A 69055-nucleotide genomic window follows, 5' to 3' on the forward strand; every position below is an offset into this window, starting at 1 on the left:
CTTTGTGGATCTGACAAAGGCCATCGATTCAGTTAGACATATTTTCGTGCCCTGAAACAAAGAGGCATTGATAGTCATGTAATAGGCATCAGAGCTGATATGTGTGGTAACACCACAACTCAGCTGGAGGAGAGGGGAAAGCAGTCAGAGGTGACAGAGATCCTCACTGCAGTGGAGCAAGGAGATCCAGTGTCCTCAGCGTTGTTCAATTTATCAATAGCCCCACTGCTATGTAGGTTGGAGAAGATCAGGAATGGATTTAAGCACGGCAGAAAAAGTGTTACATTTTTGGCGTTTGCAGATGACCTAGTCCTATTAAGTGACTCTCGTGATGGGATGCAGGGAAATATCACGGTGGTTGAGGGATTCTGCCAGCTGACAGGGCTGAGGTTGCAGGCCGAGAAATGCCACGGGTTCCTTATAAGGCCCACAGAAGACTCTGATACCATGAGCGATTGTGATCTGTGGAAGGTGAATGGCTCTAAACTAAACAGGATGGAGCCGGGCAGCTCCGAGAGATATTTGAGCCTGGGGCTGGACCCACAGACTGGTCTTGCCAAGCCAGAGCTGCAAGAGAAGCTTGATACCTGGGTGAAGAACATCGGGGACGCCCCTTTGAAAGTCCTGCAGAGGGCTGAAATCTTGAAGAGGTATGCCATCCCGAGGCTGTTGTATGCAGCAGATCATCCTGGTACAAACGCCTCATACTTCCAATCCCTCAAGTGGGCCAAAAGAATGGCCGTGAAGAGCTGGCCTCATCTACCTTCCAGCATGAGTGACTTTATTCCTTAATCCGGCATGAGAGATAGTGGCTTAGGGATCGCAGGGTTGGCGAGTCGGATTCCAAATACACAAGCTCATCAGTTGCGTTGTATCACCCACTCCCAAGACAACATCATCTGAATAAGTGTTCTAGAAGAAGGTATCCAGACAGAATTTGAGCATCTGTGGACTGCCGCAGGAGGCTGAGTAGATAAAATACGATCAGTAACAGATAGGTTAGCTATTACGGTCATCCCAGCCACATTGGCAGAGGAGGAGGCAGCATCTGAATGGGAGACACCTGCTCCAAACATCATCTTCCCTAACCCAAATAGGCAGAGAAAACAAGAATTTGAAAATTGGATAAATCTGCAAAGTCAGGGCCATGGTATCAAGAATTCTGTGGACAATAACATCAGTAATGATTGGTTGGTGCATTGTAGGTTTATTCCCCACAGGAAAATTCTGATGCCATTACAAGTCCAGGCCAATGTCTACCCAGCTAGGGAGTGTTTGGTTAGAGGTTGAGGGGATGGGCCTGGGAAAGGACGCAGGCATGGTCCTGTTGAGTGGGAAATCTGCTCCCGTGTTATTGGTTATGGTCTTGCAGTCCAAGATTCCCAGATCAAGAGCCATAGCGTCTTGTACGGGATGATGTCTAATGAGCTTAGGAGGACAGATTGGGTGGTGTTTCTGGAACCCAATCTGAGGGATAAGAACGATGAGCTCTTTAAGCCAGGCTTGGTAATGGTCAAAGGGTCTCAGGTGTTGACAGTGGATGTAACAGTCCATTTTGAAAGTATTTTGTCATCTTTAGGGGATGCAGCGACGGAAAAAGAGTGGAAATATCAGCACTTGGAGGAGCAGGTGATGGAACTCACCAAAGCCATCTATGTTGAGTTCCTGGGATTCACCATCCATGCATGAATGGATGAATGAGATTCCCACTGTCCCAACCTAGTATCCAGCAAAACCCCAGCCAAGGAAATGGGCATGGTGGAAACAGCAGGGAAAGAAGACCCTGTAGAGATGAGATTGACTCTGGTCTAGTGCTGTGAAGAGACATGAGAGCCCCTGGGAGGGCGCTTGCCTGCATCCAGGCCTGGGGTAGACATGGTGGTGCTCTGCTAGGAGGGTAGATCTGGTGTCCCTCTCCCAGGCTGACACAATGCTGCTCTCCTGACCCAACTCCAGGGCCGCTGAGCAATCGTTTTCCCCGGTCCCAATTGGTGGGTGGGCACGGGGTCCACCTTGTCTCTGCGCTGCACCACAAAGTCTGCCCTGGGGCCACCAACCTCAGAGCTCCCATTCACTGGTCTGGTGTGCCCTTCCCAGTATGGCGGGTCAGGGAGAAGGGAGGGAGATGGTGGTGGAAACGGGTGATGCACGCGGAATCCCCTTCTCTGAGTGTGCAGAAAAAAGCTTGCAAGTTCCAGCGGATCAGCCAGCCCCACATGGGCACCTCAGAGCACTAGTCAGCCTGGGGTGAGGGATTGTTTCTCAGCCCCCCACGACACGCAGGCCCCAAAGTGAAGGGACAACTGGTCAACCAGCTTCAAGATAGGCTTGGAAGATGGCGCAAAGGCTCTGGGCTTTGAGGGAGGCAGCTGGGTCTTAGGGCTGTAGGTGTTCCTCTTAGGGCTTAGACTTTAGGCAGTAGGTGAAGCTTTCTGCTTTGCATTTATGGCTCAGGTTAGCCTCTCACCTCACCCCTCATCTGCACAGGCTTGACCTCCGAGGGGGGCTTTTGAGTTCTTCGTGGGTGTCATCATCTGAGCATTTCCTTACTGCTTCTGGAAATTGCTTCAAAAGATGCAGCTACGCTGTGTTTTAAGAATGTAGTCTTCACTTCTGCTGTCTCGTGAAACACATCCAAAGCCCTTCCTTGGCCTTGTTTGTCACAGAGATGTGACTGCTAGGCTCTGCTAGGAGAGGAAATCATTTCTTCTGAGCTTGTTGGTCACTGAGCTCCTTGGCCATTGCAGCAGGGCGCCGCAGTTGCGCCTCTCCTGACTCAGGAGCGAACTCTGTTGGCAGAAAGGCTCCAGATGAGGGGCAGGGCAGAGCTGAGCACTGACGCTGGGGTTGCAGCCGGTGCTAAGAAGGGGTCACTGGGATCATCTGTCCTGACCTGCCAACTAGGAAGAGCAGCAAACCCCTGGCCAGGCTCTGACATTCCCTGACAACCGAAGATGAGGTGACTCTCCTGGTTCTCCCACTGTGACTGCAGTGTCCCTGCCAGGAGTCGGCTCTGGAGGCTGTGTTTTGGGGAACAGCCCCGTGTCTCTGTATGTGAGGGTCCCTCTTCCTGTGCTAAAAACCAACCCTCTGATGCTCAGGACTCCCATTTCTTCAGCTGGCATCAGAAGAAAGGCACGTGGCCAATGTCCACAGCAGCAACGTACAGAAAAGGCAGAGGCTGGAGTTGCCAACTGAAGAGTGAGCGCACAGGTAAGAGGAAATTCGTCCTGAGCTGATGGTTGTGGATCCAAATGGGAGCCTGGGTGTGCAGGAGTTGGAGAGGGGAGAGGCGATGGGGTCAAAGACAGAGTGTGAGAGATTTGTCACTGCTATTGACACCTCCTTTTGCATTCACACAGACTCTCGCGCACACTAGAGCACAAAAACGTACGCACCAGCACACACACACACACACACAGGCACGTACAAACACAGACAAGGAAACATGGGTGAGCGCGCTCACAACTGCGTGCACCCTGACGCTCATGTGAGGACATGACTCATGCACACGGAGGTGCATGCATTTGCTCAAACACACGTGATCTCACGTGAAGGCAAATGTGCGCGCACCTGTGCCTGCAGGCACGCACAAATAAACATCATAGCCAAAGCCCAATACCACCCACGGACTCCCCACCACCACAGCTGCAGTGAGAACACTGTTAGCTGATTCCCTCTTCATCTTGTCGGGCAGGGGAGAAAGGAGAACCGTCAGGGTTTGAGAGTGCAGGCACGCGAGTGGAGACCCTGATGTGACATGCCTCCCCTTCCTGCAGCGCCCTGGGTGTAGGCAGGATGCACCTTGCCTCCCTGCAGTTGTGGGATGTAGTCGCTGGTGCAGAGGCCCTAACCCATTTGAGATGCCTTGGGGTGTCTCTCCAGCACCCATCAAAAAGGACATGCCTTTCCTGGACATCCTGTGTTCTCCTTGCTAGTCAAATGTGGTTGTGCTAGACATCCCCAGCATGTGACATGATGCTGGAGGAATATTTTTAGGCCGTACAACATTGAGTTGCTGCATTTGAATTAAATGAGGTGTCTGAAAAATAGGGACATGTATGTGTCAAAAGGAGATCTAGCAAATAAAGTTGAGGGAGCCTAGAGAGAGAGATAGCTCTTATTTTGGTCAGCTGCATAGGCCGGCACTGGACTTCAAGAGTAGCAACAGGCTTAGTTGTCCTAAATGTGCGCATCTACTGTCATATCAGGCAGCCAAGGATATTCCCCTCCTGGCCTCCAGCCGATGCTGCAAAATGATGCAAGTCACTCATAACTGCTTCATCAGAACTTGCAAAAACACTTGCTCGTATCTTGGACCACCCCTCAAGCGCCACCAGGTATTTCTGCCAGCGCTCCTGCCTTCCATCTCCATCGATTATACCGGGAGCTTGGACAAGGGGCTTGTGTGCAGACAAGTTCTCAGGAGAACCAAAGGCAAGAGGAATCCCACCTGCTCTGTGCTCATAGTGTGCAGGGGATGGAGCGGAATCCCCATCCAGCCTTTGGGCTTCTAACCTGGGATTACGAGCTTAGGTTGACTCAGCTGAATCAGCAATCAAAGCATGGGTAGATGAACTCCCTTCTTGTCACTGTCAAGGCATCCTGTCTAGTTGTGTGACAGGAATAGAGAATTCCAGAGGGGGATAGCTCTACTTAGACTCTCTCTTCTGACAGGCAAAATTGCACTGCTGGGTTTAGTCTCTCTCCACAGTTTTGAGAGAGAAGGTAGGTGATTACTTTAGCCTACTTCAAAGTACATTCCCCAGGAGGGACCCCTGCTGCCTCTCAGGAGCTGTCAGCCCTGGAGACCCCAGGGAGATCTCAAGAAAGTCTGTGGGGCAGAGGAAGTCACTTCTTTGGTTGTGCCTCTGCTCCTGAGCTGGGCCAAGCTCCTGGGACTGAGAGAGCTCATGGCAACCTGGCAGGTTCTGCAGAGAGCTGCTCAGTCCAGGAGCAGCTCCTCTGCAAAGAGCAGCAGGGCTCAGGGCTCTGCCTGCAGGTGCCCAGATGAGGTGAGCAACTCAGAGAGAAATTCATGGCAGTCTGGAGTGGGAGGACAACCGAGAGCTCATTGGAAGGGAAATCTTCACTGCCCTTAACACAGTAAGTCTGGCTGCCTGGCCATGCAGCTGTGGTTCCTAGAGGGGTCTTCTAAGGTGGCACACCCTGCGGCCAATCCGATCTGTCAGGATGGCTCTCAAAGGTTCTCAGAAGTGCAGGAGAAGGAGGTGCTCCAGAGCAGGGATTATTTGCCCCACCATCAGAGGGACAAGGCATCACCGCTTCCTTCTCCTGGGGACAGCTTCAGGGATGTGAAGCCAGAGTGTGCACACATGTCTCCACAGGGCTGCAATTCAGAGCAGTGTCCCTGCGCTCCAGGGATGCTGTGTGCCCCAAGCAGTGACACCGCTGCCTGCTAGGGTCAGCGCTCAGCCTGCCCAGGGAACTCCCCGTGACACTGTGGGGAGAAGCTCCGGGTGGAAGGAGCAACCCCCAGCAGGGCAAGTTCATTCTCCCATCGAGAGGGTGTCTGGGCTGTTCACAGCTTGATCTCACCAGCAGGACATCTCCTGAGGGGATCTTCCAAGAGGAAGGTCAAAGCAGGAGCTACCTCAAAGCTCCAGCACTGGCAGGGTGGGACAGAGTTCTGCAGAACCGAGCACACAGAGGGTGGCATGGAGTCTGTGAGCCCTGGATGGGACAAGACACAGGAACAGCTCCAGGCAGCAGGGTCATGGCAAGAGAGTCAGAGGAGAGTGCTGACAGTGCAAGGGGGACGTGGAGCAACTCCCCTTTGGCCCCTTCAATGCAGACACCTTCCTCTGAGCATCTCCCATGTCTCCTCTCCCATCCAACAGAGCCCTCTGCCCTGAAGGCATGTGGTCTCTGGCCTCCTCTGCTGCCAGACCTCTAGAAGAGGAGAGGTGCTTCTCTCTGGGGATGGGCCCATTTCCCACTGTCCAACGAAGGAGCTAAGAGCGACTGCCCTGCAATGTCACCGTCTGCAAGGTGGCATGCACAGCTGGGTAAGGAGAAGGCTTTCCTGAGTACCCGCCTGTCCCTCTCTCCTTTCCTCTTTTGCCAGGAGTGTCATGGTATTTGTCCTCGTTTCTCCACCTGCCTGCTTTGCTCTTGTTCTGGCTCTTGGGCTTTCTGGGAATTGGGAGGGGTGGGATTCAGCTGAGTTGTCCTCCAGGTGAGAGAAGTGCAAGCACAGGGCAGCTGGGAACAAATCTGACGGACAGACCAGCTGCCCTGACTGCGCTAAACCACAGGGAGCGCTTTTTCCTCTCTGGTCTCGGGAGTGTTCATCTTTGCAACAACAGAAATGAGGATTTCTACAACTTCAGAGAAAGCTCCCCAGGTGTGGTGGGGGCATCGAAGAAAGTCCTACCAAAATGATTATAAAATCGATCAAGCGTTTCTGCTGCAGCCCACAGTCTCAGGAACTCTGTGTGAAGATATTAAAAAGCTCTTCCCCTTTAAAGGAGAACGTCGTCTGACATAAAATGAACATCGGAGCTGAAACACCTCTGTTGCCGTGTACCCATGGCTGTAGAGCAGGACCGACTCCTTCGGAGTCCATGGGCAGAGGTCCCTGCTCCTCACAGCAAACTCCACCAGCACAAAATGGAGCTAAAGCAAGTTGGCTGACAGAAGGTCCTCCCAAAAATGGGAAAGGAAATGTGCATGTTTATTGGGGGGGGGGAAGGGGTGCAAAGGAGGGGGCCTATGAGAAATAGCATGGGTTTGGCTCAGAGGAGTCTTTCCTAACTCTTCATTGTCTTCTGCTCCTTGGACAGTCCCCCGTGCTCAGAGGGAGGAAATGTCCAACAGCAGCTTCCTCAACGAGTTCCTCCTCCTGGCGTTTGTGGACAAACGGGAGCTGCAGCTCTTGCACTTCTCGCTCTTCCTGGGCATCTACCTGGCTGCCCTCCTGGGCAACATCCTCATCATCTCCGCCGTAGCCTGTGACCACCACCTCCACACCCCCATGTACTTCTTCCTCCTCAACCTCTCCATCCTGGACTTTGGCTCCATCTCCACCACTGTCCCCAAATCCATGGCCAATTCCCTGTGGGACACCAGGGCCATTTCCTACTCAGGATGTGCTGCCCAGGTCTTTTTTCTCTTCTTCTTCATTGGAGCAGAGTATTTTCTTCTCACTGTCATGGCCTATGACCGCTATATTGCCATCTGCAAACCCCTGCACTATGGGACGCTCATGGGCAGCAGAGCTTGTGTCAAAATGGCAGCAGCTGCCTGGGGCAGCGGTTTTCTCTATGCTGGGCTACACACTGGAAACACATTTTCAATACCACTCTGTGAGGGTAATACCGTGGAGCAGTTCTTCTGTGAAGTTCCCCAGCTCCTCAGGCTCTCCTGCTCCAACTCCTATCTCAGGGAAATCGGACTTCTCACATTTAGTGCTTTCTTATTTTTGGGTTGCTTGGTTTTGATCATTCTTTCCTACGTGCAGATCTTCACTGCCGTGCTGAGGATCCCGTCTGAGCAGGGACGACACAAAGCCTTTTCCACGTGCCTCCCACACCTGGCCGTGGTCTCCCTGTTTGTCAGCACTGGCATGTTTGCCTACCTGAAGCCCCCCTCTACCTGCTCCCCAGCTCTGGATCTGGTGGTGGCCGTTCTGTACTCGGTGGTGCCGCCAACAGTGAACCCCCTCATCTACAGTATGAGGAACAAGGAGCTCAAAAATGCAGTGCGGAAACTGATTGACTGGACGTTCTTCAGCAGCAAGAAACTTCCCATCTTCTTCTGCAAATGACTTTCAGCATCTCCTGAGAGACCAGGCCTGTCCTTTTGATCGTGGTTCTTTTTCTCCTTTCTTTTCTTTTCTCTTTTCTTTTCTTTTCTTCTTTTCTTTTCTTTTCTTTTCTTTTCTTTTCTTTTCTTTTTTCTCCTTTTTTTTTTGCCTGAAGTAATGTTGTCCAGAAAGAAATGTTATTATTCATCCCACTTCTACTTAAGCATTTACGTGTTTGTGTGTCCCAGAAACTTTGTGTAAATGGAGGAACTAGGCTCCTAGTGTAATTAAGCAAAAGAAAAGAACCTGCAGCAGCTCACTTTGTCTCAGATCCTTTCTCTGATAACTTCTCTGGTAAGTTCACTGAGTGGTGGCCATGTGCAGAGGACAAGGAGAAGAGTCTGGAGGAGAGAGAGGGTAAAACACCATCTCTTCGGTGTGGTGCCTGAACACTGGGCTCTTCTTCCAAAGCTGGTGGTGAATGCGGCCAAGGAATGGTATCCCCAAAGGGCTTGTGGCTTTCTTGGGTTCTCCAGGGGCTCAGGGTGATGCAATCAGAGTCCCAGTGTTAACGGGTTAAGCAGTTAAGGACTGGCTTCATTTACCAGCTTGTAGATGTGATTCCATCTTTTCTGCCACCACCAAGGATGGTGGCTTGGGGGGGGGTCCCTCAGTTGGTGCGCCTGATTCCTGAGGTGCAGGCTTGCAGAACTGCGTAGAATCACCCGCTCCCGAGGAAGTACTATTTGATCCATAGTACTGCAAAAAGGCATCCCAAAAGACCTCGAGCATCTCTGAATTGCTGGAGGTAGGGAAGAGAAGACACCATCAATTACGGATGAAACAGCTCTTCGGGTTGTGCAAAGAGAGTGAGATAATCTCAGAATGGGAGATACCTGCTCCAAGGGTCAGCTTTCCAAGCCCTAATGACTGTGGGAAGGAGGAGTTTGTGAAGTGGACTACACTACACAGCCAAGGCTTTGGTATTAGGAACTCCGAACATGATAGCATCAGCAAGGATTGGTTAAAACACGATAGGGTTATTCCGCCCCAGGAAAACTCTAATGGCTTTGCAACTGCAGGCTAATGTTTACACAACTAGCGAATTCCCGGTCTGGAGAAAAGGGGAAACCCACAAGAGAGGTTGAAGGTGTTGTCCTGCAGAGTGGGAGACCTGCTTGCACATCATCTAGGGTCAACTACGGGTAGACTGAATGTCGAAGCTCAGCTACTGGAGGCGTCCACCTTGTACCTGTGCATGAATATGCACACATTTTTTATATATATATATATATTTTTTCCACCCCCTACAAATAGACCTTCATCCTGATCAGCCAGAAAGGGGAACAGGATGAAGTGGTTGGTGCTGTTTGAGTGCTGAGTATATCTGCCTGGGTTGACCTGGGTGGCCAGCCAAGCGTATACGATGTCTAGGGTGAGCTGCCCGCGGGAAACGCACGCTCAGTCTCACCGCTGCAGAGACTGGGGAGCCGCTGCTGCAGTCACCGCTGTCAGCTGGGCTGGGGGACCCCGGCTCCTAGAGACAGCTGCAGAAAGCCCTAGCGATGCAGAAGAAGTTGTCGCCCGGGGCCTGGAGCCAGCTGGATTCGGTAACCCGTCATGGGCGGGATTTGAACCCACGAATGCAGTGCACCAAGGTTAGCAGCCCACTGGCTTTTCCGTGGAGACGCAACCTCAGCACGGTGCTGCAGTTTACATTCCGGTTTCCAGAGCAGGAACGGACAAGCTGCAAGAGCTCTTTCTGTAGGAGATGTGAAGCCAACGAGTTTCCTGTCTCCAGGGCTGCCTCTGGTTCCCTCTTCCAGATAATTCCCAGTTTACCCAGCTGAGCAAACTCAGGTCCTTTCCTGCTCTTATTCCTACATTTTGATGCCCACTTTTTCAAGCTATTTTACCGTCATTTACTACTTTTCTGTGTTTTTGCTTTCTGCAAAGCATGGAGGAAGAAGGAAGAGGAACGCCGGAGCCTGAACAGGGCCTTCAGCCCTGGCCCCTCAGGTTCAGAGTCTGTTGCTCTCCCAGGTGAGCGTCCAGGCCCTTTGGAGGTGCTTGGCCTCATGCAAGAGATGGCAGCACAGGCTGCAGCCCTGATGAGCTCAGCCCGGGGCTTTGGGGTGGGACTTACAGAGGGAGGATGTACCAGACTAAGCAGGTAATTTGGATTTTGGTATCTGAAGTAAACGCAGCTGCAGACAGGCTTCCACCTGGCAGGCTTATTGCCAGCATCTCTGATGGGGTGGGATGTTGGATCACTCCAGGTTTTGAATTCCCCGGAAAGAAAACACACAGACGGTTAAAAGGCAGGTGCTATCTCCTACTGGGAATTGAGCCCAGCCGGGGAATTGGGAGGGCCGAATCCTGACTGCTCTACCGCTGAGGTGGAGGTTCTGGAGGGGGCTTTGGCTGTGCCTAAGCCGAGGACACACATCTGCCCTCTGGCAGGGTGCTCAGGGTGCGAGTTGGACGCGCTGCTGACAGCACGGAGGTGGCTCCAGTGGCTCTGGTGTGGGGTGGGGCTGCTCCAAGATGCTGCCTATTACTCAACCCATGCCACAGTTTTGGTCCCCCCCCAAGCTGCTCCCTATTCCTCATCCTGTGTCTTGGGGTCAGTCCCCCTGAGCTGCTCCCTGTTCCTCACCCCGTGTCTTGCGGTCAGTTCCCCCAAGCTGCTCCCTATTGCTCATCCCATGCCATAATGGGTGAGGGCCCTGGAAGGAAGGAGTGTTCAAGAGAGTTGGTTAATATTCAAACATCACCTCCTCCAGGCTCAAGAGCGGTGCATCCCTATGAGTAGGAAGTCAAGCAAAGGAGGTAGGAGACCTGCATGGATGAGCAAGGAGCTCCTGGCAAAACTCAACCAGAAGAAGGAAGTCTACAGAAAGTGGAAAGGGGGACAGGCCACTTGGGATGAATATAGGAATGTTGTCAGAGTATGCAGGGATGCGACGAGGAAGGCTAAGGCCCGTTTGGAATTAAATCTGGCTAGAGATGTCAAGGACATCAAGAAGGGCTTCTTCAAATACATCAGCAGCAAGAGGAAGACTAGGGAAAATGTGGGCCCTTTGCTGAATGGGGTGGGTGTCCTGGTGACGAAGGATGCAGAGAAGGCAGAGTTACTGAATGCCTTCTTTGCTTCAGTCTTTACTGGTCAGGCCAGCCCTCAGGAACCCCAGACCCTGGTGGCAAGAGAGAAAGTCTGGAGAAAGGAAGACTTTCCCTTGGTGGAGGAGGAGTGGGTTAGAGATCATTTAAGCAAACTTGACACCCACAAATCCATGGGCCCTGATGGGATGCACCCACGAGTGCTGAGGGAGCTGGCGGACATTATTGCTAAGCCGCTCTCCATCATCTTTGAAAGGTCATGGAGAACAGGAGAGGTGCCCGAGGACTGGAAGAAAGCCAATGTCACCCCAGTCTTTAAAAAGGGCAAGAAGGAGGACCCAGGGAACTACAGGCCAGTCAGCCTCACCTCCATCCCTGGAAAGGTGATGGAGCAGCTCATCCTGGAAGCCATCTCCACGCATGTGGAGGAAAAGAAGGTGATCAGGAGTAGTCAGCATGGCTTCACCAAGGGGAAATCATGCCTAACCAATCTGATAGCCTTCTATGATGGAATGACTGCCTGGGTAGATGAGGGGAGAGCAGTGGATGTTGTCTACCTAGACTTCAGCAAGGCTTTTGACACTGTCTCCCATAGCATCCTCATAGACAAGCTCAGGAAGTGTGGGTTAGATGAGTGGACAGTGAGGTGGATTGAGAACTGGCTGAATGGCAGAGCTCAGAGAGTTGTGTTCAGTGGCACAGAGTCTAGTTGGAGGCCTGTAGCTAGCGGTGTCCCCCAGGGGTCAGTCCTGGGTCCAGTCTTGTTCAACTTCTTCATCAATGACCTGGATGAAGGCACAGAGTGCACCCTCAGCAAGTTTGCTGACGATACAAACTGGGAGGAGTGGCTGATACACCAGAGGGCTGTGCTGCCATTCAGAGAGACCTGGACAGGCTGGAGAGGTGGGCAGAGAGGAACCTCATGAAATTCAACAAAGGGAAGTGCAGGGTCCTGCACCTGGGGAGGAATAACCCCATGCACCAGGACAGGTTGGGGGTTGACCTCCTGGAAAGCAGCTCTGCTGAGAAGGACCTGGGAGTGCTGGTGGACACCAAGTTAAGTATGAGGCAGCAATGTGCCCTTGTGGCCAAGAAGGCCAATGGTATCCTGGGCTGCATCAGAAAGAGTGTTGCCAGCAGGTCGAGGGAGGTGATTCTCCCCCTCTACTCAGCCCTGGTGAGGCCACATCTAGAGTACTGCGTCCAGTTCTGGGCTCCCCAGTACAAGAGGGATGTGGCACTACTGGAGCAAGTCCAGCGAAGGGCCACAAAGATGATTAGGGGACTGGAGCATCTCTCTTATGAGGAAAGGCTGAGAGAGCTGGGCCTGTTTAGCTTGGAGAAGAGAAGGCTGAGAGGAGATCTTATCAATGTGTACAAGTATCTGAAGGGAGGGTGTCGAGAGGATGGGGCCAGACTCTTTTCAGTGGTGACGAGCGACAGGACGCGAGGCAATGGGCACAAACTGAAACACAGACACTTCCATCTTAACATGAGGAAAAACTTTTTCACTGTGAGGGTGACAGAGCACTGGAACAGGTTGCCCCGAGAGGTGGTGGAGTCTCCTTCTCTGGAGATATTCAAAATGCGCCTGGATGCAATCCTGTGCAATGTGCTCTAGGTGACCCTGCTTGAGCAGGGGGGTTGGACTAGATGATCTCCAGAGGTCCCTTCCAACCTCAGTGATTCTGTGATTCTGTGATTCTGTGATAATTCTGGTCCCTCCAAGCTCTTCTTTGTCGCTCACCCCGTGCCCCATTGCCAGAGGGAGAAGTCAGAGCCCTTTTCCCGTCTGGGCCTGGCTTCAGGGCATGCAGAGAGGGGCTGGGAGGTGGCAGGATGGGTGGCCATAGCAGGGCCTCTTCCCAGCCAAGGGTGGGTGAGAGTCTCTGGAAACACCTTCCAAAGGGAGCCACAGTCCTGTGAGGGGGACACTGACGTCACTCCCTGACTTCCCCCAGGACCACTTTCAGGTGACCGGGGTCTGCCCACGCCCTAAAGCCCCTTGGCCAGGAGGATCATAAGACAGAGTGATTAGGAAAAGAGGGGTTGCAGGCCAGACTTTGCCAGACTCCACCAGACTATCTCAGTCTGGGGGGGCTTCATTACTTATTTATTTATTTACCTGTAGGAATTTTTGCCCATTTAGTGGCTTTGAAATCCATTTCAGAGCACTTCCTGAGCTTCTGTACACACCACAGTTCCTCCAAGCCCTGCTCTTGAGCAGACTCTCATCAGGTTGCTTGTGGTCTCACCAGGTGCCCTTCCAAATATTCTATTTGCTCTGAAAATTGCATTTCCAAGCAGCTTGGAGAAAGGATGTCACCGGATGTCTCTCAGCATCCTGGCTGTTGTCTTTGCTCGGTGCCTCTTGCATCGCCTGAGGCCTGTGACCCTTTAACCTGCATGAAGGATGTTTCCAAAACGACTCCCTAAGTTTTAGCTGGTTTGCTTTTCAGTGCCTTGAAGGATGGTGAAAGACCAGTCCTACCACTTGTCTTTGCTATAATGCTTCTCATAGCCCCGGATGAGCAGTTCCTAAATACCGGCTCTGTTGGTGCCACCACTTTAGATGCCCTTGCCTAAGTCCTTCCATCTCTCTCAAACTGTCAGTGCATAAAATAGGATAACGCTTGCTCACCCTCATGCACAAAAGATTAGTTAAGTTCATTCCATGTTTGGGAAGGGATTAAACTTCTGGCTGTTGGAAGGATTCCCACTCCGACCCAGACCTGAAGGTCTTGCTTTGTAGTCTTCAGTTTCATAATCATTCCTCCCATGAAATCATCCTCTTAGAAAGTGTTGCCAGTAATTATTTCCAGGCCTTTCTCCAATTCCTAAGTTTCATAGGGTTGTTCTAGGTAATACGTAGACAAAAGAGAATCCTCTTTTGGGGTACTAAATTGTACCTAATGGATGTTTAGCTGTGCTATGACCATTGAGAGGTCACAACATCAGTCAGCAAAGCTGTTCAGCAGCTAGACCAGCTTTGGGGTAGAAGGAGATGCAAGCGGTAACAGCTGTCTGGCCGGGCTGTTCGTAATGAGGCCTCTGCTGTCTCAGCAACTGTTGTGCCAAGAGCAATCTTATGGGGTGCTGACTGGGAGCTCACTTTTGTCTCGGGGCTGCTGTGCCAGCAGTCTGCAGGCAGGTGTGCAGGCTTCGTGGGCTTAGTCAGAGGTGCCACCCAATACAGAAGACAACTTCACCTTAGGTGAGAGGACGATACAGGTTGCCATATGGCAGATGTGTGGATCCTGAGTCTGCAGACTGAGGCGTTGTGAGGTCACCACTGCTGATGAAAGCTATGCCAGAAAATCAACATTACCACGTCAATTCTTTGTCAGCAGCTGACTGGCCCTCACCTGACACATTGCTGTGAAGGTCCCCGTGAGGTCACTCGTGCCTGAACAGCAGATGGGCCAGCAAAAGGCACATGATTTGGGAGCTTCTGGTGAGGTCACTTGTGCCTCAGAGCTGATATGCCAGCAGCAGGTGCACGGATGGGTAACTGATTGTGAGGTCTTTCCTATCTGAGCAGCTGATAGGCTAGCAGAAGGCCCATGGCTTGAGAGCTCATTGTAAGGTCACTTCTCTTTCAGCACCTTATAGGCCAGAAGGTGACCATGCCTAGGAAGTTTACTTTGAGCTCACTTCTGTCCCATCATCTGATAGGCCGGCAGTGGCAAATGGCTGTGGCATCTATTGTGAGGTCACCTCTTTCTAAGCAGGTGCTAGGCCAGCAGCAGGCACGTGGCTGGGGGGCTCCTTCTGAGGTCAGTCCTGTCTCTGCAGCTGGAAGCCAGAAGCAGACAGACAGCTGGGAAGGTGGTTGGGAAAGTACTTGTATCTGAACAGCTGATAGGCCAGCAGCAGGCACATGGCTTGGAAAGTGAGCGTGACATCATTCATTTCTCAGCAGCTGGTAGGCCAGAGGCATGCCTATGTGGTTGGAAACCTGAAGGCAAGGTCACTATGTTAACATCCTGTATTAGGCCAGTGGACACAAGGTGGCTTGAGAGCATATGTTCAGGTTCTGCCTCAGCAGCTGACGGGCAAGCTGCAGGCACATGGTTGAGAAGGAGATTGTGAGGTCACTTCTTTCTCAACAGCTGGTAGGGCAGCAGCAGGCACATGGCTGAGGAGGTGATTGTGAGGTCACTTCTCTCTGAGCAGCTGGTGGGCCAGTCAGCAGGCAGATGGCTGGGGAGCTTATTGTGATGTCACTTCCGTTTCACCAAGTGATAGGTGGCAGAAGTCGGATGAGGGGGGGATTTATTTTGAGGTCACTCCTGTCTCAGCAGCTGATGGGTCGGCAGCAAGTATGTGGTTTGGAAGTGGATCATGAGGTCACTTCTGGCTGGGCAGCTGGAAGGTCACCTTTGTCTCAGCAGTTGACAGGGTAGCAGGAGGCAAGTGGCCGAGGAGATGGTTTAGAGGTCACTTCTGCCTCAGCAGTTGACAGGTGAGCAGCAGGCACATGGCTGGGATGCTGGAAGGGGCGAGCGGAGGAGATCGTAGAGAGAGATGAGAAAGGAGGGAGGGGGATATAAGGAGAATAAGGAAGGAAAGGGAGGAGAGACTGCATGAGAGAAGGATGCAGTGGAAGGGACGAGAGAAGGAGATATAAGACGAGGAAGAAAAGCAAGGAGGAGAAAAAAGGAGTAGGAGAGGAGGAAAACTGACCTTTTTCCTGAAGGAAGCATGAAGGGGACCAGAGAGGCAACACTTTCCCCCTGCAACCTCCTTCCTGCCAGCCTGGGCTGGGTGAGAGCAGTGGGGTGGAGCTGCCCCCAGAGCCAGGGCATTAGGGAGCAAGATCTCGGGACACCCTGACAGTGCTATTAATCATCCTGAATTATTTGCTATGCAGTTTCTACACTTAGTAAGAAGGGCCTAGTGTGAAGGGAATTTTTGGAGAAGATTTCAGAGAGGCACCTTCATCTTTTAGCAGTAGAAAGCTTTGCTGACTTTGTGAGCAACGAGATAATTTCTTTGGCATCATCTCACACGTCTCTCTCACTGCCACAGAGCCCAGAGACAAGCAATTCAGTCATATCAAATGGGGGAAAAAAAACAAAAAAACACACTTTTTTTTCCCAGATCCGTTCTTGCAACGCCATCATGTTTCCAACGTGAGTATGTTTTCCTCTGTAGCACTCAGCTGACTGAGATACCAGCTTCTCAGCTTGTGCTTGTTAGCACTGTCTTGCCAGGCCTTGTCTACCTGTGGAGTTCTTTTTGAGAATAAGTATGCAAGCAAATGGTTCCCCCTTAATTCCGCATTTGCTCTTGCTTATTTTGGACTCTGTGTGTCTTTCCATGGTGTAACATGGAAGAATCGCTGTGTTTTACATTCCCAGCCTACCCTCCCTCGAATTAGACAGAGCTGATTTAAGTATAAAGGACTGAAGCTCTCATCCTCTGTAAAGTTCCACTTGCTTCTCTTTCTTTTGGGTGAGATAGCAAAAAATAAAAATCAGAATGTGAGAATTGCTGGTGTTTCCTTTGTGCTGTAATGTACAAGGAAAGCCTCTCTCAGAAGGTAGACCAAAGGTCACGTCCTACAAGTCATCAGGTTTTGACATTTCCATGTCTTTTGTGAGGCTCCAATAAATAAAATGCCTCCTTCCTCTGTCAAAATTGCACAGAAGGAGACAAAATGGATTTCTGTGTTGAGTAGATTCTGCAGAGCTCGGTCTGGAGTCCGGTGATGCTAAATAATTCCATTAATGGCCTAAGGGATGGAGCTGATGTTTCACATATGTACTGACACTAGTGTGGAAGAGTCTGAAAATGAGCTGGAGGGCAAGACCAGAATTCAGAATGATCTCGACAAGCTGGCAAAAAGTGATTTTGGCAAAGAAAAAAGACTGGTCCATTCTCCATGGACACTATGAGTGAGAGATGAGAGATGGCCTTAAACGTCAGCGAGGAGGATTTGTGTTGCAATAAACTTCCTCACAGGAAGGATGGCAGAGAACTGGGACAGGCTGATGAAGACTCTTCCGCCTCTGCAGGCACTGATGTTGTTTAATGTGTAACTTGGTTTCCTGATGTAATCCTTGAGGATGCTGCATGTTCTGCTTGTGAAAACAGTGGAAACTTCCAAATAAACTTTTTCAAGCCTTTTTTTATAGAAGCTTTCATAAACAGTAGAATTTCCACAAGCTGTAAAATGTCACTGTGTCCAATTACTCCTGCAAACTGCAGAGGGAAGATGGTGCCCTTTATTCAGACTCTGTCTTCTTGTTCTCAGATTAGAGCCTGAGACACCACCTAGAAACCCAGTCAAAAAAATCTGTGGCTTTCTTTATAAAGCCTCAACAAGAACAGAAATTTGGGCAAAAGGTCGATGAGTGCCTGAACAGAAAAGGTAATGTAACTGCTGACTCCTGACAGAGGTTTCTGTGCTTTTTTTTGTCCTTAGTGCTAAGTGATGAGAGCTAAGTTTAAAATGTGATGTCTGGGATAGTAGGCTGCACCTCTTATGTCTCTATTTCCCCTTTCTCGAGTGACTGGTTATGGAGCAAGATCTCGGGACACCCTGACACTCCAAATTGCAGTCGAGACCTCTGGGCTGTAGCTTGCCACTGGGCTCCGCTACCTGGTGTCCATTGCAAACTGCTCTTTTATTTTATGAGTTTGTGCAACGGGGTATAGCAGCACTCTGAATAATGAATTCTGCCTGGAGTTGTATGCACTGGATGGGTTTGCATAGCTCTGTTTCAATTTGAATAGAAAAATTCCTAGAGATGATGGTGAAAAGACCTCTGACATTTGCCAAAGCATCATTTCTTTGAGAAAGTTGGGAATTCTGACCCTTCTTTCTTAAGTACTCATAACCATCTCAAAAATAATGCCTTTGAGTGGAAGGTGCCAAAATAGCAAATGTGTGTGTATGAGACCACTGGAGAGATCCAAGAATCTCTTCCCTTCCTGTGAAATTATTCCCCAAAGAGAAACTCTTCCAGGGCACTGACATCTCCCAACCAGCCCCTCTTTTCAGCACACAGACTAGATAAAGCAGCAAGGGAAAAAGTACTGTAGGGGATAACGTTGCAGAAATTCAGAGTTGGACAAGATGCAGTATGAGAAAGGGCCTAGGACCTGGAAAACAGGACTCAAAGTGAATGCAGTTTCCTGCCTCAGATGTGGTTATCATGTAACCGAGCACAGGTGCAGGTCATTCTTGCTGAATCTGTCACAAAGATGCTGGTCTGAAGAATCCTCTTGCTTCATCCTTACAGGAAATCCTCCTGCCAAGCATCTCCTTGGGCATGAGAGATATTTTTCCAAGCAGATTTGCTGGGGCCAAGCTGGAGGAAGTGATGGGGCAGAAATGCAAGAAAAGGAGCCTCCTGCCAGGTGAGACTTGCAGAGAAATGGGTGAGGGTGACACTGTGCTCTGGTAAATGCTGAGTGAGATGTTTCCTTTGGAGCCAGTGTCTGTATTAGCTCTGAAAGGTTATTTCCGCATGTCCCAGTGACCGACGTGTCCGTTGTGCTTTTCTCCTGACATGACTTCCTCCTTCTCTGACATTGTCCCTCAGTACTAACCCACTTCCCATCCCTGAGCGCAGCAAACAGATGCAGCAGTTTGTGCAGAAGGGCATGCAGAAACGGGCCAGAGACCTTCCTGAAGGAAGCAAGGGGCTGCTCAGCAGTGGTGAGCACTGACTGGAGCAATTACTCCATATATCAGAGGTTTGGGGCTTCAGGAGTGCTGGCGCCTGTCCCCAGTGCCGGGACAGGTGGAAGCAGTGTCCTTGCCTGCAGGAAGTGTGTGCTGGCTGAGGAGCTATGTCGCCAAGCTGTGTTATGGAAGGAGATGAGCAGCCTGCACAGCTTCTGGGAAGATGCAAAAGCAGCTGAAAGGTCTTCTCCAAGACCTTTCAGAGACAAGAGCCTGAACCCTCAACTGCTGAGCAGGAGGTGAAGCCAGAGGCTGTGCTCAGCAGGGTGGCAAATGGAGATTCCCAAGATGGGGAAGGCTGAAAGCTTGTGACTTCTGGCACCAGGAGGACGGCTCCTCCTCCACCTGCAAGTCTGCAACTGCAGAATAAGGTTGGTGCTCTGGAAGCAGAATAGGGGCTGGAAGCTCTTTCTGAGGAAGCATCAGAGCCAGCTGAGCCTGAAGCACACATCCACACCAAGAAGAAGCAGCAAGTGGGAACCTCCCTCCTATGGGGGACAGAGACCCCATCTGCAAGCTGACCTGCTATCTAGGGAAGTTTGCTGCTTGCCCTGGGCTCGGATCTGTGGTGTTGCAGAGAGGCTGCTGAGGATCAAGGCTACAGTGGAGGACTTTGGTGTAGTGACCATGAAACAGTGGTGTCCAAGATCCTGAGGGGAGTGAGGAAAGGGAGTAGCAGATTGCAAGCGAGCAGACGGTACCTTACTCAGGAAACTGATAGGTGGGATCCCATGGGAGGCAGGAGGACCTAAAGGGGTTCAGGGAAGCTGCCAAGTCCTCCAGGACAACCTCCTCCAAGCACAAGAACAGTCCATCCCAGTACTCAGGAAGACAAGCAGAAGTATCAGGAGACCAGGTGGGCAAAACAGGGAGCCCATGACTGAACTCCAATGCAAAAAAAACCCCAAACCAAAACAAAACAAACAAAAAAAAAACCCCAGTGTATAGGTGGAAGCAGGGTCAGGCTACAAAGGAGGAATTTAGAAACGTTGCCCAGGCATGTAGGAATGGAGCCACTCAGCTGGTTTTGAGGCTTGCAAGGGATGTCGAGGGCAACAAGAAGAGTTTCTACCTCTACGTTAGTAGTAAAAGGCTGAACAAGGAAAATGTGGGACCGGCGCTGAAAGGGATGGGTGAGCTAGTGAAAATGGACAAGGCTAAGACTGAGGAACTCAATGTCTTCTTTGTCTCAGTCTTCCCTGACCGACCTGGTTGGCATCTGTGATAATATTTGTGGATGAAGAGAGAGCAGTGAATATCATTGACCCCAACTTAGCAAGGCTGTCAACATTGTCTCCACAACACCCTTGTATCCAAATTAGGATGTTACAGTCTGGATGGGTGGGCAACTGCGTGGGCAAAAAAATGGTTGGATAATGGGGCTCAGAGGGTCATGGTTAATGGGTTAACTTCTTCTGTCTGGATGCCAGTGACAAGTGGAGGATCACAGTGGTCTATCTGTGGACCTCTCCTGTTTAATGTCGTTATCCGTGATCTGGAGGAAGCAGTGGAGTGCGCTCTTGGTACATGTGTCAAGATGACACCAAATTTGGGGGACCACTCAATACCCTTGAAGGCAAGGCTGGCCTCCAGAGGGACGTGGGCAGGCTGGAGTTACGGACCAAGAGAGACCTTATGAGGTTTAACGAGGGCAAGTGTGAAGTCCTGCCCCCAGGAAGGCAGAATCCCTTGCAGTGATGGAGACAAGGGACTGATGGCTGGGGAGCAGCTCTGCTGTAAAGGGCCTGCGGGTCTTTGTGGACAGGGAGCCAAACATGAGCATGCAGTGTGCCCTGGCAGCAGAGCACTTGCCCTACGAGGAGAGGCTGAGGCACCTGGACTTGTTCGGATGGAAGAAGATAAGGCTTAGGGAGGCCCTTGTAGACACCTTGCTGAGTGTCTTGATCTGATTTCACAGCTGGCCCTGCTTTGAGCAGGAGGTCGGACCAGACGCTTCCCGAGGTCTTTTCCAAACTGAGTTCTCCGATTCTACAAAATACGCCATATTTGGGACGATCCACAGCCTGGCGGGGAGTAATGGCATCTGCAGGCATGTGTCATTGCAAATGAGAGTGTTCTCCTTTGTCCATCAAGAGAGATCCCAGACCTGGGCATCCTGAACTTCCTTAGGGAGCTTTGTGTGAGTGTGACTCATCAAGGTTATCTCTGGTGCTGGGCATGCAGTGCGTAGACTACACACCATTCTCCTGCTGCTGCAGAAGCCAGCACGTAGCTTAAGCCCAGGGTGGAGAACAAATTCGTGCTCATACAAACACGCCTCGTTGCATATTTTCGGATTTCTACCACCGTGTCCGGGCAGTTCCTCAAAGAAGAAAGAGGAGGGCAAGCACAAACCAATCCCTGAAACCACACCCAAAGCTGAACTCCCTGTTCTAGGTCGTAAGAGAGCAGAGCAGGTACATCATAGGGATTGATGTCATTACTGTACCATCTTTAATTGTATAAAAGCATGATACTGATTCCAAAAAAACTCCCTTAATGGGTGTTTGTTCAAACATCAGACTGTTTCTTTTGGGTCTTGCTGTGCAAGATTCTAGTTCCTCTATGTTTTTATGTTGTTATTCACTTTGATATTCTCATGAAACACGAGTGCTTTATTGGAGTAAGGTTTATCCGGGAAATGTAACTGTTAGGCTTCTATGGGACAGAAAATAGGCAGTTTCTTTTTAGATCATTGACCAAAAGAGATTATTGCCTCTATAGTAGAAGGGCTTTGCTGTTCTGCCTGCAATAACTCAGGGGGCAGAAGAGAAATAACAAAGCAAAAGAACTCCCCAAGCAGATGAGACTAACACACCATGTTGTCGCATTGCTGTGGCCCCTCCAGGAAACAGGTTACCTGTCTAAGCAATGGGGTGAAAGGAATCTCTGGACCTCCTTGGCTGAAGAGAAGCAGAGGCAAGACAGGGAAATCAGGGCGAAAAACCAAGGTAGGAAAGGAAAGGTTGATCTACGGAGGGGCCAGGTACTGGAAACATGTTAAAACATTCCCAAATGTGCCATTTCTCACACCCAGGGCAGGGAGCTGTGAAGGTCCCTGACTCACAGTAGTATTGTTGCCTCCAGACAGCAGGGCAGGTGACCGCTGTCTTTCATGCATCCCTGCTCATTGCTACGAGGGAGAAGTTGTCCATATAAACCAACGAGCAAAAAAAGCTACGTGGTGCAGACAAACGCTGAACAGCCCTTCCTTGACCTTCAGCAGCCTTTGCCTATGGGGCCTGCGCTTGAGTTTGAACCCAACTTCTCCTAGGCAAATGGCTTGAGACAGTTTCACCCAGACTTCTGGGGAGGGGGATGCAGATAGTCTTTTTATTTTCTATGCCTCCATAAGCACAGTCAGTAATATTATAGGGTTGAAGGCTCTAATAGTCACTTTTTGGAAAAAGAAGTTAGGACCGAATGCTCTGAGACCAGCTCTACAATCATTAGATGCCTTCTGTGCTGTTCAGTTATATTTCCTCTCTTCAGACCTCAGCCTAAAATGCATTTTTTTTTTCCCCCTTTCAATATGTTTGAGAATTCTGGCCAGAAAACAGAATTCAGAGAAATTTTATGGCTTTAATCTAGGGATCGTTTTGCTGAAACCTTGGCCAGACTCTGTCGTAACACAAAGGTCTGTGATGAGACGCTTCTTCCAGTCCTCCAAGCGTTACCACAGTGTCCCTGCTGGAAGTCATTTACGCTGCCTGTATTTTGGGAAACAGCACCCTCTATTTTCAGCACTGTTTTATGAGATTTGCTCTACCTCTGCAGAAATTCAACCCTCTTATGAACAGGACTCCCAGGCCTCCAGATGACTTCAGGAGGCAGGAGCATCCCAATGACCTGCAAGAGCGGTTGGAGGAGAAGTGGGGAAAGGCTATGCAAAACATGTATCAGCGGAGAAGAAGAAAGAGCCAGGCACGTCGGAGACATCATGGACAGAGCGGATCCTCTGACTTTCCTTTCATGGGAATGACCTGGGCTACATGCTGCATCCCAGTGCCTCTCTGCCTCCCAAAGCAAATGCCTAAAACGCAGCCTGAGTCGAAGGGGTTGCGGGTACAAATGAGACCATCGGTGTGCAGGGACTGGGCAAGGAAGAGGCAGGAGGAGTCTTAGGTAAAGCATCAGAGAGAAACTTTCGCCGCTGTACTTCGTGGCCAGGAATCCAGATTAGGAAACTGTTAAAGATGGATGAAGCCCAGGGAAGACTGGAAGAGCACTGGCATGAAAAGGCAGAGGGATAATGAGGAGAAGCAGGTGCTCTGCCAAATATCTCTAAATACGGCGGGTATTTCCCCCTTTTGCAGTGCTCTTCCTACTTCTACAGCAACACCTGGAGGACAGAGAGTCTTTTACTGACTCCTGTGTGTGACTGAATCAGGCTTTTGAGTCCATGCTATCCCTGCCACCCGAGAGGTGTTTGCTGGTCACTCAGCATCAGATTTAAATGTGGGCCAAAAAAAGACACGGATGACTGAAGACCAAAGGATTTATCCAACGTTTGGCTCTCCCTTTTCACAGCACAGGCTCTGTCCTTCCTCCCCCAGAATATTGGCATGGAGATGTCCAGGGTCCCAGCCCCTGACCCACCGCAGGCTGACAGAGAGGCCCACGGTACCTCGTTTGGTCACAAGGGGTCTGTATCGCATCACCGATCACATCACAAGGACCACTGAAACTCCATCAGAGCTTCTGCCTTTCTCCCTGTCCACAAGGTTTTACCCATTCTTTTAAACTCCTTAGGGCAGAGGAGAAGATCCATCTCCCAGCTCAAGCTCCACGATTGCAAGCCGGGCAGATGTGATTGGACTAACATGGGGGAGCCTGCTACCGTGTCAGACACCAGCTGCCCCTCCGGATCCCCCACGTCACGAGGAAACTTCCACCTCTCCTGTTTTCTCTGCCATGGGAATTCATTCTTTGAATTTTTACAACGCAGTCACACGCTTTAGGACCTGTTTATCACCGTTCAAGAACGAGGTAGCTTGTCTGGCCAGGTGTCCCTCTGGAGTCCCACAGTAATTATGCTGAATTTCAAATTTCAAAATTGCCACGAAACTTTCCTTGACGGGGAGAGAAACTGGCAATGAGCTGCCCAGGAGCTTTGGAGAGGCAGGGAAAGGACAGCCCCGGACAAAGGGGGTGCATCTCAGTCCCCGCTCCCAAGGCAGCTCTTTCCCACGGCTGTGCCGTAGCTGTCTGGCTGCAGCTGTGGGCATTGCATCCCAAAGGCGGAGGGGATGTGTGTCTGCGTGGGAGCTCCCACTGTTCCCCCTTTGCAGCAGTGGAGGCATTAGGAAGGGAGGAGGTGCCTTTCCTCATGCTAAAATCCACCTACAAATGCAAAATAAAGATGGTCGGTGACTGGTCAGAGCTGGAGTGACCAGCCTCTGCCTTGCAATGGGTTTCTCTGCAGGCAGGATGAAGGAAGATGTGTTAAAACCGCCGTGTGCTATCCCACAGTTATTTGCATGGACGTAACGGATGAATCTTTCTGTCCAAAACACCATTCATCTCTGTTAGGAAGCTCTGGTGTGAGCAGTGTTGGGATGCTCATGCAGAACTGCCTCATGACAGGCCTTGTGCATTGGGGACCTCTGCAAGGGAAGTCTCTGCTTGAGGTTTCCAAGCCAATTCTTAGTGGAAAGTGGCCAAGCTCTGGAGTGCAACCACCTGGGCAGAGACAGATGAGCCACTGCGGCCAGAGCTCCTCTCACACTGCCCCATGTGTAAACCTCTGTGAGATGCTGTCAACCTCTGTGCAATGCCATCAACCCCTGTGAGATGTCCCCCATTGGAAAGGCCAAGGGAAGCCCTGTCCTGCAGGCCTGAGCTCAATGGGGGTCTTGTACCCTCTTGCTGGAGCATCTGGGACTTTTTAAAGTGAATCCAGCAGGATTTGCACAAAACCTGCTGAGCTTTCCGGGGCAGTGCTGGGACTGTCACTCCGGTAGTGCATCCTTGCCCAAAGCTCCTCATAGCCTGGCTACGCTCACAGCCTGCATCTAGCAGGCTAGTTGGGTAGATCTTCTCTCACTCTCATTCTCCTTTCCTCTTCTCTGAACACCTTTTATTACTGGCCCACCAGTCTCTCTTCTTCCAGTGCCTCCAGTGAATGCAATAAACTTCCTTTACTGACAATTTTTTGTTGCCCCCAATACCTATAGTTTTTTGGGGGGGTTTTTATATATAACTTTTTAGGATTAGCTATGGCTGGCATGGGAAGTACTCCATTATCCTACTTAAAACACCGTGTAAGTAGTGACAGTTAGTAAGCCAAGCCTCTCCGTACCTCTCTGGCACAAGGGGAAACCTCCTCTGGTCTCTGGTCCCTTTGCTGGGAGCAGCTGCTCCCTGGCAGGGCTCAGCAGCGGCAGAGGAGAGCCAGAGCCCACCAGGCGGAGCTGCAGCTGGGCTGGAAACAGAGAGAATGCCAGGTAGCGTGTGGATCGAGCATCACACTTCACCGCCTGGAAGTCCATCAGCTCAGAAGCGTCTCGAGTTACAGCTCTCGTGCCACATGCAGCACATGGTGCATGAGTCTTGCAGTAGCAGCTTGGGCAATAGAATTAATGTGATTTTGTTATGTGCAAAAGGGGACAGAGTGTGTTTTGCCATGGCTCCAGCTGCCACGGATCTAGTGAGCCGCATGGAGCCAGTGCAATTCCCTCCTCTAAGAACCAGTGCAGGAGGAACCTCCGTTGCACGCACCGAAAGAAGGTGGCAGAGTCACACCTTCAAATGAAACTTTATTGTCTTATACATCCATTATTCTGTGTGTCTATAAATGGACACTTGCAGGGTGGCTGCTTTGGGCTGAGAGGGACCCTAGTGGCCACAAGGACTAGATCCCTGAGCGTGAAGGGAGACTAAGACCCTTCACTTGGATGTAGGCTCTGACACTGCAGATTCCCACACTCGGAAAAGTCAGATGAATCCCATCTAGCTGTGCAGGAGACTAAGTCACCTTTCTGCCGTCGATTACTTCAAAGTTATGTCGAGTTCTGTTGGAACACCATAAATTGGCACTGCCTCATGCCTCGGACCCATGTTCTCTTTAGTCTCTTTAGGGACCTGTCACTGAGAGTGGTTGGTACCAGCCGCGAGTCCGGATGTATGAGATGTGCTGTTTCTTCCAGGCCACCCATCAGTACCTGGTACGGTGCTGTAGGAAAGGAGATTAGAAGGGATGAGCTCTTGGACCAAATTAAGCCTTCTGCTGTGGCACACAAGCGTATGACCAGCCTCCTCCATTAACCTCCACCTTGCACCGGCGAGGCTTCTCCCTCACACCTTCCTGTGGGAAGGCTGTTTCCAAATTCGACCCCTTTGGGACTTAATAGCTTGTTCTACCTGCCAGCATTCTTGCTCTAGACTGCCTCTTTTTAGCCCTTTCCACCAGTTTTTGCACCCCGCGGCAATGACTTCAGCGTGATCGCACACTGTGAGAAAAACAGCCCCCTTTTGAGGTCTGCGAGGTTGAGGGTTCCCGTGCACTTAACAGGATAAAATGGGCAGACGAGAGCTGCCACACAACTTTCCTGAGATCTTTTTGTGTTTTTGGGGAGTTTTTTTTGGTATATCATCATCATCATCATGGTCTCTTTGTGAAATCAGTGCAGCTGTCGCCCATCCTGGATATTAAACCCTAGAAGTTTTACCGTTCTGCAAGCTGTAGGTGGACTAATAGAAGATCAGCGACTTTCACCCAGGATCTGTTTCTTTGTCAGCTGAAAGCACATTTGAATGATCTCTTCCCTATTGCAGTAAAGCCACGCAGAAATATGCCACGTGAGAAGACCAGCCAGTGTGCCTACGGCAGGGCGATAGTCTTCTGCACCGCTTCTCAGCCTGATTAACCTGCCGTTCCTCCAGGAGTTGCCCGTGTCTCCTCCTTCAGGGCACAGGAGCCCCTGGGAGGGTTGAGAGCTGCAGTTGCTCTGGCTGAATTTACAGCGTGAGAAGTTAAACCAAAACGCTTCAGGCAAGTCTCACAGCGAGGCCTGCAAACCCCCAGCGAGGGTTGCGAAAGGCACGGGAGTCACCTGCATGACTCATTTGCCTGGGAAGAAAGTAGCTGTTGTTTGGAAAGCAGCGAGGAACCGCCAAAGGAGAAAAAGGAGAGGTTGTTTAGCGACAGCCACTCCTGTACCCGAAGCTAGATCCCGGGCCGACATTTGCATTCCTGCTGACAAAGCTTTTCCGCAGAGATTTCCAAAAGGCTTTTTTCAAGTCTTTGTTCCTCAGACTAAAAATGATGGGGCTCAAGAAGGGGGTGAAGACGGTGTAAGACACGTCGATCAGCGTGCCAGCTCCCGCAGCGCTGGGCGACCCGTGCTTCAAGTAGATAACGGAGGCGCAGCCGTAGTGCACCACCACCACGGTGACGTGGGAGGCACAGGTGGAGAAAGCTTTGCGCCTCCCTTCCGCCGACGGCATCCGCAGGATCCGGCCCAGGATGAAGGCGTAGGTGAGCAGGATGAAGAGAAAGCAGCACAGCAGGGTGGCAATGCAAAGAGCATTGACCGCTATGCCAACCACATCCCTGCCAGCACAAGCCAGCTCGAGGATGGGGGGCACGTGGCAGAAGAAATGGGCGATGCGGTGGGACCGGCAGAAGGGTAACTGGAACACAGCGCCGGTCACCAGCAGCCCCAGGAAAACGCCCCCTGCCCACGAGGCGGCCACCAGCCGAGTGCAGACTCGGGAGGTCATGATGGTGCTGTAATGCAAGGGGTGACAGATGGCCATGTATCGATCGTAGCCCATCGCCGTCAGGAGGAAAGAGTGCATGAAGCCAAACATGAAGGAGAAATGCATCTGCGCAGCGCACCCGAGGAAAGAAATGGCTCTGCTTCCCAGCACTAACCCCGACAGCATCTTCGGGATGATGGAGAAGGTGTAAAAGATTTCTGAGAAGGACAAAGCACCTAGGAAAACATACATGGGCACGTGCAGGCTCCGGTCCACCCTGATAACAACCATTATCACAGTGTTTCCAGCCAGGGTCACCATGTACATGAGGAGAAACAGCACGAACAGCACGACCCGGAGCTCAGGAAAGTGGGAAAATCCAATCAAAACGAACCCCGCTGGGATGGTTTGATTCCCCCTTCCCATTTGTGCTGCGTCTGAAAAGAGCATAACAGCAACAACATTTCAACAGCACCATCGGATCGGCTTTCGGCGGAGAAAACAGCATCTACGTCAGACATAAATTCCTGCCTTTTATCTCCCGCAGGAAATATTGTGAAAGCTGATGCTCATTTCTCTAACATTTTTTTTTATTGGCACAGCAATATCACATTTCAGCACCTTGCTGTTGCCTAGGATCTGCAGCCACTGTAGCTGCTCATGAGGCTTTCTGGAGAGGACATGGGTGGGGACACTATTTATTCTGGGTGAGGGGGGGAAATCCACCTCACCTAATTCTGGATGTCCACCGTTTCTGTGTCTCTACCTGAGCTGTGTCTCTTCTTCTCCTTCCAGAGGGGAACAAGCATTTCTCACGGTGATTGCTCTGATCCCGTCAGTCATTTACCTTCGGAGGAGGTGATTCACATTCCAGAAGTTCCTCTCCCCTTCGCTGTCAAAGAGGAGCCCTACATCACCAGATGTGGGGGGATGTCTATGGACAGCAGGGGTGCTGGAAATTAGAGGAGATGCAGTTTGAGGTCATCGTCCCAGCACTGTAGGAATTGCTTCCCTGCACTGCGTTGCCTCACGCCACTCTCCTACATGGACCACACATAAGGGGTGGTCTGGATCTCACTGCAAGCAATGAGACTCTAACCCTGGCTGCTCTCGGAGAAAACTCCGGCCCAGGCATCTCACCTTTAAAAAAAAAAAGGAAAAAAGTCAGCTTTTACCCAGGACCTCACCTGACATACAGCATTATCAACTTACCGGCTCTGCACCACGAGCTGGAAAGAGTTTGTACTGCTTGACTTTTAACGACAGTCGTCAGCCAAAAGCCCGTACAATCCCCGGTCAGATAAGAGGGAGCCAAAGGGTGAGAAAAATACCTTTAAAACTCTGCCTGTTCCTTCTGCTGCCGCTTCTGCCCTCCAGGCTTCAGAAGGGGAAGGCAGCGATGATGAAGTGGCGAGCACTTGCTCTTCCAGGAAGGATGGACCCACCACCCCCAGCCGCGTCAGCCCCATGACGATCCCATGCTCCTCTCCTCTCCATCTCCAGCATGCCCACAGGCATGGCTTGTACAGAAGGATTTAAATAGCTCTCATCCCTCCCCGGGGTGGGGGGAGGCACTGCACTGAGCCCTGTTATCCGAGGCCAGATGCTGCCTGGCTTTTACATCAGTAGCTCCAAAGATTGGAGCGCAGGTGCCCAGCCCACGGTGGGGACTACCCATCCGATGCTCCCTTCCCCTTGCAAGCAGCCTGGCACAGAAGTACAGGGAGGCAGCAGAGTCCTGCCTCCAGCCCGGCCCCTCCATGAGCCTGACACCAGGGCCTGAAGGAAGTGTCCGTGGGGAGCTGCGAGACGAGGCTCCCTCCTCGAGGTCTCCGGAGGCCAGGCATCCCGTGTGGGACCGTTTGCAAAACAAGCAGCTCGTTGCATATCCAAATGGGAGGTCCCTGCACGGTTCCTGGCTTCAGCAGCTCTCCCCCAGGTTTTCCTGGCACAGCGTCACCTTCCTTGTGCGCCATGCTGGCAAGTCAGCTCTCCTCGCAGAGTGGAGCTCAGGACCGTGCTTGAATAGCCCAGCCAGGAGGGGCCATCCCCCAGCAAGCTCCTGGCCATCACCCCAGTGCCCCATCACACACAACAAAGGGCTCTTTGGGGTACCATAGGGCCTCTCTTTGGGCCTGAGGTAGTGCAATACTGTATTTTAAGCCTATTTCTGAAAAATACAATAATGAACCCAAAATAACAAGGCGGGGGGTGGGAGGGCTTTCTCATAGCCTTTCGAGGGTCATGCTCTGGGCAGCCCAGGACTCCAGTGGAAACCCATGGGTGGGCAGGCAGATCTCGCTCCTTTGGCTTCCTACTCTACATGTCAGGCTAGAATTCAGTTCACCTAACTCCAGAAGTCCCAAGTGGAAGTATCTCTACCTGAGCTGGTTCACTGGACTCCTCAGGTGGCCAGGGAAGAGCTTGGCCATGCAGTCCAGGCACAATTCACCTCCCAGGCATAGGTGTCCACTTTTAGGATGTGGTGGGTCTTCTGCTACAGTCCATCCTGCACTGACAACCCAGACAGCCCAGGGGATCAGCTCCAAAGCAGATCTTTAATGCCCTCAATAAGACTCTAGTCAGAGGGTCTCCCCACGGATTTCTCCAGGGTCAGTGTGACTATCTGATCAAGCTCTCTGGGATTGTACCTAGCTAGCTGGTGCTCTGCCAGGTATATGACATCCTGAGCGCTTGGCAAAGATTGTCTTAGCACGTGCACGAGTAGGAGGAGAGAACAACTTATCTCAGCACCTTCTCACCAAGATCCAGATTCTCCAGCTTCCCCGTCAATGCATGGCTCATACGGAGCTGCCTGAATGCAGAGAGAAATGCGAAGCCTCCTCTGAGACAACTTCATGCCAATGCACACCCTCAGTCTCCATCTCCTTCAAGGGCAGGTCAGGACAGCCAAGAGCATCCCAGCAACTAGCCCACTCCAGGGTCTGGCCTTACCGTATCCTAACATTAGTCAGTCTGGAGAGCTCTGGGGACATGGGACAAGAGTCCTTGGGAGGATTGGTTTCCCCTCCCCAAGTCCTGGGTGTCCAGAACTGCTCCAGGTGCATGTTGAACCCCTTCCCTCAGGTGGCTGGAAAAGCAGGCGGCCAGACATGGAAGTCAAAAGCAGCAGCACGTGCCAGCCATACCCTTGCCAAACCTTGCACAGACTCTCTGAGTATGCATGACGGCAGTGTGCGTGTCCAGTTCAGCGTCAGCTCCAGCACGGGAGACAGTTCTGGGCAACCCAACTCCAAACTGATCCATCTCCCTGCCCACCTCAACTCAGAAGAGGACAACAAAGATGCCTGGAGGCCTAGGAGAGGTCCTTGAAGGAAGAAGCTCTCAGGAAACTGAGAGCACTCTGGAAGCCAAGACCATGCAGGCCAAGTTGGCCTGGAGGGTCCCAGGACACCCTGGCACAGATGAGGCATCCCAAGCAGCAGCAGCAGCAGCAAGGGAGCATGCTGGGTCTGCCCACAGTCAGGCCAGGTTGTATCACATTGCCAGTGGAGCTGAGAGCATCAAGCCCCTGATCAAGGGTGGGTGTCCCCTTTCCACCAGCTGCACTGACCTCCTTTCACATTCTGGTGAAATCTCTGCTGCAGGCTCCACTCAAGACAGGCCAGGGTGACCCGCTCAGCGTAGGGGCCTATGCTGTGGACGCCCACATCTCAGCAGATGGTCCTGCCCCACCCCTCCATGCCCAAGGGATTGAGAGCTTGGGGGGCTAGCGGTGAGTCGGTGCAACACCCCCTTGTCTGCACCTAGGTGACATTCTCAAGTGTGGAGAACAGAGACCCAAGAGCCAATGATCTGCTCAGCCAGTGGCTGTGCCACCTCCAGCAGGCACATGGAGGCATCCTCCCTATGGAGTGCAAGCTCTTGCTTCCCCTTCCTCCTCCTCTCCAGCAGTGTCTCATAGCCCCAAGCAAGCACCTGGCATGGGCTGCTGTGTGCTCAGCCATGGTTTCTTGGTAGTGCGCATGGTTTCATGTCCCCTCACCACAGCACAGACATCTGTACCTGACCCAGCAGAGAGAAATGAGCGGTGGCAGGAAGCAAGCCCCTTGCCTGCGTTTGGCACCTCTCTCAGGAGAAGAGCTGTGCCCCAGAGCTGTGCATTTCATACGAGTCAAGATGAGGACAGACGGCTTTCACCGAGGGTTGGGCAGTGCTACTTCTTGAACACACTCCTGCTGCTCTCCCATCACACCTTGGTCCTCACTGAATCCCAGGATACACCCCGGGCAACTGTCCCAGTGCAGTGGAGAGGTGGTGGGCTGCGATAGGTGGAAAGGAGCAAGGAAGGGCAAGGCCACTGTTGCCAGAGAACCTTTTTTTTGCCCGCTTTCAGCAAGAAAGGAAGGACTAAAGGCGCCTGCTTGATCCTAGTTATTGCTTAGGAAAAGGCCTTGTGTCTTGAGTTCAGCACACATCTGTTGCTGAGAGCTGCTGAGGGTATTGCCAGGATGCCTCAGGGAGGTCGATCCTTAATTATGCCCATTGCAACCCACTAACGATGCCTGTCCCCAGGTGAGGACATAGCAGTCCTTAATGAGCACGCCCCTCAGTCTCCTGGAAGAGCTCAAAGCTGCTGCCACCCTGCCCACAAGGACAGGACAGGGTCTCTCAGAGAGGCTGGGGCTGCCTCCAGCTATAAGTGTGCAAGCCTGCTCCATGCCTGAACTTCCTTCTGGACAGTGCAGGTAGGGCTCCGGGCTCATCTTTCCCCTGGCTCCACAGTTTTCCTTTCTGCAGCCTTACTCTTCACAAGGTAAAAGGGGAGGGAGAGGACCTGTAGCAGAGCCTTGATTAGACCCCACCATCCTGGTGTGAATCAACCCTGTGCCGAAGGAAGAGGGGGTCTGAGCCTCCTTCACGCAAGACCCCTTTGTGCTGTTGCCCTTCGAATGTGAAAGGGAACATCCCAACGTGCCCACCGCTAGCCCAGGGTGACCAGGAGCCTGCGTGTGCATGCAGACAACGCACACAGCCCATGGCTTGAGCCAGTCTGGGCAGCTCAGCAGCGGGAGCTGCCTGCACTGCTCAACCCCCCTGCCTTTCCCTGCTCTGCTCCTCCAGCTGCTCAGGGCAGCATCTCTCATGGCAGCTTGGACGCTTCAGCGTTGACAGCTCTGCACGTGTCCCCGAGAGCTCGCACAGCCCCTTTTGCGCGTGAGAGGCTCTGAACCGGCATTTTCCGTCTTGCAGCTCCACAGCCACCGTGCTGCCGCAGCTCACGGCTGCCCCCCAGCACACGAGAGAAGGCGCCAGGCATCCCCGCGCCAGCCTGGCTCGCTGCACGCACCAGCTTGCTCTCAGGAGGGCAAGGTGCTGCCCCACCGCACCCTCCTTCTGCTGTGCGTCCTCAACCAAAGCACAGTAGCCCATATGCACCAGGAGGGCAACCAGCATGGGGAGGGAGAGGCCAGGAAAGGGCTTTTGAGGAGGGACACTAGCAGATTCTCTTTGTCACTACAGCTCCTTGCACCTTTGGTGAGCTGGGTGCTGCTTTTCTCCCTGCTCCACATTCAGAGAAAGCCTTTTGCTTCCATGGAAAATGACAGCCAAACCCTGGCCACGGACTTCATCTTCCTGGGGTTCTCCAACCTGGCAGAGCTGCAGAAGCTGCTCTTTGTGGTCTTTTTGCTGCTCTACCTGGTCACTCTGAGCACAAACGCCACTATCATGACCATCATAAGGGTTGACCCAAGCCTGCACACACCCATGTACTTCTTCCTCTCCATCCTGTCATTTCTGGAGACTTTCTACACCTTTGTCATTGTCCCCAAGATGCTGGTAGACTTGCTGGCAGAGAGGAAAGCCATTTCCTTCCTGGGCTGTGCTGCGCAGATGTACTTCTTCCTCTTCTTGGGGTGTTTCCACTCCTTCCTCCTGGCCACCATGGGCTACGATCGCTTCGTGGCCATCTGCCACCCCCTGCACTACAACAGCATCATGACCCGGCGACTGTGTGTTCAGCTGGTGATCGCTTCTGCTCTCATCGGCTTGCTGGTCGCCCAGGCCGATACCACCTTGGTATTTTGCTTGCCCTTCCGGGCCTCCAGGAAACTCAACCATTTCTTCTGTGACATCGCCCCGGTCCTCAGTGTGGCCTTTGCTCACACCAATCTCAGCGAGGCCGTTGTCTTCACGCTGGCCATCTTCGTCCTTCTGATCCCGCTGACGCTGATCCTTATTTCGTACCTCTTCATCCTCTTCGCCATCCTGAAGATCCCCTCAGCCACAGGCAGGCGCAAAGCCTTCTCCACCTGCAGCGCTCACCTGATGGTGGTGGTCGTGCACTATGGCTGTGCCTGCTCCATCTACCTGAGACCCAACGCCAGCTACTCATCGGACAAGGATGCGGTGATCTCAGTTGCCTACACCATTCTCACCCCGCTGCTCAACCCCATGATTTACAGCCTCCGGAACAAGGATGTCAAAACAGCGCTTCGAAAATCCCTCAGAAAAAACAGACTTTCTCAGAAAGATTTCCAGTGAAGAGGTTATTCCCCTCACGGATTTTCAGCCAACATCTTCCACTTCCAAGAAAACATCACCCCTTTTCCGTGCCTCCTCTCTTACTCACAAAGAAACTTCTCGGAATGACACGGCAGCTCACTGGGGCTGGCAAGGACCTGACATAAAAAAACTCCATAAATTCAAGTCATGGTGAAGGTGCAAACACGGACCTCAATGAAAGGCACCTCCTTCTGGAGGGGCTCAACAGCTTTGGGAACCCACATGTGCACATTTCTATTTTGGGGACAGGAAAGTGTCATTTGGTGACATTTTGGTGACATTTTGGTGACATTTTTTCACCTGACCCAGGTAGTAAAGAAGAAAGGTAGGTGTTGAAATCATTTCAGGGTGAAATGCTTATTTTTTAAGGAGATTGCAAACTCAGGACCATGCTCCTTTTGCGCATCAAGATGCCCCTGAGCTCCGGCGTTCGTCCGTCTGCACGTTATTCCAGCGCCCAGTAGCAGAGCCTGCAAAGCAAGTGAGCTGCATCAGCTTGCATCAACTTGCCTTTGCCATGGGCTAAGTGTGAACCCGGACACAGACCCGAGTCCTGAGACAGCTGGAAAGTTCAGGTCCACTGACCGGTGAGACCGAGAACGTGAGTCCAGATGGACCAATGGAAGGGCTCCTCGGGAAGACCTGCTGTGGAAAAATGAATTAAGAAGATCTCTCGCTGTGAGCACGCTTCTCCTCCCAAACCACGGTGCCTTCAAAAGCAGCGGAGCCGGCTGCGAAGCTGGAATTAGCAAAACCAGGAAGGGCGACTCCTTCAAGCGAGGAGAAGACTCTTCCTGCAGCACCATTCGGCACCGTTCTGCAGAACCGAGCATTTGTAGAATGAACTTCTGCCCGCCGCAGCCAAGCGCGTCCTTCCTTTGAACAGCCGGAGCTCTTGAGATGTCTCTGAACGAAGGTTTGGGCTGAGCTCGCTTTTTCCAAGCCGGGGCACCAAGCGGAACGGAAGCAACGCCCAACCCTCGGCCAACAAGGATCTCTCCAGCGGAGTCCTCAAGCGCTAAAGAAAGAAATAGGCTTTTTCTGGAAAAAAGTGAAAAGGTAGAAGGAGACGGAGAAGAAAAAACCAAAAGACGCTTATTTTTCCCTCGATTTCCAGGGGTTTTCACAACATCGGAGGGACACCGTGCGTCTTCCGCAGCGTCGCACGTCGCCTCGCAGCTGCCAAGGCGGAAGACGGGCGAGAGGACGCCGTAAAAGCAAAAAAAAAACCTCGCCGGATTTTCGATAGGATTACGGAGACGCTCGGCGCAAATCGGGCTTCACCGAGAGCCGCCCGAGCGCGAACCAGGGCAGAAGAGGGACGACACGGAAGAAGCGTCGGAAAAAAGGGCCCCAAGCGAGATGCGAAGGAGACGGATTTCGCCCCGGCTGGCGGGAATGCGGCGGGAGCAAAACTGTCTCCCTTCGGTTCATCCGAATGAAAGCAGAGGGTTTTCCTCGCGCATTATTCCGGTTATGGAATTCTGCTTGGATTTCCGGCATCATGCTATTAAATATTTCATCTATATTTTATATATTATCGCGGTAAATTATTTTGCTGCTGCTGCCTCCAAAAGGCCCCGCGTGCTGCCCCCACTGCTGCCCACAAAGGGCCCCAGGTGCTGCCCCCACTGCTGCCATCAAAGGGCCCCACGTGCTGCCCCCACTGCTGCCCCAAAAGAGCCCTGGGTGCTGCCCCCACTGCTGCCATCAAAGGGCCCCATGTGCTGCCCCCACTGCTGCCCACAAAGGGCCCCATGTGCTGCACCCGCCGCTGCCCACAAAGGGCCCCCGTGCTGCACCCGCTGCTGCCCACAAAGAGCCCTGGGTGCTGCCCCCACTGCTGCCCACAAAGGGCTCTGGGTGCTGCCCCCACTGCTGCCATCAAAGGGCCCCATGTGCTGCACCCGCCGCTGCCCACAAAGGGCCCCCGTGCTGCACCCGCTGCTGCCCACAAAGGGCCCCGGGTGCTGCCCCCACTGCTGCCCCCAAAGAGCCCTGGGTGCTGCCCCCACTGCTGCCCACAAAGAGCCCTGGGTGCTGCCCCCACTGCTGCCTCCAAAGGGCTCTGGGTGCTGCACCCACTGCTGCCACCAAAGGGCCCCATGTGCTGCACCCGCCGCTGCCCACAAAGGGCCCCCGTGCTGCCCCCACTGCTGCCCACAAAGGGCCCCGCGTGCTGCCCCCACTGCTGCCCCCAAAGGGCCCCACATGCTGCCCCCACTGCTGCCCACAAAGGGCCCCATGTGCTGCCCCCACTGCTGCCCACAAAGGGCCCCACGTGCTGCACCCACCGCTGCCTCCAAAGGGCCCCACGTGCTGCCCCCACTGCTGCCCCCAAAGAGCCCTGGGTGCTGCCCCCAAGGGCCCCATGTGCTGCCCCCACTGCTGCCCACAAAGGGCCGTGGGTGCTGCCCCCACTGCTGCCCACAACGGGCCCCGCGTGCTGCCCCCACCAAAGGGCCCCGCGTGCTGCCCCCACTGCTGCCCACAAAGAGCCCTGGGTGCAGCCCCCACTGCTGCCTCCAAAGGGCTCTGGGTGCTGCCCCCACTGCTGCCACCAAAGGGCCCTGGGTGCTGCCCCTACTGCTGCCCCCAAAGGGCCCCACGTGCTGCCCCCACTGCTGCCCCCAAAGGGCCCCACGTGCTGCCCCCACTGCTGCCTCCAAAGGGCCCCATGTGCTGCCCCCACTGCTGCCCCCAAAGAGCCCTGGGTGCTGCCCCCCAAGGGCCCCACGTGCTGCCCCCACTGCTGCCCACAAAGGGCCCCGCGTGCTGCCCCCACTGCTGCCCCCAAAGGGCCCCACATGCTGCCCCCACTGCTGCCCACAAAGGGCCCCATGTGCTGCCCCCACTGCTGCCCACAAAGGGCCCCACGTGCTGCACCCACCGCTGCCTCCAAAGGGCCCCACGTGCTGCCCCCACTGCTGCCCCCAAAGAGCCCTGGGTGCTGCCCCCAAGGGCCCCATGTGCTGCCCCCACTGCTGCCCACAAAGGGCCGTGGGTGCTGCCCCCACTGCTGCCCACAACGGGCCCCGCGTGCTGCCCCCACCAAAGGGCCCCGCGTGCTGCCCCCACTGCTGCCCACAAAGAGCCCTGGGTGCAGCCCCCACTGCTGCCTCCAAAGGGCTCTGGGTGCTGCCCCCACTGCTGCCACCAAAGGGCCCTGGGTGCTGCCCCTACTGCTGCCCCCAAAGGGCCCCACGTGCTGCCCCCACTGCTGCCCCCAGAGGGCCCCACGTGCTGCCCCCACTGCTGCCTCCAAAAGGCCCCATGTGCTGCCCCCACTGCTGCCTCCAAAGGGCCCCATGTGCTGCCCCCACTGCTGCCCCCAAAGAGCCCTGGGTGCTGCCCCCCAAGGGCCCCACGTGCTGCCCCCACTGCTGCCCCCAGAGGGCCCCACGTGCTGCCCCCACTGCTGCCTCCAAAGGGCTCTGGGTGCTGCACAGGGACCCTTCGGGACCCCCCCCCCCGGGGACCCCCTGCAGGGACCCAGGCGTCCGGGCTGCCCCCCACCCCGTCACCCCCAGGGACACCCCCCTCCCCTCCCAGAGTGACACCAGGGTGACACCAGGGTGACATGCCCTGGGATCGCCAAGGGGCCCCGGATGCCCTTCTCCCTCCCGTGTCCCTCCCGTGTCCCCTCCGTGTCCTGTGTCATGCTCATGTCCCCATGTCCCTCCATGTCCCTCCCCTGTCCCCTCCATGTCCTTCCCATGTCCCCTCTGTGTCCTGTGTCATGCTCATGTCCCCATGTCCCCGTGTCCCATGTTCCCTCCATGTCCCTCCCATGTCCCCTCCATGTCCCATGTCATGCTCATGTCCCCATGTCCCTCCATGTCCCCTCCACATCCCATGCCATGTTCGTGTCCCCATGTCCCCCCATGTCCCTCATCCCCTCCATGTCCTGTGTCATGCTCATGTCCCCATGTCTCCCCATGTCCTTCCTGTTTCCCTCCCATGTCCCCTCCATGTCCCGTGTCATGCTCATGTCCCCCATGTCCCGTGTCCCCTCCGTGTCTCCTTCATGTCCCATATCATGCTCATGTCTCCATGTTCCCCTGTGTTCCCTCCATGTCCCATGTCATGCTCTTGTCCCCATGTCCCCCCGTGTCCCCTCCATGTCCTCTTCATGTCCCATGTCATGCTCATGTCCCCATGTCCCCCCGTGTCCCTCCTGTGTCCACCTGTGTCCCTCCCATGTCCCCTCCATGTCCCGTGTCATGCTCATGTCCCCATGTCCCTCCCGTGTCCCCTCCATGTCCCATATCATGGTCATGTCCCCATGTCCCCCCATGTCCCCCATGTCCTGTGTCCCCCATGTCCCCTCCATGTTCCTTCCATGTCCCATGGCATGTTCATGTCCCCATGTCCCCCCATATCCCCTGTGTCCCCTCCATATCCCCTCCCGTGTCCCCTCCGTGTCCCATGTCATGCTCATGTCCCCATGTCCCCCGTGTCCCTCCCGTGTCCCCTCCATGTCCCCTCCGTGTCCCATGTCATGCTCATGTCCCCATGTCCCCCGTGTCCCTCCCATGTCCCCTCCATGTCCCCTCCGTGTCCCATGTCATGCTCATGTCCCCATGTCCCCGTGTCCCTCCCATGTCCCCTCCATGTCCCCTCCATGTCCCATGTCATGCTCATGTCCCCATGTCCCCTCCATGTCCCCTCCATGTCCCCTCCGTGTCCCATGTCATGCTCATATCCCCATGTCCCGTGTCCCTTCCATGTCCCATGTCATGCTCATGTCCCCATGTCCATGTCCTCTGTGTTCCCTCCATGTCCCATGTCATGCTCATGTCCCCGTGTCCCCTCCATGTCCCACGTCATGCTCATATCCCCATGTTCCGTGTCCCCCCATGTCCCATGTCATGCTCATGTCTCCATGTCCCCCCATGTCCCCACCGTGTGCCATGTCACACTCATGTCCCCCCGTGTCCCTCCTGTGTCCCCTCCCAGCCCTGTCCATGTCCCCATGTTCCCCCATGTCCTGCATCATCCTCGTGTCCCCATGTCCCCCTTGTGTCCCCTCAGTGTCCCGTGTCACACTCATGTCCCGTGTCCCCTCTGTGTGCCATGTCACGCTCATGTCCCCCCGTGTCCCTCCCATGCCCCCTCCCATCCATGTCCCTCCATGTCCCCCGTGTCCCATGTCCTGTGTCATACTCATGTCCCCATGTCCCCAAGTCTCCTCCATGTGCCATGTCATGCTCATGTCCCCCCATGTCCCTCTTGTGTCCCCTCCCATCTATGTCCCCCCATGTCACTCTCGTGTCCCCATGTTCCCTCCCATCCATGTCCCCTCCATGTCCCATGTCACTCTCGTGTCCCCATGTCCCCTCCCATCCATGCTCCATGTGGTGTGTCAAACTCATGTCCCCGTGTCCCCCTCATGTCCCCATGTCCCCCCATGTCCCCCACTCCTGTCCCCTCGTGTCCCCATGTTCCTGTGTCCCATGTCCCCCTCCTGTCCCCACGTCCCCCATCCATGTCCCCCCGTGTCCCACTCATGTCCCCCTCATGTCCCCATGTCCCATGTCCCACATCCGCCCCCTGTCCCCACGTCCCCCATCCATGTCTCGTGTCACACTCATGTTCCCCTCATGTCCCCATGTCCCATGTCCCGCTCTTGTCCCCATGTCCCCTCTCATCCATGTCCCCCGTGTCCCAATCATGTCCCCTCATGTCCCCATGTCCCCCCGTGTCCCATGCCCCCCCTCCTGTCCCCATGTGCCCCCATCCATGTCCCCCATGTCCCAATCGTGTCCCCATGTCCCCTCTGTGTCCCCCTGCGCCCCATCCCCCCCCATGTCCCCGTGTCCCCCCCCAAAGGCGGTGGCCGGTCCCAATTTCGCTCTATTTTATGTTAAAGTCATTTTACATGTAAAATATAAAAATAGGCCCCCGGGGGGGGGTAGGTGACACCCCGGGGTCCCCCCCCCAGGGGACAGCGCGGGGACAAGGCCAGCGGGGGGGGGGGTGACCCCCAGCCCCCCCCCTCCAAGGTAGTCAGTGCAGGGGGGGGGGGGACAGGGCTGGGCCCAGGCGTCTGGGGGGGGGGTGACAGTGTGTGACAGGCTCAGATTGGCACCGGGGGGGTGGGGGGGGACACAGGGTGGCTCCGGTCTCTGCCCCCCCCCCAAAAAAAGCCCTTTTGGGGGGTCAAAGTGTGGGGGGGGACCCTCATTGCTCACCCTTCCGGGGGGGGGGGGGACATGGGTGTCATGGGGACAGCACCCCGGGGGGGGCAGAATGGGGGGCACCCTGGGGTGGGGGGCACCCAGGTCCTTGGAGGGGGGGTCTCAGGTTATTGGGGGGGGGGTCCTCAAGGTGGGGGGCACCGCAGGGTGGGGGCACCCAGGTCCTTGGGGAGGTCCCAGGTTATGAGGGGGGGGGTCCTGAGGGTGGGGGGCACCCAAGGGTGGGGGGCACCCAGGGCCATTGGGGGGGGGTTCAGGTTATGGGGGGGGTCTCAAGGTTGGGGGGGCACCCCGGGGGGGGGGGGCACCCACGTGCATCGGAGGGTGCCAGGTTATTGGGGAGGGGGGCCTGAGGGTGGGGGGGGCACCCAGGTCACAGGTTAGGGGGGGGTCCCAAGGGTGGGGGGGGGCACCCAGGTCCATTGGGGGCTCCCAGGTTATGGGGGGGGGGGGGGTCCTATGTTGGGGGAGGGGCCCATGAGGGGGCTCCTAGGTTATGGGGGGGGGTCCCAGGGTGGGGGGGGGTCACCCAGGTTATGGGGGGGGTCCTATGTTGAAGGGGGGGGTTCCCTGGCTATGGGGGGGGCACCCAGGTCCTTTTTTGGGGGGGGGTCACTTAGGGGGTCCCTAAGGGGGGGGTCCAGCTGTGGGGGGGGTCCCCAGTCCACGGAGGGGGGGTCCCTGATCCGGGGAGGGGGATCCAGATGTTAGGGGGGATCCAGTGTGGGGAGGGATCCAGATGTTGGGGGATCCCCCGTGCGGGGGGGGGGGTCTCCAGCTTTTTTGGGGGGGTCCCAGGTCCACGGGGGGGGTCCCAGGTCCATGGGGGGGGTCCCTGGTCCATGGAGGGGGGCAGATCCCGACCCATGGGGGGGGGATCCAGATGCTGGGGGGATCCAGTGTGGGGAGGGATCCAGATGTTGGGGGATCCCCCGTGCGGGGGGGGGTCTCCAGCTTTTTGGGGGGGGTCCCAGGTCCACAGGGGGGTCCCAGGTCCATGGGGGGGGGGGATCCCCGACCCATGGGGGGGGCAGATCCTGACCCATGGGGGGGGGATCCAGATGTTGGGGGGATCCAGTGCGGGGAGGGGGGGACCCAGATGTTGGGGGATCCCCAGCATGGGGGGGGGGTCTCCAGCTTTTTGGGGGGGTCCCAGGTCCACGGGGGGGTCCCAGGTCCATGGGTGGGGGGATCCTCAACCCATGGGGGGGATCCAGACGTTGGGGGGATCCAGTGTGGGGAGGGATCCAGATGTTGGGGGATCCCCCATGCGGGGGGGGGTATCCAGCTTTTGGGGGGGGGTCCCCACTCCGTTGGGGGGGGGGTCCGGCCGCCCCCAGCTCTACGGCACTTGGGGGGGGGGGACACGTGTCGCAGGGTCCCCCCCACTCCATCCTCATGGTGGCGGCGGCGGCGACGGGGGGGGGCGGAGGTGACGCCGGTGTCCCCAGAAGTGGGGGGGGGGTGTCACCGGTGGGGGGAGGGGGGGGTCCCCTAGCAGCGCCCCACCTTGGCGTCGCCGATGGCCCCCCAGACGTCGAAGACGAACTCGTCGGGGAAGGCGAAGTCGCCGAGCTGGGCGTCGAGGGCCTGGGCCAGCGCGTCGGGGTCGCGGGCGTCGCGGCCCAGCTCCACCATGGTGGCCGCTGCGGGGACAGTTGGGGACGTTTGGGGACAGGCAGGGACAGGCAGCGCTGGGGGGGGGCTCAATCCTGCTCCACCGTGGTGGTGGCGCAGGGGGACAAGGGACAGTTGGGGATAGGCAGCATCAGGGGGGCCCGGACCAGCTCCACCATGGTGGCAGTGGGGACGGAGGACAGTTGGGGACAGGCACGGACAGGCAGGGACAGGCAGCACTGGGGGGAGGCTCAATCCTGCTCCACCGTGGTGGCGGTGGCAAGGGGACAAGGGACAGTTGAGGATAGGCAGCATCAGGGGGGCCGGCTCAGCTCCACCATGGTGGTGGTGCAGGGGTACAAGGGACAGGCAGGGACAGGCAGGGACAGGCAGCGCTGGGGGGTCTTAGCCTGTCTCCACCATGGTGGTGGTGCAGGGGATCAAGGGACAGTTGGGGATAAGCAGCATCAGGGGGGCCCGGTCCAGCTCCACCATGGTGGCAGTGGGGACAGAGGACAGTTGGGGACAGGCAGGGACAGGCAGCGCTGGGGGGCTCAATCCTGCTCCACCATGGTGGTGGCGGAGGAAGACAAGGGACAGGCAGGGACAGGCAGGGACAGGCAGCGCTGGGGGGGGCTCAATCCTGCTCCACCATGGGGGTGGCGGCAGGGGGACAAGGGACAGGCAGGGACAGGCAGGGACAGGCAGCGCTGGGGGGTCTTAGCCTGTCTCCGCCATGGTAGTGGTGCAGGGGGACAAGGGACAGGCAGGGACAGGCAGGGACAGGCAGCGCCGGGGGATCCCGCTCCCCCACGGTGGTGATGGCAGGGGGACAAGGGACAGTTGGGGACAGTTGGGGACAGGCAGCAGCAGGGGGTCCCAGCCCAGCTCCACCATGGTGGCAGTGGGGACAGAGGACAGTTGGGGACACTTGGGGACAGCCAGCGCTTTCCCCCCCGCCCAGCCTGCCCTGGGAGCCTTGGGGGGGCGAGGCCAAGCAGGTTGCACCCATGGGTGGGCAGGGGGTTCCCGGGTGGCCATGATGAGGGGCACAAGGCACCCAGCACCCATGGGTGGGGGGGGGACACTGTGGGGGGTTCCCAGGTTCCCCCATTGGGGAGGGGGCAGAAGGCACCCATGGGTGGGGGGGGGGGGACACTGTGGGGGGTTCCCAGGTCCCACCACCGGTGGGGCGCAGAAGGCACCCACGGGTGGGGAGAGGCACCACAGGGGGGTTCCCAGGTGCCCCCGGCAGGGGGGACACAGCACCCAGCACCCCCGGGGTGAGGGGGGGAGACACTGTGGGGGGTTCCCCCATTGCGGGGGGGGGGGGGGACGGGCGGCACCCCCCCAGCACCCATGGGTGGGGGCGCGGGGCTCACCCAGCTCGGTGTCGCGGATGCCCATGTAGCTCTCGAGCAGGTCGTCCACCTTGGCGATGGCCATCTCCTCGAAGGCCGAGGGCTGCGGGCAGGGAGGGGGGGGGGGACACACAAAACGGGTGACGGGGGGGGCATCCGTGTCCCCCCCCCAACCACCGCAGGGGCACCCCGGGGTGCTGCCGGCACCTACCTGCTCCTCCACGGTGGCGGGACCCCGGGCCCGGAGGCGTAGGGTGCCCCGGCCGGAGCCCAGCTGGGTGCTGCCGCCTTTGCCTCCTGCCGCGCGCTGGCTGATCATGTCTGCCCGTGGGGGGGGGGTCAGGGGGGGCCCCCCAAGACCCCCCCCCGCAAAGGGTGGGGGCATCTTGGGACCCCCGTCACCCACCCCCGGACCTTGGGGGTTCCCCCCCCCCCCCGTGTCACCCTCCGAGGCGAGGATGGGGTCCCCGTTGTGCCCCCCCTTGGGGGTGGGAGACCCCCCATATCCCCTTTGGGGACCCCCCTGTCCCCCCCCTCCAGGGCATTGGGGTCCCTGTTGTGCCCCCCCTTGGGGTTGGGGACCCCCCATCCCCTCCTTGGTTTTGGGGACACCCGTGTCCCCCCCCCGGGGTTGGGGTCCCCCCATATCCCCTTTGGGGACCCCCCGTGTCCCCTCCCAGGGCATTGGGGTCCCTGTTGTGCCCCCCCTTGGGTTTGGGGACCCCCCATGTCCCCCCCCAGGGTATTGGGGTCCCTGTTGTGCCCCCCCTTGGGTTTGGGGACCCCCCATGTCCCCCTGTTGGGTTGGGGGACCCCCGTGTCCCCCCCCAGGGCGATGGGGTCCCTGTTGTGCCCCCCCTTGGGTTTGGGGACCCCCTGTGTCCCCTCCCAGGGCTTTGGGGTCCCTGTTGTGCCCCCCCTTGGGTTTGGGGACCCCCCGTGTCCCCCCCTTGGTTTTGGGGTCCCCCTTGTCCCCCCTTGGGTTTGGGGACCCCCCCCATGTCCCCCACCCCAAGGTGATGGAGTCTTCTCCAGCCCCACAGGGAGTCCCAGTGACACCACGGGGTCCCGGACACCTGGGTGCCTCCCACCCAACCCACGGGTGACAAGGGGGCAAGGACACCTTGGGGTGGCCCTGGGGACCCCCCCACCCCATCCTACTGGTGGGGCTCCCAGTGCTCCCAGTGCTCCCACAGCTCCACTACAGAGGAACCATCTCCAGTCTTGGGGGACAGGAGGGAGCCTGGACACCTGGGTGCTTCCCACCCAACCCATGGGTGACGAGGGAGCAAGGACACCCCAAGGTGGCCCTGGGGACCCCCCCACCCCATCCTACTGGTGGGGCTCCCAGTGCTCCCAGTGCTCCCACAGCTCCACTACAGAGGAACCATCTCCAGTCTTGGGGGACAGGAGGGAGCCTGGACACCTGGGTGCTTCCCACCCAACCCCTGGGTGACAAGGGGTCAAGGACACCCTGGGGTGGCCCCGGGGACCCCCCCACCCACCCATCCAGGTCATGGGGGGGGACCTCACCGAAGGCCTTGCGGGGCTCGGTGAGCTTGAGGGCGAAGGTGCGACCCTTGGGCAGCTCCTTGAGCATCTTGGCCACCTCGTAGTGACGGGCGCCCACCAGGCTCTGCCCGTTGATGGCCTCGATCATGTCACCCACGCCGATGACGGCGATGCGGTCGATGACGCTGCCCTCCTTGATGCGCTGCGGGAGAGAGGGCCCAGGCGTCCGGGTGCTGCCTGACCTCCCCCCCCTCCCCCAGCCTCCACCACGGGGTCACCCGCCGCTCTGGCTCACCCCCGGGCCTGGGACACGGAGATGGGATGAGGGGATATGGAGATAGAAGAGGACACGGAGATGGGGTGGGATGACGCGGAGGTGGAGGAGGACACACAGATGGGGTGGGGACATGGAAATGGAGAAGGACACGGAGATAGGGTGGGGACATGGAGATGGGGTGAGGGGACATGGATATGGGTGGGGACATGGAGATGGGGTGGAGACACAGAGATGAGGTGGGGACACGGAGATGGGCTTGAGGGGACATGGAGATGGGGAGGTACATGGGGATGGGATGGGGGGACATGGAGATGGAGAAGTACACGGAGATGGAGAAGGACATGGAGATGGAGGAGGACATGGAGATGGAGAAGGACACAGAGATGGGATGGGGGAACACAGAGATGGGGTGAGGGGACATGGAGATGGGGAGGAACATGGAGATGGGATGGGGGACATGAAGATGGAGAAGGACACGGAGATGGGGTGGGGGAACATGAAGATGAAGAAAGACACAAAGATGGGTTGAGGGAACATGAAGACGGGGTGGGGGAACACGGAGATGGAAGAGGACACGGAGATGGGGGAGGACACGGAGATGGGGTGGGGGGACACAAAAATGGGGTGAGAGAACATGAAGATGGAGAATGACATGAAGATGAAGAAGGACACAGAGATGGGGTGGAGGGACATGGAGATGGAGGAGAACATGGAGATGGGGGAGGACACGGAGATGGGGTGAGGGAACACGGAAATGGGATGGGAGGACATGGAGATGGAGGAGGACACAGAGATGGGATGGAGGAACATGGAGATGGAGAAGGACATGGAGATGGGGTGGGGACACAATGGGGTGAGGGGACATGGAGCTGGCAGGGGAGAACCCAGGCAGGATGCAGCCGGGCCGGGAAGGTCATTAGCCGGAATTAGCCGGATGCCGGAGGAGATTGGGGCTGCTCCGCGCTCGGCGCTGCGCTCCCCCATGTCCCCAAAGTCCGGGTTGTCCCCAGGTCCTCCCGGTGGCTTGGGGACAGGCTGGGGTGGTCCCATGGCCCTCAAGGATGATCTGTGACATCCCCAGGTCCCCCCTAACCCATCTAGAGCCCTGCGGGGACCATTCAGAGTGTCCCCATGTCCCCTCCAGGATGGTCCAGGACATCTCCATGTCCACCTAACCCCCATGGTGGCTTGGGGACAGTCCAGGATGTCCCTGTGTCCCCTCAGACATCCCCATGTCCCCCCAACCTCAAAGTGGCTTGGGGACAGTCCAACATGTTCCTGTGTCCCCCAGGATGGTCCAGGATGCCCCTGGATCCTCCCAACCCCCATGGTGGCTTGGGGACAGTATGGGGTGTCCCCTTGCCCTCCTGGGATGATCCGGGACATCTCCAGGTCACCCTAACCTCCATGGTAGCTTGGGGACAGTCTGGGGTGTCTCCGTGTCCCCCTAGGATGGTCCACGACATCCCCAGGTCACCTCAACCCCACAGTGGCTTGGGGACAGGCTGCAGCGTCCCCATGTGCTCCTGGGACAGTCTACAATGTCCCCAGGTCCCCACAGCAGCTTGGGGACAGTCCAGAGTGTCTCTGTGTCCCCCCAGGATGGCCCAGGATGTCTCTGGGTCCTCTCAACCCCTACAGTGGCTTGGGGACAGGCTGGGGTGGCCCTGTGACACCCCAGGAAGGTGTGGGACATCCCTAGGTACCTCCAGGTCCACAATGGCTTGGGGACAGGCTAGGGTGTCCTCCTGTCCCCCTGGGATGACCCAGGATGTCCCCAAGTCCCCCTAACCCCCACAGTGGCTTGGGGACAGTCTGGGATGTCTCCATGTCCTCTTGGGATGGTCTGGGATGTTCTCAGGTTCTCATAGCCCCATGGTGGCTTGGGGACAGGCTGGGGTGTCCTCATGTCCCCCCGGGATGACCCAGGACGTCCCCAGGTCCCCCTAACCCCCACAGTGGCTTGGGGACAGTCTGGGATGTCTCCACGTCCTCTTGGGATGGTCTGGGATGTTCTCAGGTTCTCCAAGCCCCACGGTGGCTTGGGGACAGTCCGAGATGTCCCTACATCCCCCCCCCCCCCCAAGGTGGCTCAGGGACTGTTTGAGGTGTCCCCACACGTCTCCAAGTGGCACGGTCCCCTCTCAGCTCCTCCAGGACGGTCAAGGTCATCCCCCCACCCCAGGGCTCTGTGGGACATTCGGGGCCAGCCCCAGGGGGGGAGGTGACACGTGGGACAGTTGTGTCCCCACACCTTGATGAAGGCGTAGCCGGCGCCGTTGTCGGTGATGGTGAGGCCCAGGGCCTCCTCGGACTTGAAGACCTCGACCTCCTTGCGTTGGCCCTTGGTGTGGGCGAAGATGAAGTCCTCGAGGCCGATCTGGCCGCCCAGCAGCTTCTCCATGTCCACCTTGTGCGTGTTGAGGGTGCAGAACATCACCTGGCCGGGGTGGGGCCGTCAGCAGCGCGGGGGCACCCGGAGCCCCACCCCGGGGACACGTGGGACCGCCCCAGGACAACATGGGACCTCCCTCCCCCTTCCTGCGGACACCCAACTCCAGGGACACGTGGGACCCACCAGGACAACATGGGACCTCCCTCCTGGGGACACATGGGACCTCCTTCCTGAGGACACCCAAACCCAGGGACACGTGGGACCTCACAGGACAACACGGGACCTCCCTCCTGGGGACAAGTGGGTTCCCCTTCCTGAGGACACCCAACCCCAGGGACATGTGGGACCCACCAGGACAACATGGGACCTCCCTCCTGGGGACATGTGGGACCTCCTTCCTGAGGACACCCAACCCAGGGTGACACGGGACCACCTTCCTGGGGACACCCAACCTGGGGGCACATGGGACCTCCCAGGACACATCGGACCTCCCTCCTGGGGACAAGTGGGTTCCCCTTCCTGAGAACATCCAACCCCAGGGACACATGGGACCTCACAGGACAACACGGGACCTCCCTCCTGGGGACATGTGGGATCTCCTTCCTGGGGACACCCAACCTGGGGATACGTGGGATCCGCCAAGACAACACGGGACCTCCCTCCTGGGGACATGTGGGATCTCCTTCCTGGGGACACCCAACCCAGGGTGACACAGGACCACCTTCCTGGGGACACCCAACCTGGGGGCACATGGGACCTCCCAGGACACATGGGACCTCCCTCCTGGGGACAAGTGGGTTCCCCTTCCTGAGGACATCCAACCCCAGGGACACGTGGGACCCACCAGGACAACACGGGACCTCCCTCCTGGGGACACGAGGGACCTCCTTCCTGGGGACACCCAACCCCAGGGACACGTGGGACCCACCAGGACAACACGGGACCTCCCTCCTGGGGACACGTGGGACCTCCTTCCTGAGGACACCCAACCCAGGGTGACACGGGACCACCTTCCTGAGGACACCCAACCTGGGGGCACATGGGACCTCCCAGGACACATGGGACCTCCCTCCTGGGGACAAGTGGGTTCCCCTTCCTGAGGACATCCAACCCCAGGGACACGTGGGACCCACCAGGACAACACGGGACCTCCCTCCTGGGGACAAGTGGGTTCCCCTTCCTGAGGACATCCAACCCCAGGGACACGTGGGACCCACCAGGACAACACGGGACCTCCCTCCTGGGGACACGAGGGACCTCCTTCCTGGGGACACCCAACCCCAGGGACACGTGGGACCCACCAGGACAACACGGGACCTCCCTCCTGGGGACACGTGGGACCTCCTTCCTGAGGACACCCAACCCAGGGTGACACGGGACCACCTTCCTGAGGACACCCAACCTGGGGGCACATGGGACCTCCCAGGACACATCGGACCTCCCTCCTGGGGACAAGTGGGTTTCCCTTCCTGAGGACACCCAACCCCAGGGACACGTGGGACCTCACAGGACAACACGGGATCTCCCTCCTGGGGACACGCGGGATCTCCTTCCTGGGGACACCCAAACCCAGGGACACGTGGGACACCCCCAGGACAACACGGGACCTCCCTCCTGGGGACACGTGGGACCTCCTTCCTGAGGACACCCAACCCCAGGGACATGTGGGACCCACCAGGACAACACGGAACCTCCCTCCTGGGGACACGTAGGACCTCCTTCCTGAGGACACCCAAACCCAGAGACACGTGGGACACCCCCAGGACAACATGGGACCTCCCTCCTGGGGACACATGGGATCTCCTTCCTGGGGACACCCAACCCCAGGGACACGTGGGACCCACCAGGACAACACGGGACCTCCTTCCTGGGGACACGTGGGACCTCCTTCCTGGGGACACCCAACCCCAGGGACACATGGGACCCACCAGGACAACACGGGACCTCCCTCCTGGGGACACGTGGGATCTCCTTCCTGGGGACACCCAACCCCAGGGACACGTGGGACCCACCAGGACAACACGGGACCTCCTTCCTGGGGACACGTGGGACCTCCTTCCTGGGGACACCCAACCCAGGGTGACACGGGACCACCTTCCTGAGGACACCCAACCTGGGGGCACATGGGACCTCCCAGGACACATCAGACCTCCTCCCTGGGGACACGTGGGACCTCCTTTCTAGAGACACCCAACTCTGGGGACATGTGGGACCTCCCAGGACACATGGGACCTCCTCCCTGGGGACACGTGGGACCTCCTTTCTGGAGACACCCTACCTTGAGAACACATGGGACCTCCCGGGGACACATGTGACCTCCTCCTTGGGGACACATGGGACCCTCTTCCTAGGGACATTCTCCCTGGGGACACGTGGGACCCCCTGGGACATAAGGGACCCCCTTCCTGGGGACCCTCACCCTGGGGACACCTGGGCCCCTGCTGGGGACACGTGGGACCTCCCCCACCCAAGGGACCCCTCAGCCTCTCCCGGGGTCCTCTACGGGTGCCCTGTCCTGCCACTGGGGTCCCCAAGGGTCCCCTCCTCCACAGGGTGCCACCCGGGTCACCCACGTACCCAAGGTCCCCCTGAAGCCCTGGTGGCCCCCCAACCTGCTCGTTCCTTGTGGGTGCCCTGCCCAGGGCACCCAAAGGTGCTCAACCACAGGCATCCTGACTCCCAGGACCCCCAAAGCACCCAAGGGTGCCCCGGCCCTGACTCTACCGACACCTGAGACACCCCCAGCACCCAGGGGTGCCCCGGCCCCGACTCTACTGACTCCTGAGACACCCCCAGCACCCAAGGGTGCCCCGTCCTCGACTCTACTGACACCTGAGACACCCCCAGCACCCAGGGGTGCCCCGGCCCCGACTCTACTGACACCTGAGACACCCCCAGCACCCAGGGGTGCCCCGTCCCTGACTCTTCTGACTCCTGAGACACCCCCAGCACCCAGGGGTGCCCCGTCCCTGACTCTTCTGACTCCTGAGACACCCCCAGCACCCAGGGGTGCCCCGTGCCCGACTCTACTGACTCCTCAGACACCCCCAGCACCCAGGGGTGCCCCAGCCCCGACTCTACTGACTCCTGAGACACCCCCAGCACCCAGGGGTGCCCCAGCCCCGACTCTTCTGACTCCTGAGACACCCCCAGCACCCAGGGGTGCCCCGTCCCCAACTCCACTGACTCCTGAGACACCCCCAGCACCCAGGGGTGCCCCATCCCTGACTCCACTGACACCTGAGACACCCCCAGCACCCAGGGGTGCCCCAGCCCCGACTCTACTGACTCCTGAGACACCCCCAGCACCCAGGGGTGCCCCAGCCCTGACTCTACTGACTCCTGAGACACCCCCAGCACCCAGGGGTGCCCCAGCCCTGACTCTACCGACACCTGAGACACCCCCAGCACCCAGGGGTGCCCCGGCCCCGACTTTACTGACTCCTGAGACACCCCAGCACCCAGGGGTGCCCCGTCCCCGACTCTACTGACTCCTGAGACACCCCCAGCACCCAGGGGTGCCCCGTCCCCGACTCTACTGACTCCTCAGACACCCCCAGCACCCAGGGGTGCCCCAGCCCTGACTCTACTGACTCCTGAGACACCCCCAGCACCCAAGGGTGCCCCGTCCCCGACTCTACTGACTCCTGAGACACTCCCAGCACCCAGGGGTGCCCCATCCCTGACTCTTCTGACACCTCAGACCCCCCCAGCACCCAAGGGTGCCCCATCCTCGCCTTTCCTGACACCTCAGCCCCCCCCCAGCACCCAAGGGTGCCCTGTACCCGACCCTCCGGACCCCCGAGTTCCTGCGCGATCCCGCCGTGCCCCGTCCCCGACCCTCCCCCCCTCCAGTACCCCAGCACCCCAGGGTGCCCCAGCCCCGACTCTCCCCACACCTAAGACACCCCCAGCACCCAAGGGTGCCCCGTCCTCGCCTTTCCTGACACCTCAGCCCCCCTCAGCACCCAAGGGTGCCCCGTTCCCAACTTTCCTGATCTCTGAGACACCCCAGCACCCAGGGGTGCCCCGTCCTCGCCTTTCCTGACACCTCAGCCCCCCCCAGCACCCAAGGGTGCCCCATCCTCAACTCTACTGACTCCTGAGACACCCCCAGCACCCAGAGGTGCCCCATCCCCGACTCCACTGACTCCTGAGACACCCCCAGCACCCAAGGGTGCCCCATCCTCAACTCTACTGACTCCTGAGACACCCCCAGCACCCAGGGGTGCCCCATCCTCAACTCTACTGACTCCTGAGACACCCATAGCACCCAACGGTGCCCCATCCCCGACTTTCCTGACACCTCAGCCCCCCTCAGCACCCAAGGGTGCCCCGTTCCCAACTTTCCTGATCTCTGAAACACCCCAGCACCCAAGGGTGTCCCAGCCCCAACTCTCCTGACTTCTGAGACTCCCCCAAGCACCCAAAGGTGCCCCGTCCCCAACCCTCCGGACCCCCGAGCTCCTGCGCGATCTCGCCGTGCCCCAACCCCGACCCCTCCCCCCCCAGCACCCAGCACCCAGCACCCCGGGGTGCCCCGCGCCTCACCTCGCCGGGCGGGATGCGGAACGCTTCGGCGATCTTGCCGTAGAGCTCGCGCACGTTGCCGAAGCCTTCGACGCGGCCCGTGGGGCTGCCGTGGGCTAATTGCGTGTGGAAAACGAGCCGGGGCCGGAGAGCGGCGGGCGCCGGGGGGGCGTCACCGGCGGCGGCGCTGGCGGCGGCCCCCCCGCCCGGCGGCACCCCTGGGTGCCCCCCGCCGCGGCCCCCCGCCGCCTCCTCGTTCTCCACCAGCAGCGGCGGCGCCTTCTTGCGGCGGCCCAGGCCCAGCGGCATGGGGGGGGGGGGGTGGGTGCTGGGGGGGTGGGTGCGGGGGGGGTGGGTGCTGGGGGGGGTGGGTGCTGGGGGGGGGGCGGAGGCCTGTGGGGGGGGAGGAAAGGGAGAGTGAGGCACTGGGTGGGGGGCCCTTGGGTGCCGCGGGAAAGGGGTGACTGAGGCACGGGGGGGGGCCCGAAATGGGGAGGGGGGGGTGAAGTGGGGGGGGCCCTTTTGGGGCCTTTGGGTGCTCTGGGAAAGGGGTGACTGAGGCACCGGGGGGGTGAAGTGGGGGGGGCTATTGGGGCCTTTGGGTGCTCTGGGAAAGGGGTGACTGAGGCACCGGGGGGGGGGAGTTGGGGGGGGGTTGTAGGGCCCTTGGGTGCCCCGGGAAAGGGGTGACTGAGGCACCGGGGGGGGGGAGTTGGGGGGGGTTGTAGGGCCCTTGGGTGCCCCGGGAAAGGGGTGACTGAGGCACCGGGGGGGGGGAGTTGGGGGGGGCCCTGTGGGGGCCTTTGGGTGCCAGGAGTCCGGGCCCCCCCCCTCCCGGTGTTCCCGGTTCAGCTCCCGGGATGCGGCTGCTCCCGGTTCCCCCCCCCCCTCCGGTTCCGGTTCTCCCTCCCCCACCGGCCCCTCACCGGTCCCCGGTTCCTCCCCTCTCCTGGCCCCCTCCCCAGTCCCCGGTCCCGGTCCCCCCGGTCCCGGTGCCCCCCCCCCGTCCCGGTCCCCCCCCCGGTTCCTGTCCCCCCCGGTCCCGGTGTCCCCTCACCGTCTCCTGTCCCGGTGCCCCCCTGTCCCGGCCCCCCCCCGGTCCCGGTTCCCCCCTGTCCCGGTGCCGATCCCGATCCCGGTCCCCCCCCGCTCCGGTGCCGATCCCGGCCACGGTTCCCCCTTGTCCGGTCCCCCCCCGGTCCCCCCCCCCCCCCCGCCCCTCACCGTCCGCGTCCCCGGGCCGGGCCCGTCACTCGGCAAACTCCAGCCGGGCGCTGCCGGGGCCTGACCCACTGGAGAGGGGCGTGACCAGCGCCTCCGCGCCGCCCAATGAGCGCGCAGAGGCGCCGCCCGCTGGCCCAATCAGAACGCAGCGGCGCCTCCCCGCCGACCAATAGGCGCCGCGCGGGGCGGGGCGAAGCGGCTCCAGGAAATGGCTCCGGCCGGGGGCGGTGGACGGGGCCCAACCCAACGCCGGCACGCGGGCGGCACCACCGCGGGCGGGGGAGCGGGGGTGGGTGGGCGGCACCCCCCCCCCGCTCTGCTCGGCAATGAGCCCGCCCACGGGGGGGGAAGGCGGCGCCAGGCGCAGCCAATCAGCGGCGCGCAGGCGGGCGCGGACTACAAGTCCCGGCATGCCCCGCTGCGGGCGCCAAGCGGGGGCGCTGCTGGGAGCTGTAGGCGGCGGCAAGACCTGAGCTTTGAGGGGGGGGCAAAGCCCCAGGGGAATTTGGGGGGGGGGGGGAAGGAGAGGCCCACGGAGCAGCAGAATTTGGGGGAAAAAAGCCCAAAACTGGTGCAATTCAGAAGGAAAAAAGAAGAGAGGATCAGGGTCCTGCACCCCCATAGGAATTAAGGGAGCCCTGTTCAATTTGGGGGGGGGAAACCCCAGGAGTGGCACAATTTGGGGGAAAAAAGCCCAGGATCGGTGCAATTTTGGAGGGGGGGCACCACCCAGGCCAGATTTATCCCCCCCCCCCCAAAATCCCCTTAGCACCCGCCCAGCCCTAATGCTCTTAACCCCTCCCCCAGCCCAGCCGCTAATCCCCCCCCCTAAATCCACACCCGGATCATCCCCCCCCTTTTTTTCCCCACCCCCCACCTCCATTAAAGAGGCTTTGAGCCCCCCCCCCCCCCCCGCACACAAACAAGCCAACATTCCCGGTTTTCCTAATTACAGGTCAAATTTTACAGGAATTTATACAAAACCCTCCCAAAATATCTGTACACGAGTGCCGAGAGCCGGCTCCTGTTCCAGGAGGGGCCCCCAGGCAACACCATTCCCCCCCCCCCCAAAATATTCCCCCCCTTTTTTTTAATCCAAATAGGATAACAAAATCGCTCCCCCCTATCCGAAGGCGGAAAAGGCCTTCGAAGGAAGTCCAAGGTGCTGGAATATTTCCCCCCCCCCCCCTTCCCTCTCCCTCTTCTCCAAAGCCAGGGCAACACCACAGGCCGGAAGTCAGGGTCCATCTCCGGTGTCGGAAAAATCCCGGTGTCCATCTCCACTGTCGGAAAATCCCAGCGTCCAACAGGGCTTTCCGGGAAGGGTTAAAGTCTCCAGTTATGGGCGGAGCAGCGGGGAAAATGCTGGGAGCAGCGAGGAGGAGGCCGAAGGGCAACAGCGGAGCCGCCCCGCGGCACATCGTCACCCTCGGAGAGGGGGAAAAAGGGGGCGGAAAGAGGGGGGGGTGGCACATTCCAACCCCCCCCACAGCAGGGCGAAGCCGGCACCCTCTGGAAAACAGGGAGATTTTCCCCGCCGCCGGGAAAATCCCACTTTGGTCCCCACAGAAAATAGGGCAAACAAAATAATCATAAAAAAATGCTCCCGCAGTTCCGGCTAAGTCCTTAAAAAAACCCGGGAAGCATTTAGAGAGGCAGGACCTGCTCCAAGATGGTTTTGGAAGCGGGCGGGATGCGGTCTGGGAAGCGGACATCGAATTCGATGACGAGGTCGCCGCGCCGCTCCGGGCTCTTGGGATAAGGAAGCCCCTCGCCGGGGATGCGGCGCTTGACGCCGGGTTTGAGGACGTCCTTGAAGACCATGGGGATGGTGCGACCATCCAAGGTGGGAGCGTTGACCGTGCAGCCGCACAGGGCCTAAACAAGAGGGAAAAAAAGGGATCAGCATCCACAGGAGAAGCCGGAGACTCCATAAAAGCTACCACAACGTGGGCAGGAGGTGCCAGCGCGCGGTTGAAATGGAGCTCGGTGGTGGCACGTGGACACAACGGAGCTCGGCGGAGCTTGGTGGTGGCACACAGCACATGGACACAACGGAGCTTGGTGGTGGCACATGACCACAACGGAGCTCGGCGGTGGCACATGACCACAACAGACACAATGGAGCTGGGTGGTGGCACGTGGCACATGGACACAACGGATCTCGGCCATGGCACATGGCCACATGGACACAGAGCTGGGTGGTGACACATGGCACATGGACACAACAGAGCTCAGCGGTGACACATGGCACATGGACACAACGGAGCTTGGTGGTGGCACATGGACACACAATGGAGCTCGGTGGTGGCACATGGCACATGGACACAACAGAGCTTGGTGGTGGCACATGACCACAACGGAGCTCAGCGGTGGCACATGGACACACAATGGAGCTGGGTGGTGGCACATGGACACAACGGATCTCGGCCGTGGCACATGGCCACAACGGAGCTGGGTGGTGGCACATGGCCACATGGACACAATGGAGCTGGGTGATGGCACATGGCCACAACGGAGCTCAGCAGTGGCACATGGCCACATGGCCACAACGGAGCTGGGTGATGGCACATGGCCACAACGGAGCTCAGCAGTGGCACATGGACACATGGCCACAACGGAGCTGGGTGATGGCACATGGCCACAATGGAGCTCAGCAGTGGCACATGGACACATGGCCACAACGGAGCTGGGTGATGGCACATGGCCACAACGGAGCTCAGCAGTGGCACATGGACACATGGACACAATGGAGCTGGATGATGGCACATGGACACAATGGATCTTGGCGGTGACACATGGCACATGGCCACAACAGAGCTCAGCAGTGGCACATGGACACATGGACACAACGGAGCTGAGTGGTGGCACGTGGCCACAACAGACACAACGGAGCTCAGTGGTGGCACACGGACACAACGGAGCTCAGCGGTGGCACCCACCTCACGGAGGCTGATTTTAGCCGGGTAGATGATGTCGGAGCCGTCACGGCGGAAGACGCCGTGGGGTTTGTCCTTGAGGACGAAGACGACATCGGCGGGGACGTTGCAGGGCGTCTGGTCGCCTTCTTTGGGGAAGGTGATCTTGGTGCCTTCTTTCCAGCCCCGTTTCACCTCGATGGTGAGGATCTTGTCCTCGTGCGCACCGTCTTGCCGTCGGGGTTGAGGCGCTTGTGGGAGATCTTCATCTTCTTGGTGCACCCCGAGTAGATCTCCTCCAGGGAGACCTTGAGGTCGTAGAGGACGGGGGGATCCTGGCGGCGGCAAACGCTCTCTGGGCGGCTCGAGGCCGGTGAAGCCGAGGTTGCCGAAGGCTCCGGCGCGGGAAGGCGGCGAAGGCGTCGTCGTCGTCCTCGTCGCCGTTGCGTTGGGCGAAGAAGGTGTCGAAGGGGTTGCGGCCGTCGAAGAATTCGGCGAACATGGCGTGGGGGTCACCACGGAAGGTGTAGCTGAAGCAGGGGCCGTTGGGGGCGCCGGGGCCGCAGGCGGGGCCGCCGCCTTTGAGGCCTGCGGGGGGGGGGGGGGGGAGAGGAAGCACCCAAAAATTATATATATAATTCAAGAAATCAAAGCGCTAAAAACAATAAAGAAGTAAATCGCTAAAAAACAAGATAATAAAGAAGCAAAACCGCTGAAAAGATAATAAGAAATCAAAGCATTAAAAAAGATAATAAAGAAGTAAAATCGCTAAAAAAATAAGACAGTGAAGAAATCAAATCGTTAAAAAATAAGATAATGAAATCAAAGCACTAAAAAATAAAATAAAATCGCCAAAAAAAAGTAAGATAACGAAGAAGTCAAATCGCCAAAAAAAAGTAAGATAACGAAGAAGTCAAATCGCCAAAAAAAAGTAAGATAACGAAGAAGTCAAATCGCCAAAAAAAGTAAGATAACGAAGAAGTCAAATCGCCAAAAAAAAGTAAGATAACGAAGAAGTCAAATCGCCAAAAAAAGTAAGATAACGAAGAAGTCAAATCGCCAAAAAAAGTAAGATAATAAAGAAGTCAAATCGCCAAAAAAAGTAAGATAATAAAGAAGTCAAATCGCCAAAAAAGTAAGATAATAAAGAAGTAAAATCGCCAAAAAAGTATGATAATAAAGAAGTAAAATCGCCAAAAAAGTATGATAATAAAGAAGTAAAATCGCCAAAAAAGTATGATAATAAAGAAGTAAAATCGCCAAAAAAGTAAGATAATAAAGAAGTAAAATCGCTAAAAATAAGATAACGAAGTAAAAGCATTAAAAAATAAGATAATAAAGTAGTAAAATCGCTAAAAAATAAGTAAAAGTATTAAAAAATAAAGTCAAAGCGCTAAAAAACAAGATAATAGAGAAGTAAAATCGTTAGAAAAAATAAGATAATAAAGTAAAATCGTTAAAGCCGAATCAAGAAGTTAAAAATCAAAACTCGCTTTCTCGGGGCTCCGTTCGCCCCCCCCCTTTTTCCGACGCCGTTTCGCCAACGCCGGGGCCGGATCCGGTGTTTTTTTCCCCCCCCTCCGCCGTGGTGCCGAAACCGGTTCTGCTCCTTAGGCGCCAGGCGGCACCCAGCACCCACCCAGTGGGTGCTGGCACCCAAAAACAGGTCGGCCCTGCTCGGCGAGGGGCCCCGGGCCAAGCGCTGCTGCTGCCACCGCCGCCGCCCCCCCCCTCGGCGCACCCATGGGTGCCCCGAGCCATCGGGTGGTTGGGTGGGGAGCAGGAGCTTCTCCCCCACCCACTGTGGGGGTCAGGTCACCCCCACCCAAAAACACTAGCACCCTGGGGGCTCCTGGCACCCTAAGAGCACCCAGTGCCCCCCCAGCACCCCAGGGACTCCCCACCTTCACCCCCAGCACCCTAAGAGCACCCACTGCCCCCCCCCAGCACCCCAGGGACTCCCCACCTTCACCCCCAGCACCCTAAGAGCACCCACTGCCCCCCCCAGCACCCCAGGGACTCCCCATCTTCACCCCCAGCACCCTAAGAGCACCCACTGCCCCCCCCAGCACCCCGGGGACTCCCCCCCTTCACCCCCAGCACCCTAAGAGCACCCACTGCCCCCCCAGCACCCCGGGGACTCCCCACCTTCACCCCCAGCACCCTAAGAGCACCCACTGCCCCCCCCAGCACCCCAGGGACTCCCCACCTTCACCCCCAGCACCCTAAGAGCACCCACTGCCCCCCCCAGCACCCCAGGGACTCCCCACCTTCACCCCCAGCACCCTAAGAGCACCCACTGCCCCCCCAGCACCCCGGGGACTCCCCACCTTCACCCCCAGCACCCTAAGAGCACCCACTGCCCCCCCAGCACCCCAGGGACTCCCCATCTTTACCCCCAGCACCCTAAGAGCACCCAGTGCCCCCCCAGCACCCCAGGGACCCCCCATCTTCACCCCCAGCACCCTAAGAGCACCCAGTGCCCCCCCAGCACCCCAGGGACTCCCCACCTTCACCCCCAGCACCCTAAGAGCACCCAGCGCCCCCCCAGCACCCCAGGGACTCCCCACCTTCACCCCCAGCACCCTAAGAGCACCCACTGCCCCCCCCAGCACCCCAGGGACTCCCCACCTTCACCCCCAGCACCCTAAGAGCACCCAGCGCCCCCCCAGCACCCCAGTGCCCCCCCACCTTCACCCCCAGCACCCTAAGAGCACCCACTGCCCCCCCCAGCACCCCAGGGACTCCCCACCTTCACCCCCAGCACCCTAAGAGCACCCACTGCCCCCCCACCTTCACCCCCAGCACCCTAAGAGCACCCAGTACCCCCCCCGCACCCAAGCTCCCACCCTCCCCCCCCCAAAACCCCACTTCCCCCCCCTCAACTAGGCCTCGGGGCTCAGGCGACCCCCGGGGCCGGTGTCCCCCCCCCCCCCCGTCCTCTCCCCCGGTACCGGGGCCCCGCCCCCCCTCGACGCCCTGCCCGTTCCCGGTACCGGTGTGTCCCCCCCCCCCAGTACCGGTGTGTCATCGTCCCCCCGGTACCGGGACCCCGCCTCCTCCAGGCCCTCCCTCTTTCTCCCCCCCTCCCGGTACCGGTGTCCCCCCCCCCCCGACACTCTGCCCCCCCCCGTACCGGTGTGTCGTCGTCCCCCCGGTACCGGGACCCCGCCTCCTCCAGGCCCTCCTCCTTCGCCTCCCCTCCCCGGTACCGGTGTGTGTCCCCCGGTACCGGTGACCCGCCCCCCCGGTACCGGTGTGTCCCCCCACACACACCGTACCGGGACCCCGCCCCCTCCAGGCCCTCCCGGTACCGGCGCTCACCTTCCTCGCCGTACTTGTCGAAGATCTCGCGTTTCTTGGGGTCGCTGAGGACGTCGTAGGCCTCGGCCACCTCCTTGAAGCGCTCCTCGGCGCCGGGCTCCTTGTTCTTGTCGGGGTGGTAGCGCAGCGCCTGCTTGCGGTACGCCCGCTTGATGTCCTCGTCGGAGGCGCCGCGGGCCAGGCCCAACGTGCGGTAATAGTCCTTCCCCATGGCGGCGGCAACGAGCTAGCACCGGGCGCGGGCCGAGCGGCCCCGCCGCCGCCGCCGCCGCCGCTTAAATACGGCCGCGGCGGAACCTTCCAGAGCGTCCCGCCGCCCTCCAGAACCTTCCGGCCACGCCCCCTGCGCCGGCGCGGGCCAATCGCCGCGCGCCTCCCTCCGCGGCGGGAGCCAATCGTTGCCCGCCGCGTCACGGCTGACGGCATACAGGGGCGGGAGGGAGGGTTGAGGAGGAAGGGAGGGGGTGCGCATGCGCGCGCGCGCGGCCTCGCCCGCCCCCGCCTGCCGCCCGCCCGCCCGCCCTCAGGGGGCGGGGTCTCGGCTGGCCACGCCCACCCCCTGGGGGACGGGGGGGGGCGCGACCCCTGCCGCCGCGGGCCGTTGCCACGGTGACGGGGCGCCGCGGCCGTGGCGGCGGCGGTGACGTCGGCTGTTCCCCCCCCCCCCCGCCCGCCACCTCCATCCGGCACGTCACGGCGGGGTGGCCCCGCCCCCTGTCACCCCGCCATGGCGCCGCGGTGACACGTGGCCCCGGCACCCCGATAGGGCCCCGTGGTGACACCCGCCCCCCGGTGACCCCAACAGGGCAGCGTGGTGACACCCCGCCCCCTGTCACCCCGACACGGTGCCACGGTGACACCAGGTCCCTGTCACCCTGACATGGCACCGCAGTGGCACCCAGCCCATGTCGCCCCAAGATGGCGTGGCGGTGACACCCAGCCCCCTGTCACCCCAACGTGGCACCAAGGTGACACCTGCCCCCTGGTGACCCCAACTTGGCATCGTGGTGGCACCTGGCCCCTGTCACCCTGACATGGCACCGTGGTGACACCCCACCCCCTGTCACCCCAACATGGCGCCACGGTGACACCAGGCCCCTGTCATCCCAACATGGCACCGTGGTGACATGTGGCCCCTGTCACCCCCAACATGGAAGCGTGGTGACACCCCACCCCCTGTCACCCCAACATGGCGCCACGGTGACACCAGGCCCCTGTCATCCCAACATGGCATCGTGGTGACACGTGGCCCCTGTCACCCCCAACATGGCAGCGTGGTGACACCCCACCCCCTGTCACCCCAACATGGCAGCGTGGTGACACCCCACCCCCTGTCACCCCAACATGGCACCAAGGTGACACCTGCCCCCTGGTGACCTCAACATGGCACCATGGTGGCACCTGGCCCCTGTCACCCCGACATGGTGCTGCGGTGACACCCAGCCCCCTGTCACCCCAATGTGGCACCACAGTGACACCCACCCCCTGGTGACCCCAACATGGCACCGTGGTGGCACCTGGCCCCCTGTCACCCCAATGTGGCACCACAGTGACACCTGCCCCCTGGTGACCCCAACGTGGCACCTCAGTGACACCCAGCCCCTGGTGACCCCAACATGGCAGCGTGGTGACACCCAGCCCCCTGTCACCCTGACATGGTGCTGCAGTGACACCCAGCCCCCTGTCACCCCAACATGGCACCAAGGTGACACCCACCCCCGGTGACCCCAACATGGCACTGTGGTGGCACCTGGCTCCTGTCACCCCGACATCGACATGACACCGCAGTGACACCCAGCCCCCTGTCACCCCAACATGGCACCACAGTGACACCCGCCCCCCAGTGACCCCAGCATGGCACCATGGTGGCACCTGGCCCCTGTCACCCCAACATGACACCACAGTGACACCCCACCCCCTGTCACCCCAACATGGTGCCATGGTGACACCAGGCCCCTGTCACCCTGGCATGGCACTGTGGTGACACCCGGCCCCCTGTCACCCCGACTATCCATGTCACCCTGACATGGCGCTGCAGTGACATCCCACCCGCCTGTCACCTGCGACACCAGCTCCCACAGTGACAGCCCGTCCTCTGTCACCAACAGCCACCGCCACTTGCAGTGACAGCCCATCCTGTCACCCCCACTGTCACCCGCAGTGACAGCCCGTGCTGTCACCCGTCCCCGTCCCCTGGGTCAGTGTCCCCCTCCTGTCCCCAGGTCCCAGCCTGGCGCCACCGGTGGCACCGGGACCCGGGGACACCCAGCCCCCACCCTGGTGGGTGCCAGGACACCTGGGTCCCCCCGGGCTTGTGGGTGCCTCACCGCTGACTTGGGGACACGGAGACGTGGGGACACGGGGACACCTGGGCATGGGGACACAGGGACACGGGGACATGGAGGTAGAGGGACCCAGGGGACACAGGCACATGGGGACACAGGGACATGGGGTCATGGAGACACAGGGACATGGGGACACAGGCACATGGGGACATGGAGGTAGAGGGACACGGGGACACCTGGGCATGGGGACACAGGGACATGGGGACATGGAGATAGAAGGACACAGGGACATGGGGACACAGGGATGCAGGGGCAAGGGGACACCTGGGCATGGGGACACAGGCACATGGGGACATGGAGGTAGAGGGACACAGGGGACACAGGCACATGGGGACACAGGGACATGGGGTCATGGAGGTAGAGGGACACAGGCACATGGGGACATGGAGGTAGAGAGACACAGGGGACACAGGGACATGGGGACACAGGGACATGGGGTCATGGAGGTAGAGGGACACAGGGGACACAGGGACCCAGGGGACACAGGGACACGGGGACATGGAGGTAGAGGGACACAGGGGACACAGGGACATGGGGACATGGAGGTAGAGGGACACAGGGGACATGGGGACATGGGGACATGGAGATAGAAGGACACAGGGACATGGGGACATGGGGATGCAAGGGCATGGGGACACCTGGGCATGGGGACACAGGCACATGGGGACATGGAGGTAGAGGGACACAGGGGACACGGGGACATGGGGACACAAGGACATGGGGTCATGGAGGTAGAGGGACACAGGGGACACAGGGACATGGGGACATGGAGATAGAAGGACACAGGGACATGGGGACATGGGGATGCAAGGGCATGGGGACACCTGGGCATGGGGACACAGGCACATGGGGACATGGAGGTAGAGGGACACAGGGGACACGGGGACATGGGGACACAAGGACATGGGGTCATGGAGGTAGAGGGACACAGGGGACACAGGGACATGGGGACATGGAGATAGAAGGACACAGGGACATGGGGACATGGGGATGCAAGGGCATGCGGACACCTGGGCATGGGGACACAAGGACATGGGGTCATGGAGGTAGAGGGACCCAGGGGACACAGGGACATGGGGACACAGGGACATGGGGACATGGAGGTAGAGGGACATAGGGGACACGGGGACATGGGGACACAGGGATGCAAGGTCATGGGGACACCTGGGCATGGGGACACAGGCACACGGGGACATGGAGGTAGAGGGACACAGGGGACACAGGGACATGGGGACATGGAGGTAGAGGGACACAGGGGACACGGGGACATGGGGACGTGGAGGTAGAGGGACACAGGGACATGGGGACACAGGGATGCAGGGGCAAGAGGACACCTGGGCATGGGGACACAGGCACATGGGGACATGGAGGTAGAGGGACACAGGGGACACAGGGACATGGGGACACAGGCACATGGGGACATGGAGGTAGAGGGACACAGGGGACACAGGGACATGGGGACACAGGCACATGGGGACATGGAGGTAGAGGGACACAGGGGACACAGGGACATGGGGACACAGGCACGTGGGGACATGGAGGTAGAGGGACACAGGGACATGGGGATGCAAGGGCATGGTGACACCTGGGCATGGGGACACAGGCACATGGGGTCATGGAGGTAGAGGGACACAGGGGACACAGGGACATGGGGACGTGGAGGTAGAGGGACACAGGGACATGGGGACACAGGGACAAGGGGACACCTGGGCATGGGGACACAGAGTCACCTGGGCATGGGGACATGGGGATGCAGAGACATGGGGACACAGGGATATGGGGGACACAGGGACATGACACAGGGACAAGGGGACAGGGGACACAGAGACATGGAGGTGCAGGAACATGAGGACACGGGGACACGGGGGACACCTGGGCATGGGGACATGGGGGTGTAAGGACACGGGGACAGGTGGGACACCAGGACATGGGGACAGAGGGACAGGGGACATAGGGGACGGGGGGAGGTGCAGGAACATGCAGACACGGGGACACGGGGGACAAAGGGACGCGGGGACACGGGGGGACACAGGGAGCGGGAACCTGAGAGCTCACAGGGACATGGGGACACATGCGGTGGCCCCGGGTGGTGGCACCCAGCCCGGCCGGGGGTGAGTCACGGGGCGTGGCGGGGAGCGCTAACGAAGCCACCTCGTTAGGGCTCGCCAGGGCCACCGTGTCCCCTCCCGTCCCCACGCCCCAACCGGCCCCTTCCCCGCCACAACGTGTCACCGATGTCACCAGTGTCACCCCCTGTGTCCCCCCTCCCCAGACCTCGACGCGTCACCCCAGGCCTCGATGTGCCCGTGTGCAGTCCCCTGTGTGTCCCCTCCCGTGTCCCCAGCTGTCCCCAAGCCCCGAGCCACCCCTGTGTCATCCCCCCTGTCCTGAGTGTCCCCTGGTGTCCTGGCTGTCCCCTGGTGTCCCTGCATGCCTGGAGCCATCTCCACGGCCCAGGTGTCCCCCCATGTCCCAGGTGTCCCTCCATGCGCCACATGTCCTCATGTCCCAGGTGTCCCCTCCCTGCCCCAGGTGTCCCCATGCCCCACGTCCCCCCATACCCTGATGTGTCCCCATGTCCCACGTGTCCCCCCCACTGCCCCAACGCGTCCCCGTGCCCCCTGTGTCCCCCCCCTTGCCCCACATGTCCTCCCATGCCCCATGTGTCCCCATGCCCCAGGTGGCCCACCCGCCTCGATGTCCCCCCATGCCCCACGTGTCCCCATGTCCTACATGTCCCCTCTTGCCCCATGTTCCCATGTCCTAGGTGTCTCTCTTGCCCCAGGTGTCCTCATGCCCCAGGTGTCCCCCCCTGCCCCAGGTGTCCTCATGCTCCAAGTGTCCCTCCACGCCCCATGTGTCACTCTTGCCCCAGGTATCCTCATGCTCCAGGTGTCCCCCCATGCTCCAGGTGTCCCCCCCTGCCCCAACGCGTCCCCATGCCCCACACGTCCTCATGCCCCACGTGTCCCCTCTACCCTGATGTCCCCCCAAGCCCCACGTGTCCCCCCGTGCCCCAGGTGTCCCTCCATGCCTCATGTGTCCCCATGCCCCACGTATCCCCCCTTGCCCCGTGTCCCCATGCCCCAGGTGTCCCCTCCTGTCCCAGGTGTCCCCATGCCCCACATGTCCTCATGCCACAGGTGTCCCCTCTACCCTGATGTCCCCCCAAGCCCCACGTGTCCCCCTCTGCCCCAGGTGTCCCCATGCCCCACATGTCCTCATGCCCCAGGTGTCCCCTCTACCCTGATGTCCCCCCAAGCCCCACGTGTCCCCCCATGCCCCAGATGTCCCCCCCCCCCGGTCCCCAGAGCCCTTGGGGCAGAAGCCACCGGTTCCCCAGGGCCGATGCCCGGCCCCCCGCATGTCCCCAAGGTGGGGGGGACACCCAGCACCCCGGGAGGGGGGTGACGCCACCAGGGCCACCCCCTCACCCCGGGCGAGCGGGACCCCACGGGGCACAAGGGGACGGGGACAGGGGGCCACCGCGTGCCCCGGGTGCTGAGCCCCCCCCCACCCACACCCCCGGGGGCACCCATGGGTGCCGCACCCAGCGGGGGGGGGGGGGGTCGGGGGGGGGGATGAGTCAGCGCACGGCGGGGCTGACTCAGCATCCGGCACCCGGCCCGGCCCCGCTGAGTCACGGTGGCCCCGGGGTGTCCCCGACGCGGGGTGTCCCCAACGCGGGGTGTCCCCAACAGGGGGTGTCCCCAGGGTGCTGCCCCTCCTCCCGGCCCCCCCATGGCCCCCCATAGCCCCCCCCCCCAGCCCCCAATTCTCCCCATTGCCCCCCATGGCTGCCCCCCCCGCTCCAGGTGCCCCCCAACGGGCCCCCCCCCAGCCTCCCCACGGCCCCCCCCACGCCCCCAACCCCCCCCACGCCCCCCCCAGCACCCAGTGGCCCCCCCCGACCCCCCCTGGCACCCCACTTCTCCCCATTGCCCCCCATGGCTGCCCCCCCCACCTCTAGGTGCCCCCCCACGGGCCCCCCCCCAGCCTCCCCACGGCCCCCCCCACGCCCCCAACCCCCCCACGCCCCCCCCAGCACCCAGTGGCCCCCCCCGACCCCCCCTGGCACCCCACTTCTCCCCATTGCCCCCCATGGCTGCCCCCCCCACCTCTAGGTGCCCCCCCAAGGGCCCCCCACGGGCCCCCCCCCAGCCTCCCCACGGCCCCCCCCACGCCCCCCCCCAGCACCCAGTGGCCCCCCCCGACCCCCCCTGGCACCCCATTTCTCCCCATTGCCACCTCCGGCCACCCGGTGTCCCCCCCCCCCCCCCCCGGAGCCCCCATGGTCCCCTCAGGGCTCCCAGCCCCCCCCCCCTTGCTTCCCCCTCCTCGGACTCCTCACGGCCCCCCCAGGCCACGCCCCCGCCTCGGGCCACGCCCCCCGGGCCACGCCCCCGCCCTCGCGCCGCAGGACACGTGCGGAGGTGGGACGCTTTGGCCCGCCCGCCCCCGCGATTGGCCCCCCCGCCGCGCCCGCCTGGCGCCCATTGGCTCGCGCCGCCGTCCCTCCGAGCGCCCCTCCCCTTCGCTTCCCATTGGCCCCGGCGTTGTCATGCGTTCCCGTTGCCCCGGAGACCCGCGGGGCGGGTCGAGGAAGGCCGGGGGCGGTGCTGCCAGGCCCCCCGGTCCTCATTGGTTGCTCGCCGCCACCCGCGCGGCGGTGATTGGCGGAGGCGGGGAGGACGGGCCCCGCCCGCCAGGTGAGCGGGGTGGGGGGGTGGTCACGTGGGGGTAGGGGGGAGCGGGTGCCAGGCGTGAGCAGCGGCGGCTGCGGAGCGGGGAACCATGAAGCACTACGAGGTGAGGCGGCGCCGCGAAGCGCAGCGCCGCGGCCCCGGATCCCCGCCCTCCCCCGCGCCATCCCGACCCGCCCGCCCCGCCGGGCAGCGCCGCGAACCGGGCACACGCCGCCGAGGGCCGCCGCGCCCCCGCTGCGCATGCGCCGGGGCCGCTCCCGCGCCTGCGCGCCGGCGGCGGCGAGCGAGCGCGCATGCGCGCAGCTCCCGGCGGCGGCAAGGTGGGGGGGCAGCGCGGCGGCGCATGCGCGCTGGCCCTCCTGCCGCGGGGGGGGGCGTGCGCATGCGCAGTCGCCCGGCGCGGCTGCGGGTGCGAGGGAGGCGCCCGGCCCGGTGCGGCGGGGCCTTCCCGGGCGCGACGGGGCTCGTCGGGCCCGGGCCCGGGCCTGCTCTCGTGAGCGCATCTTGCCCCGCTGTTGCGACAGCCGCGGTGTTGTAACGGGTGTCACGGAGCCAACGCCACCCCCCTCCGTGCTGCAACGGGCACGGTGGCGCAATGGGAGTAACGGAGCCAACACCCTCTCCCGGGCCCTGCCGGGGCACCGGCTGCAACCGGGGGCCGTTTGGAGGGGCCTGGCCGCCGTTTCGGGGCTCCACCGGCCTCATCTCCCCCGCTGTCAGCTCTTTGGGGTGACCGGCCGCCATTTCGGAGCTCCACCGGCCTCGTCTCCCCCGCTGTCGGTTCCCTGGGGTGACCGGCCGCCATTTTGGGGCCCCGCCGCCATTTTGGGGTGCAGGCAGCCTCGTCTCCCCCCCCCCCCCGCTGCCAGCTCCCTGGGGCGACTGGCCGCCATTTTGGGGCCCCATCGACCTCGTCTTCCCCACCGTCGGCCCCCCAGGGTGCTCCCGGCCACCATTTTGGGGGCCTGGCCACCATTTCGGGGCCCCCACTGGCCGTGTCTTCCCCCCACTGTTGTTTCCCTGGGGTGACCGGCTGCCATTTTGGGGCCTCGTCGTCCCCCCGGGATGCTCCCGGATGCCATTTTGGGGGTCCCGGATGCCATTTTGGGGCCCCACCAGCCTCATCGGCTCCCTGGGATGCTCCCAGATGCCATTTCGGGGGTCCTGGCTGCCATTTTGGGGCCCCGCCGGCCTTATCAGCCCCCTGGGAAGCTCCCGGATGCCATTTTGGGGGCCCTGGACGCCATTTCTGGGCCCCACCGGCCTCATCGGCTCCCTGGGATGCTCCCAGATGCCATTTTGGGGGTCCTGGCTGCCATTTCTGGGCCCCGCCAGCCTCATCGGTCCCCTGGGATGCTCCCGGATGCCATTTTGGGGGTCGCGGATGCCATTTTGGGGCCCCGCTGGCCTCATCGGCCCCCTGGGATGCTCCCAGATGCCATTTTGGGGGTCGCGGATGCCATTTTGGGGCCCCGCTGGCCTCATCGGCCCCCTGGGAAGCTCCTGGATGCCATTTCGGGGGTCCTGGACGCCATTTTGGGGCCCCGCCAGCCTTGTCCCCCCTCACCGTCATCCCCCTGGGACTCTCCCAGCTGCCATTTTGGGGGCCCAGCTGCCATTTTGGAGCCCCAATGGCCTCGTCTTCCCCCGCCGTCATCCCCCCCGGACTCTCCCAGCCGCCATTTTGGGGGCGCAGCCGCCATTTTGGGGCCCCAACAGCCTCATCACCCCCACTATCATCCCCCCCGGACTCTCCCAGCCGCCATTTTGGGGGCCCAGCCGCCATTTTGGGGCCCCACCGGCCTCATTTCCCCCGCCATCGTCTTCCCAGGACTCTCCCAGCCACCATTTTGGGGGCCCAGCTGCCATTTTGGGGCCCCAATGGCCTCGTCTTCCCCCACCGTCATCCCCCCCGGACTCTCCCAGCCGCCATTTTGGAGGCGCAGACGCCATTTCGGGGCCCCCGCCAGCCTCGTCCCCCCCCACTGTCATCCCCCCGGACTCTCCCAGCCGCCATTTTGGGGGCCCAGCCGCCATTTTGGGGCCCCAATGGCCTCGTCCCCCCCCCCACTGTTGTCCCCCCAGGACTCTCCCAGCTGCCATTTTGGGGGCCCCGCCGCCATTTTGGGGCCCCGGCGGCGAAAAGAGACCCCCCGCACCCACGCCACGAGCCCACCCTCACCCAGCTCTAAATCCCGGCCCGGGCACCCATGACAGGTTTATTCCCCCTCACCCACCCACCCACCCATCCGACACCCTCGGGCACCCAAAGAGCCTTTTTTTGGGGGAGAGGAGACACCGGCAGCCGAATTTAACCGGGATCCTCAGCCGTGGGGCGCCTCGCCGAGCAGCACCCGCTCGGAGCCTATTTTTAGGGTGCCCCCCACCCACCCGCCGCCACCGCAAAGCCGCCTTTAATCCCGCCGCCTTCGGATTTGCGCCCAGATTTGCGCCCGGATTTGCACCAGCTCTGCCCCCCCCCCCCCCGCAAAAATCCGGCTCACCAGAGCCCGAATCGCACCGGAGAACCGGGAGCGGGAGCAGGATGCGGCCCCGAGACGAGAGCGTCTCCCGGGGGCCTGTTCGTTAGCGCGCGTGCCCTTCGTTAAGCTCGGGAACGCCGGGTCTTTCCTTACCCGCGGGATCCCAGGCCGCGCGGGGGGGGGGGGGGGGCTCTCGTCATCGTGTCCCCCCCCCACCACCACCGTCATCCTCCCCCGGGATGAGCCAACTTGGCCCCGGACCGAGCGATATCGGGCGCCCGCGGCTATTAATACCCGGCTTGGAGCCGGGCCCCGGGGGGGGGCGGTTTGGGGGGCGGGTTTTTT

The 69055-nt window shown here is 59.1% G+C and overlaps 6 protein-coding genes across 6 annotated transcripts in view; 3 read left to right on the top strand and 3 right to left on the bottom strand.

The window, feature by feature from the left end:
• The first annotated feature begins 6829 nt into the window (after positions 1-6829).
• On the top strand, positions 6830-7789 carry LOC136996424 (olfactory receptor 14C36-like). The gene has a single exon (XM_067317346.1). It carries the CDS (start codon positions 6830-6832, stop codon positions 7787-7789), a length of 960 nt encoding a protein of 319 aa, XP_067173447.1.
• An 18778-nt stretch (positions 7790-26567) lies between these two features.
• Positions 26568-27768, bottom strand: LOC136996468 (olfactory receptor 10H1-like). The gene is given in 2 exon segments (XM_067317389.1): positions 26568-27731; positions 27733-27768. Coding segments are annotated over 2 exon segments (1041 nt in total). The 3' UTR covers positions 26568-26726.
• Positions 27769-32846: 5078 nt separating this feature from the next.
• Positions 32847-33797, top strand: LOC136996466 (olfactory receptor 10K2-like). The gene has a single exon (XM_067317386.1). The coding sequence runs from the start codon at positions 32847-32849 to the stop codon at positions 33795-33797; it is 951 nt and encodes a 316-aa protein (XP_067173487.1).
• Positions 33798-40861: 7064 nt separating this feature from the next.
• Positions 40862-52019, bottom strand: GIPC1 (GIPC PDZ domain containing family member 1). Its single transcript, XM_067317388.1, has 6 exons — positions 51732-52019; positions 47040-47225; positions 44530-44710; positions 43208-43317; positions 43018-43099; positions 40862-41664 (listed from the first exon to the last, which is right to left on the bottom strand). Exons 1-6 carry the CDS (start codon positions 52017-52019, stop codon positions 41513-41515), a joined length of 999 nt encoding a protein of 332 aa, XP_067173489.1. The 3' UTR covers positions 40862-41512.
• A 2017-nt stretch (positions 52020-54036) lies between these two features.
• Positions 54037-59503, bottom strand: LOC136996506 (dnaJ homolog subfamily B member 1-like). Its single transcript, XM_067317432.1, is given in 6 exon segments — positions 54037-54812; positions 55877-56073; positions 56076-56224; positions 56226-56257; positions 56259-56440; positions 59177-59503. Coding segments are annotated over 6 exon segments (1002 nt in total). The 5' UTR covers positions 59388-59503; the 3' UTR covers positions 54037-54581.
• Positions 59504-66254: 6751 nt separating this feature from the next.
• The window catches only part of LOC106484788 (very-long-chain enoyl-CoA reductase-like), a gene marked incomplete at its 3' end in the record, with an annotated part of 6804 nt that continues 4003 nt past the window's right edge, over positions 66255-69055 (top strand). The window contains 1 exon segment of the mRNA XM_067317387.1: positions 66255-66330. Coding sequence (XP_067173488.1) covers positions 66316-66330 — 15 coding nt within the window.

The sequence above is a fragment of the Apteryx mantelli genome, unplaced genomic scaffold (genome assembly GCF_036417845.1).
Source record: "Apteryx mantelli isolate bAptMan1 unplaced genomic scaffold, bAptMan1.hap1 HAP1_SCAFFOLD_40, whole genome shotgun sequence".
NCBI lineage: Eukaryota > Metazoa > Chordata > Aves > Apterygiformes > Apterygidae > Apteryx > Apteryx mantelli.

What these genes read in the sequence shown, in the direction of transcription:
- LOC136996424 (XM_067317346.1), top strand. Translation starts at nt 6,830, where the DNA reads ATGTCCAACAGCAGCTTCCTCAACGAGTTCCTCCTCCTGGCGTTTGTG.
- LOC136996466 (XM_067317386.1), top strand. Translation starts at nt 32,847, where the DNA reads ATGGAAAATGACAGCCAAACCCTGGCCACGGACTTCATCTTCCTGGGG.
- GIPC1 (XM_067317388.1), bottom strand. Translation starts at nt 52,019, where the DNA reads ATGCCGCTGGGCCTGGGCCGCCGCAAGAAGGCGCCGCCGCTGCTGGTG. An exon ending in CCGGCTACGCCTTCATCAAG is followed by an intron (nt 44,711 to 47,039) that starts GTGTGGGGACAC and finishes TCTCTCCCGCAG; the next exon opens with CGCATCAAGGAGGGCAGCGT. An exon ending in CGAGCCCCGCAAGGCCTTCG is followed by an intron (nt 43,318 to 44,529) that starts GTGAGGTCCCCC and finishes CCCCACGGGCAG; the next exon opens with ACATGATCAGCCAGCGCGCG.